The sequence below is a fragment of the Schistocerca cancellata genome, unplaced genomic scaffold (genome assembly GCF_023864275.1).
Source record: "Schistocerca cancellata isolate TAMUIC-IGC-003103 unplaced genomic scaffold, iqSchCanc2.1 HiC_scaffold_808, whole genome shotgun sequence".
Classification (NCBI taxonomy): Eukaryota; Metazoa; Arthropoda; class Insecta; order Orthoptera; family Acrididae; genus Schistocerca; species Schistocerca cancellata.
The window spans coordinates 2787872-2859960 of record NW_026046819.1 but is presented as its reverse complement, the minus strand read 5'-3'; positions in this window follow the sequence as shown (position 1 = coordinate 2859960).

The window sequence follows — 72089 nt, the reverse complement described above, 5'->3', positions numbered from 1 at the left end:
AATGTAGCTCTTCTTACTGGCCGATTGCATCAACGTAGATTCTTATTCTGTGTTCTAGTGTGCTGCTTGTACTGTGTCTGCATACCGCATCACGCGACAAGGGCTTACAGACGATAAATGTAACCGTTTCAGAGAGAAAAGCGACCACTGTGACGATCTGGCGTTATGTCGATTCGATAGTAAATGACGGAAACGGGAGATTTTCTTAGGTTTTTACTACATATTAACACTTTCCACATATTCTCGTGTTACCTGGCTGCCAGTCCTCGGTTCATGCAAAATCTTAAGGTCCTCGGTCTGGTCCAAGGCACCAAACCGCCCAATAATTCATTAATCGATAACTAAAACTTGAAATGGAGCTCTTCTTACTGGCCGATTGCATCAACTTTAGATTCTTATTCTGTGTTCTAGTGTGCTGCTTGTACTGTGTCTGCATACCGCATCACGCGACAAGGGTTTGCAGACGATAAATGTAACCGTTTCAGAGAGAAAAGCGACCACTGTGACGATCTGGCGTTATGTCGATTCGATAGTAAATGACGGAAACGGGAGATTTTCTTAGGTTTTTACTACATATTAACACTTTACACAATTTCTCGTGTTACCTGGCTGCCACTCCTCGGTTCATGCAAAATCTTAAGGTCCTCGGTATGGTCCAAGGCACCAAACCGCCCAATAATTCATTAATCGGTAACTAAAACTTGAAATGTAGCTCTTCTTACTGGGCGATTGCATAAACTTAAATGCTTCCTCAGTGTTCAACTATGCCGCTTGTAGTGACTCCGCATACCGCATCACGCGACAAGGGCTTGCAGACGATAAATGTAACCGTTTCAGAGAGAAAAGCGACCACTGTGACGATCTGGCGTTATGTCGATTCGATAGTAAATGACGGAAACGGGAGATTTCTTATGTTTTTACTACATATTAACACTATACACAATTTCTCGTGTTACCTGGCTGCCAGTCCTCGGTTCATGCAAAATCTTAAGGTCCTCGGTCTGGTCCAAGGCACCAAACCGCCCAATAATTCATTATTCGATAACTAAAACTTGAAATGTAGCTCTTCTTACTGGGCGATTGCATAAACTTAGGTGCTTCTTCAGTGTTCTACTTTGCCGCTTGTAGTGACTCTGCATACCGCATCACGCGACAAGGGCTTGCAGACGATAAATGTAACCGTTTCAGAGAGAAAAGCGACCACTGTGACGATCTGGCGTTATGTCGATTCGATAGTAAATGACGGAAACGGGAGATTTTCTTAGGTTTTTACTACATATTAACACTTTACACAATTTCTCGTGTTACCTGTCTGCCAGTCCTCGGTTCATGCAAAATCTTAAGGTCCTCGGTCTGGTCCAAGGCACCAAACCGCCCAATAATTCATTAATCGATAACTAAAACTTGAAATGTAGCTCTTCTTACTGGCCGATTGCATCAACGTAGATTCTTATTCTGTGTTCTAGTGTGCTGCTTGTACTGTGTCTGCATACCGCATCACGCGACAAGGGCTTGCAGACGATAAATGTAACCGTTTCAGAGAGAAAAGCGACCACTGTGACGATCTGGCGTTATGTCGATTCGATAGTAAATGACGGAAACGGGAGATTTTCTTAGGTTTTTACTACATATTAACACTTTACACAATTTCTCGTGTTACCTGGCTGCCAGTCCTCGGTTCATGCAAAATCTTAAGGTCCTCGGTCTGGTCCAAGGCACCAAACCGCCCAATAATTCATTAATCGATAACTAAAACTTGAAATGTAGCTCTTCTTACTGGCCGATTGCATCAACTTTAGATTCTTATTCTGTGTTCTAGTGTGCTGCTTGTACTGTGTCTGCATACCGCATCACGCGAAAAGGGTTTGCAGACGATAAATGTAACCGTTTCAGAGAGAAAAGCGACCACTGTGACGATCTGGCGTTATGTCGATTCGATAGTAAATGACGGAAACGGGAGATTTTCTTAGGTTTTTACTACATATTAACACTTTACACAATTTCTCGTGTTACCTGGCTGCCAGTCCTCGGTTCATGCAAAATCTTAAGGTCCTCGGTATGGTCCAAGGCACCAAACCGCCCAATAATTCATTAATCGGTAACTAAAACTTGAAATGTAGCTCTTCTTACTGGGCGATTGCATAAACTTAAATGCTTCCTTAGTGTTCAACTATGCCGCTTGTAGTGACTCCGCATACCGCATCACGCGACAAGGGCTTGCAGACGATAAATGTAACCGTTTCAGAGAGAAAAGCGACCACTGTGACGATCTGGCGTTATGTCGATTCGATAGTAAATGACGGAAACGGGAGATTTTCTTAGGTTTTTACTACATATTAACACTATACACAATTTCTCGTGTTACCTGGCTGCCAGTCCTCGGTTCATGCAAAATCTTAAGGTCCTCGGTCTGGTCCAAGGCACCAAACCGCCCAATAATTCATTAATCGATAACTAAAACTTGAAATGTAGCTCTTCTTACTGGGCGATTGCATAAACTTAGGTGCTTCTTCAGTGTTCTACTTTGCCGCTTGTAGTGACTCTGCATACCGCATCACGCGACAAGGGCTTGCAGACGATAAATGTAACCGTTTCAGAGAGAAAAGCGACCACTGTGACGATCTGGCGTTATGTCGATTCGATAGTAAATGACGGAAACGGGAGATTTTCTTAGGTTTCTCCTACATATTAACACTTTACACAATTTCTCGTGTTACCTGGCTGCCAGTCCTCGGTTCACGCAAAATCTTAAGGTCCTCGGTCTGGTCCAAGGCACCAAACCGCCCAATAATTCATTAATCGATAACTAAAACTTGAAATGTAGCTCTTCTTACTGGCCGATTGCATCAACGTAGATTCTTATTCTGTGTTCTAGTGTGCTGCTTGTACTGTGTCTGCATACCGCATCACGAGACAAGGGCTTGCAGACGATAAATGTAACCGTTTCAGAGAGAAAAGCGACCACTGTGACGATCTGGCGTTATGTCGATTCGATAGTAAATGACGGAAACGGGAGATTTTCTTAGGTTTTTACTACATATTAACACTATACACAATTTCTCGTGTTACCTGGCTGCCAGTCCTCGGTTCATGCAAAATCTTAAGGTCCTCGGTCTGGTCCAAGGCACCAAACCGCCCAATAATTCATTAATCGATAACTAAAACTTGAAATGTAGCTCTTCTTACTGGGCGATTGCATAAACTTAGGTGCTTCTTCAGTGTTCTACTTTGCCGCTTGTAGTGACTCTGCATACCGCATCACGCGACAAGGGCTTGCAGACGATAAATGTAACCGTTTCAGAGAGAAAAGCGACCACTGTGACGATCTGGCGTTATGTCGATTCGATAGTAAATGACGGAAACGGGAGATTTTCTTAGGTTTCTCCTACATATTAACACTTTACACAATTTCTCGTGTTACCTGGCTGCCAGTCCTCGGTTCACGCAAAATCTTAAGGTCCTCGGTCTGGTCCAAGGCACCAAACCGCCCAATAATTCATTAATCGATAACTAAAACTTGAAATGTAGCTCTTCTTACTGGCCGATTGCATCAACGTAGATTCTTATTCTGTGTTCTAGTGTGCTGCTTGTACTGTGTCTGCATACCGCATCACGAGACAAGGGCTTGCAGACGATAAATGTAACCGTTTCAGAGAGAAAAGCGACCACTGTGACGATCTGGCGTTATGTCGATTCGATAGTAAATGACGGAAACGGGAGATTTTCTTAGGTTTTTACTACATATTAACACTTTACACAATTTCTCGTGTTACCTGGCTGCCAGTCCTCGGTTCATGCAAAATCTTAAGGTCCTCGGTCTGGTCCAAGGCACCAAACCGCCCAATAATTCATTAATCGATAACTAAAACTTGAAATGTAGCTCTTCTTCCTGGCCGATTGCATCAACGCAGATTCTTATTCTGTGTTCTAGTGTGCTGCTTGTACTGTGTCTGCATACCGCATCACGCGACAAGGGCTTGCAGACGATAAATGTAACCGTTTCAGAGAGAAAAGCGACCACTGTGACGATCTGGCGTTATGTCGATTCGATAGTAAATGACGGAAACGGGAGATTTTCTCAGGTTTTTACTACATATTAACACTTTACACAATTTCTCGTGTTACCTGGCTGCCAGTCCTCGGTTCATGCAAAATCTTAAGTTCCTCGGTCTGGTCCAAGGCACCAAACCGCCCAATAATTCATTAATCGATAACTAAAACTTGAAATGTAGCTCTTCTTCCGGGCCGATTGCATCAACGTAGATTCTTATTCTGTGTTCTAATGTGCTGCTTGTACTGTGTCTGCATACCGCATCACGCGACAAGGGCTTGCAGACGATAAATGTAACCGTTTCAGAGAGAAAAGCGACCACTGTGACGATCTGGCGTTATGTCGATTCGATAGTAAATGACGGAAACGGGAGATTTTCTCAGGTTTTTACTACATATTAACACTTTACACAATTTCTCGTGTTACCTGGCTGCCAGTCCTCGGTTCATGCAAAATCTTAAGGTCCTCGGTCATGTCAAAGGCATTAAACCGGCCAATAATTCAATTTTCGATAACTAAAATTTGAAGTGTAGATCTTATTTTTGGCCGATTGCATCAACGTAGATTCTTATTCTGTGTTCTAGTGTGCTGCTTGTACTGTGTCTGCATACCGCATCACGCGACAAGGGCTTGCAGACGATAAATGTAACCGTTTCAGAGAGAAAAGCGACCACTGTGACGATCTGGCGTTATGTCGATTCGATAGTAAATGACGGAAACGGGAGATTTTCTTAGGTTTTTACTACATATTAACACTTTACACAATTTCTCGTGTTACCTGGCTGCCAGTCCTCGGTTCATGCAAAATCTTAAGGTCCTCGGTCTGGTCCAAGGCACCAAACCGCCAAATAATTCATTAATCGATAACTAAAACTTGAATTGTAGCTCTTCTTACTGGGCGATTGCATAAACTTACATGCTTCTTCAGTGTTCTACTATGCCGCTTGTAGTGACTCTGCATACCGCATCACGCGACAAGGGCTTGCAGACGATAAATGTAACCGTTTCAGAGAGAAAAGCGACCACTGTGACGATCTGGCGTTATGTCGATTCGATAGTAAATGACGGAAACGGGAGATTTTCTTAGGTTTTTACTACATATTAACACTTTACACAATTTCTCGTGTTACCTGGCTGCCAGTCCTCGGTTCATGCAAAATCTTAAGGTCCTCGGTCTGGTCCAAGGCACCAAACCGCCCAATAATTCATTAATCGATAACTAAAACTTGGAATGTAGCTCTTCTTCCTGGCCGATTGCATCAACGTAGATTCTTATTCTGTGTTCTAGTGTGCTGCTTGTACTGTGTCTGCATACCGCATCACGCGACAAGGGCTTGCAGACGATAAAAGTAACCGTTTCAGAGAGAAAAGCGACCACTGTGACGATCTGGCGTTATGTCGATTCGATAGTAAATGACGGAAACGGGAGATTTTCTTAGGTTTTTACTACATATTAACACTTTACACAATTTCTCGTGTTACCTGGCTGCCAGTCCTTGGTTCATGCAAAATCTTTAGGTCCTCGGTCTGGTCCAAGGCACCAAACCGCCCAATAATTCATTAATCGATAACTAAAACTTGAAATGTAGCTCATCTTACTGGCCGATGGCATCAACGTAGATTCTTATTCTGTGTTCTAGTGTGCTGCTTGTACTGTGTCTGCATACCGCATCACGCGACAAGGGCTTGCAGACGATAAATGTAACCGTTTTAGAGAGAAAAGCAACCATTTTGACTATCTGGAGTTATGTCGATTCGATAGTAAATAACGGAAACAGGAGATTATCTTATATTTTTACTACATATTAACACTTTCAACATTTTCTCGTGTTACGTGGCTGCCAGTCCTTGGTTCATGCAAAATCTTAAGGTCCTCGGTCTGGTCCAAGGCACCAAACCGCCCAATACTTCATTAATCGATAACTAAAACTTGAATTGTAGCTCTTCTTACTGGGCGATTGCATAAACTTAGAAGCTTCTTCAGTGTTCTACTATGCCGCTTGTAGTGACTCTGCATACCGCATCACGCGACAAGGGCTTGCAGACGATAAATGTAACCGTTTCAGAGAGAAAAGCGACCACTGTGACGATCTGGCGTTATGTCGATTCGATAGTAAATGACGGAAACGGGAGATTTTCTTAGGTTTTTACTACATATTAACACTTTACACAATTTCTCGTGTTACCTGGCTGCCAGTCCTCGGTTCATGCAAAATCTTAAGGTCCTCGGTCTGGTCCAAGGCACCAAACCGCCCAATAATTCATTAATCGATAACTAAAACTTGAAATGTAGCTCTTCTTACTGGCCGATTGCATCACCGTAGATTCTTATTCTGTGTTCTAGTGTGCTGCTTGTACTGTGTCTGTATACCGCATCACGCGACAAGGGCTTGCAGACGATAAATGTAACCGTTTCAGAGAGAAAATAACCATTTTGACTATCTGGAGTTATGTCGATTCGATAGTAAATAACGGAAACAGGAGATTATCTTATATTTTTACTACATATTAACACTTTCAACATTTTCTCGTGTTACGTGGCTGCCAGTCCTTGGTTCATGCAAAATCTTAAGGTCCTCGGTCTGGTCCAAGGCACCAAACCGCCCAATAATTCATTAATCCATAACTAAAACTTGAAATGTAGCTCTTCTTACTGGCCGATTGCATCAACGTAGATTCTTATTCTGTGTTCTAGTGTGCTGCTTGTACTGTGTCTGTATACCGCATCACGCGACAAGGGCTTGCAGACGATAAATGTAACCGTTTTAGAGAGAAAAGCAACCATTTTGACTATCTGGAGTTATGTCGATTCGATAGTAAATAACGGAAACAGGAGATTATCTTATATTTTTACTACATATTAACACTTTCAACATTTTCTCGTGTTACGTGGCTGCCAGTCCTTGGTTCATGCAAAATCTTAAGGTCCTCGGTCTGGTCCAAGGCACCAAACCGCCCAATAATTCATTAATCGATAACTAAAACTTGAAATGTAGCTCTTCTTACTGGCCGATTGCACCAACGTAGATTCTTATTCTGTGTTCTAGTGTGCTGCTTGTACTGTGTCTGCATACCGCATCACGCGACAAGGGCTTGCAGACGATAAATGTAACCGTTTCAGAGAGAAAAGCGACCACTGTGACGATCTGGCGTTATGTCGATTCGATAGTAAAGGACGGAAACGGGAGATTTTCTTAGGTTTTTACTACATATTAACACTTTACACAATTTCTCGTGTTACCTGGCTGCCAGTCCTCGGTTCATGCAAAATCTTAAGGTCCTCGGTCTGGTCCAAGGCACCAAACCGCCAAATAATTCATTAATCGATAACTAAAACTTGAATTGTAGCTCTTCTTACTGGGCGATTGCATAAACTTAGATGCTTCTTCAGTGTTCTACTATGCCGCTTGTAGTGACTCTGCATACCGCATCACGCGACATGGGCTTGCAGACGATAAATGTAACCGTTTCAGAGAGAAAAGCGACCACTGTGACGATCTGGCGTTATGTCGATTCGATAGTAAAGGACGGAAACGGGAGATTTTCTTAGGTTTTTACTACATATTAACACTTTACACAATTTCTCGTGTTACCTGGCTGCCAGTCCTCGGTTCATGCAAAATCTTAAGGTCCTCGGTCATGTCAAATCATTAAACCGACCAATAATTCAATTTTCGATAACTAATATTTGAATTGTAGCTCTTCTTTTTGGCCGATTGCATCAACGTAGATTCTTATTCTGTGTTCTAGTGTGCTGATTGTACTGTGTCTGCATACCGCATCACGCGACAAGGGCTTGCAGACGATAAATGTAACCGTTTCAGAGAGAAAAGCGACCACTGTGACGATCTGGCGTTATGGCGATTCGATAGTAAATGACGGAAACGGGAGATTTTCTTAGGTTTTTACTACATATTAACACTTTACACAATTTCTCGTGTTACCTGGCTGCCAGTCCTCGGTTCATGCAAAATCTTAAGGTCCTCGGTCTGCTCCAAGGCACCAAACCGCCCAATTATTCATTAATCGATAACTAAAACTTGAAATGTAGCTCTTCTTCCTGGCCGATTGCATCAACGTAGATTCTTATTCTGTGTTCTAGTGTGCTGCTTGTACTGTGTCTGCATACCGCATCACGCGACAAGGGCTTGCAGACGATAAATGTAACCGTTTCAGAGAGAAAAACGACCACTGTGACGATCTGGCGTTATGTCGATTCGATAGTAAATGACGGAAACGGGAGATTTTCTTAGGTTTTTTCTACATATTAACACTTTACACAATTTCTCGTGTTACCTGGCTGCCAGTCCTAGGTTCATGCAAAATCTTAAGGTCCTCGGTCTGGTCCAAGGCACCAAACCGCCCAATAATTCATTAATCGATAACTAAAACTAGAAATGTAGCTCTTCTTACTGGCCGATTGCATCAACGTAGATTCTTATTCTGTGTTCTAGTGTGCTGCTTGTACTGTGTCTGCATACCGCATCACGCGACAAGGGCTTGCAGACGATAAATGTAACCGTTTCAGAGAGAAAAGCGACCACTGTGACGATCTGGCGTTATGTCGATTCGATAGTAAATGACGGAAATGGGAGATTTTCTTAGGTTTTTACTACATATTAACACTTTACACAATTTCTCGTGTTACCTGGCTGCCAGTCCTCGGTTCATGCAAAATCTTAAGGTCCTCGGTCTGGTCCAAGGCACCAAACCGCCCAATAATTCATTAATCGAAAACTAAAACTTGAAATGTAGCTCTTCTTACTGGCCGATTGCATCAACGTAGATTCTTATTCTGTGTTCTAGTGTGCTGCTTGTACTGTGTCTGCATACCGCATCACGCGACAAGGGCTTGCAGACGATAAATGTAACCGTTTCAGAGAGAAAAGCGACCACTGTGACGATCTGGCGTTATGTCGATTCGATAGTAAATGACGGAAACGGGAGATTTTCTTAGGTTTTTACTACATATTAACACTTTACACAATTTCTCGTGTTACCTGGCTGCCAGTCCTCGGTTCATGCAAAATCTTAAGGTCCTCGGTCTGGTCCAAGGCACCAAACCGCCCAATAATTCATTAATCGATAACTAAAACTTGAAATGTAGCTCTTCTTACTGGCCGATTGCATAAACTTAGATGCTTCTTCAGTGTTCTACTATGCCGCTTGTAGTGACTCTGCATACCGCATTACGTACAAGGGCTTGCAGACGATAAATGTAACCGTTTCAGAGAGAAAAGCGACCACTGTGACGATCTGGCGTTATGTCGATTCGATAGTAAATGACGGAAACGGGAGATTTTCTTAGGTTTTTACTACATATTAACACTTTACACAATTTCTCGTGTTACCTGGCTTCCAGTCCTCGGTTCATGCAAAATCTTAAGTCCCTCGGTCATGTCAAAGGCATTAAACCGGAAAAAAATTCAATTTTCAATAACTAAAATTTGAAGTGTAGCTTTTATTTTTGGCAGATTGAATCAACGTAGATTATTATTCTGTGTTCTAGTGTGCTGCTTGTACTGTGTCTGCATACCGCATCACGCGACAAGGGCTTGCAGACGATAAATGTAACCGTTTCAGAGAGAAAAGGGACCACTGTGACGATCTGGCGTTATGTCGATTCGATAGTAAATGAAGGAAACGGGAGATTTTCTTAGGTTTTTACTACATATTAACACTTTACACAATTTCTCGTGTTACCTGGCTGCCAGTCCTCGGTTCATGCAAAATCTTAAGGTCCTCGGTCTGGTCCAAGGCACCAAACCGCCCAATAATTCATTAATCGATAACTAAAACTTGAAATGTAGCTCTTCTTACTGGGCGATTGCATAAACTTAGATGCTTCTTCAGTGTTCTACTATGCCGCTTGTAGTGACTCTGCATACCGCATCACGTACAAGGGCTTGCAGACGATAAATGTAACCGTTTCAGAGGGAAAAGCGACCACTGTGACGATCTGGCGTTATGTCGATTCGATAGTAAATGACGGAAACGGGAGATTTTCTTAGGTTTTTACTACATATTAACACTTTACACAATTTCTCGTGTTACCTGGCTGCCAGTCCTCGGTTCATGCAAAATCTTAAGGTCCTCGGTCTGGTCCAAGGCACCAAACCGCCCAATAATTCATTAATCGATAACTAAAACTTGAAATGTAGCTCTTCTTCCTGGCCGATTGCATCAACGTAGATTCTTATTCTGTGTTCTAGTGTGCTGCTTGTACTGTGTCTGCATACCGCATCACGCGACAAGGGCTTGCAGACGATAAATGTAACCGTTTCAGAGAGAAAAGCGACCACTGTGACGATCTGGCGTTATGTCGATTCGATAGTAAATGACGGAAACGGGAGATTTCCTTAGGTTTTTACTACATATTAACACTTTACACAATTTCTCGTGTTACCTGGCTGCCAGTCCTCGGTTCATGCAAAATCTTAAGGTCCTCGGTCTGGTCCAAGGCACCAAACCGCCCAATAATTCATTAATCGATAACTAAAACTTGAAATGTAGCTCTTCTTCCTGGCCGATTGCATCAACGTAGATTCTTATTCTGTGTTCTAGTGTGCTGCTTGTACTGTGTCTGCATACCGCATCACGCGACAAGGGCTTGCAGACGATAAATGTAACCGTTTCAGAGAGAAAAGCAACCATTTTGACTATCTGGAGTTATTTCGATTCAATAGTAAATAACGGAAACAGGAGATTATCTTATATTTTTACTACATATTAACACTTTCCACATATTCTCGTGTTACGTGGCTGCCAGTCCTCGGTTCATGCAAAATCTTAAGGTCCTCGGTCATGTCAAAGGCATTAAACCGGCCAATAATTCAATTTTCGATAACTAAAATTTGAAGTGTAGCTCTTATTTTTGGCCGATTGCATCAACGTAGATTCTTATTCTGTGTTCTAGTGTGCTGCTTGTACTGTGTCTGCATACCGCATCACGCGACAAGGGCTTGCAGACGATAAATGTAACCGTTTCAGAGAGAAAAGCGACCACTGTGACGATCTGGCGTTATGTCGATTCGATAGTAAATGACGGAAACGGGAGATTTTCTTAGGTTTTTACTACATATTAACACTTTACACAATTTCTCGTGTTACCTGGCTGCCAGTCCTCGGTTCATGCAAAATCTTAAGGTCCTCGGTCTGGTCCAAGGCACCAAACCGCCCAATAATTCATTAATCGATAACTAAAACTTGAAATGTAGCTCTTCTTCCTGGCCGATTGCATCAACGTAGATTCTTATTCTGTGTTCTAGTGTGCTGCTTGTACTGTGTCTGCATACCGCATCACGCGACAAGGGCTTGCAGACGATAAATGTAACCGTTTCAGAGAGAAAAGCAACCATTTTGACTATCTGGAGTTATGTCGATTCGATAGTAAATAACGGAAACAGGAGATTATCTTATATTTTTACTACATATTAACACTTTCCACATTTTCTCGTGTTACGTGGCTGCCAGTCCTCGGTTCATGCAAAATCTTAAGGTCCTCGGTCTGGTCCAAGGCACCAAACCGCCCAATTATTCATTAATCGATAACTAAAACTTGAAATGTAGCTCTTCTTACTGGCCGATTGCATCAACGTAGATTCTTATTCTGTGTTCTAGTGTGCTGCTTGTACTGTGTCTGCATACCGCATCACGCGACAAGGGCTTGCAGACGATAAATGTAACCGTTTCAGAGAGAAAAACGACCACTGTGACGATATGGCGTTATGTCGATTCGATAGTAAATGACGGAAACGGGAGATTTTCTTAGGTTTTTACTACATATTAACACTTTACACAATTTCTCGTGTTACCTGGCTGCCAGTCCTCGGTTCATGCAAAATCTTAAGGTCCTCGGTCTGGTCCAAGGCACCAAACCGCCCAATAATTCATTAATCGATAACTAAAACTTGAAATGTAGCTCTTCTTCCTGGCCGATTGCATCAACGTAGATTCTTATTCTGTGTTCTAGTGTGCTGCTTGTACTGTGTCTGCATACCGCATCACGCGACAAGGGCTTGCAGACGATAAATGTAACCGTTTCAGAGAGAAAAGCGACCACTGTGACGATCTGGCGTTATGTCGATTCGATAGTAAATGACGGAAACGGGAGATTTTCTTAGGTTTTTACTACATATTAACACTTTACACAATTTCTCGTGTTACCTGGCTGCCAGTCCTCGGTTCATGCAAAATCTTAAGGTCCTCGGTCTGGTCCAAGGCACCAAACCGCCCAATAATTCATTAATCGATAACTAAAACTTGAAATGTAGCTCTTCTTCCTGGCCGATTGCATCAACGTAGATTCTTATTCTGTGTTCTAGTGTGCTGCTTGTACTGTGTCTGCATACCGCATCACGCGACAAGGGCTTGCAGACGATAAATGTAACCGTTTCAGAGAGAAAAGCAACCATTTTGACTATCTGGAGTTATTTCGATTCGATAGTAAATAACGGAAACAGGAGATTATCTTATATTCTTACTACATATATAATACTTTCCACATATTCTCGTGTTACGTGGCTGCCAGTCCTCGGTTCATGCAAAATCTTAAGGTCCTCGGTCATGTCAAAGGCATTAAACCGGCCAATAATTCAAATTTCGATAGCTAAAATTTGAAGTGTAGCTCTTATTTTTGGCCGATTGCATCAACGTAGATTCTTATTCTGTGTTCTAGTGTGCTGCTTGTACTGTGTCTGCATACCGCATCACGCGACAAGGGCTTGCAGACGATAAATGTAACCGTTTCAGAGAGAAAAGCGACCACTGTGACGATCTGGCGTTATGTCGATTCGATAGTAAATGACGGAAACGGGAGATTTTCTTAGGTTTTTACTACATATTAACACTTTACACAATTTCTCGTGTTACCTGGCTGCCAGTCCTCGGTTCATGCAAAATCTTAAGGTCCTCGGTCTGGTCCAAGTCACCAAACCGCCCAATAATTCATTAATCGATAACTAAATCTTGAAATGTAGCTCTTCTTACTGGCCGATTGCATTAACGTAGATTCTTATTCTGTGTTCTAGTGTGCTGCTTGTACTGTGTCTGCATACCGCATCACGCGACAAGGGCTTGCAGACGATAAATGTAAGCGTTTCAGAGAGAAAAGCGACCACTGTGACGATCTGGCGTTGTGTCGATTCGATAGTAAATGACGGAAACGGGAGATTTTCTTAGGTTTTTACTACATATTAACACTTTACACAATTTCTCGTGTTACCTGGCTGCCTGTCCTCGGTTCATGCAAAATCTTAAGGTCCTCGGTCTGGTCCAAGGCACCAAACCGCCCAATAATTCATTAATCGATAACTAAAACTTGAAGTGTAGCTCTTCTTACTGGGCGATTGCATAAACTTAGATACTTCTTCAGTGTTCTACTATGCCGCTTGTAGTGACTCTGCATACCGCATCACGCGACAAGGGCTTGCAGACGATAAATGTAACCGTTTCAGAGAGAAAAGCGACCACTGTGACGATCTGGCGTTATGTCGATTCGATAGTAAATGACGGAAACGGGAGATTATCTTAGGTTTTTACTACATATTAACACTTTACACAATTTCTCGTGTTACCTGGCTGCCAGTCCTCGGTTCATGCAAAATCTTAAGGTCCTCGGTCTGGTCCAAGGCACCAAACCGCCCAATAATTCATTAATCGATAACTAAAACTTGAAATGTAGCTCTTCTTCCTGGCCGATTGCATCAACGTAGATTCTTATTCTGTGTTCTAGTGTGCTGCTTGTACTGTGTCTGCATACCGCATCACGCGACAAGGGCTTGCAGACGATAAATGTAACCGTTTCAGAGAGAAAAGCGACCACTGTGACGATCTGGCGTTATGTCGATTCGATAGTAAATGACGGAAACGGGAGATTTCCTTAGGTTTTTACTACATATTAACACTTTACACAATTTCTCGTGTTACCTGGCTGCCAGTCCTCGGTTCATGCAAAATCTTAAGGTCCTCGGTCTGGTCCAAGGCACCAAACCGCCCAATAATTCATTAATCGATAACTAAAACTTGAAATGTAGCTCTTCTTCCTGGCCGATTGCATCAACGTAGATTCTTATTCTGTGTTCTAGTGTGCTGCTTGTACTGTGTCTGCATACCGCATCACGCGACAAGGGCTTGCAGACGATAAATGTAACCGTTTCAGAGAGAAAAGCAACCATTTTGACTATCTGGAGTTATTTCGATTCAATAGTAAATAACGGAAACAGGAGATTATCTTATATTTTTACTACATATTAACACTTTCCACATATTCTCGTGTTACGTGGCTGCCAGTCCTCGGTTCATGCAAAATCTTAAGGTCCTCGGTCATGTCAAAGGCATTAAACCGGCCAATAATTCAATTTTCGATAACTAAAATTTGAAGTGTAGCTCTTATTTTTGGCCGATTGCATCAACGTAGATTCTTATTCTGTGTTCTAGTGTGCTGCTTGTACTGTGTCTGCATACCGCATCACGCGACAAGGGCTTGCAGACGATAAATGTAACCGTTTCAGAGAGAAAAGCGACCACTGTGACGATCTGGCGTTATGTCGATTCGATAGTAAATGACGGAAACGGGAGATTTTCTTAGGTTTTTACTACATATTAACACTTTACACAATTTCTCGTGTTACCTGGCTGCCAGTCCTCGGTTCATGCAAAATCTTAAGGTCCTCGGTCTGGTCCAAGGCACCAAACCGCCCAATAATTCATTAATCGATAACTAAAACTTGAAATGTAGCTCTTCTTCCTGGCCGATTGCATCAACGTAGATTCTTATTCTGTGTTCTAGTGTGCTGCTTGTACTGTGTCTGCATACCGCATCACGCGACAAGGGCTTGCAGACGATAAATGTAACCGTTTCAGAGAGAAAAGCAACCATTTTGACTATCTGGAGTTATGTCGATTCGATAGTAAATAACGGAAACAGGAGATTATCTTATATTTTTACTACATATTAACACTTTCCACATTTTCTCGTGTTACGTGGCTGCCAGTCCTCGGTTCATGCAAAATCTTAAGGTCCTCGGTCTGGTCCAAGGCACCAAACCGCCCAATTATTCATTAATCGATAACTAAAACTTGAAATGTAGCTCTTCTTACTGGCCGATTGCATCAACGTAGATTCTTATTCTGTGTTCTAGTGTGCTGCTTGTACTGTGTCTGCATACCGCATCACGCGACAAGGGCTTGCAGACGATAAATGTAACCGTTTCAGAGAGAAAAACGACCACTGTGACGATATGGCGTTATGTCGATTCGATAGTAAATGACGGAAACGGGAGATTTTCTTAGGTTTTTACTACATATTAACACTTTACACAATTTCTCGTGTTACCTGGCTGCCAGTCCTCGGTTCATGCAAAATCTTAAGGTCCTCGGTCTGGTCCAAGGCACCAAACCGCCCAATAATTCATTAATCGATAACTAAAACTTGAAATGTAGCTCTTCTTCCTGGCCGATTGCATCAACGTAGATTCTTATTCTGTGTTCTAGTGTGCTGCTTGTACTGTGTCTGCATACCGCATCACGCGACAAGGGCTTGCAGACGATAAATGTAACCGTTTCAGAGAGAAAAGCGACCACTGTGACGATCTGGCGTTATGTCGATTCGATAGTAAATGACGGAAACGGGAGATTTTCTTAGGTTTTTACTACATATTAACACTTTACACAATTTCTCGTGTTACCTGGCTGCCAGTCCTCGGTTCATGCAAAATCTTAAGGTCCTCGGTCTGGTCCAAGGCACCAAACCGCCCAATAATTCATTAATCGATAACTAAAACTTGAAATGTAGCTCTTCTTCCTGGCCGATTGCATCAACGTAGATTCTTATTCTGTGTTCTAGTGTGCTGCTTGTACTGTGTCTGCATACCGCATCACGCGACAAGGGCTTGCAGACGATAAATGTAACCGTTTCAGAGAGAAAAGCAACCATTTTGACTATCTGGAGTTATTTCGATTCGATAGTAAATAACGGAAACAGGAGATTATCTTATATTTTTACTACATATATAATACTTTCCACATATTCTCGTGTTACGTGGCTGCCAGTCCTCGGTTCATGCAAAATCTTAAGGTCCTCGGTCATGTCAAAGGCATTAAACCGGCCAATAATTCAAATTTCGATAGCTAAAATTTGAAGTGTAGCTCTTATTTTTGGCCGATTGCATCAACGTAGATTCTTATTCTGTGTTGTAGTGTGCTGCTTGTACTGTGTCTGCATACCGCATCACGCGACAAGGGCTTGCAGACGATAAATGTAACCGTTTCAGAGAGAAAAGCGACCACTGTGACGATCTGGCGTTATGTCGATTCGATAGTAAATGACGGAAACGGGAGATTTTCTTAGGTTTTTACTACATATTAACACTTTACACAATTTCTCGTGTTACCTGGCTGCCAGTCCTCGGTTCATGCAAAATCTTAAGGTCCTCGGTCTGGTCCAAGTCACCAAACCGCCCAATAATTCATTAATCGATAACTAAATCTTGAAATGTAGCTCTTCTTACTGGCCGATTGCATTAACGTAGATTCTTATTCTGTGTTCTAGTGTGCTGCTTGTACTGTGTCTGCATACCGCATCACGCGACAAGGGCTTGCAGACGATAAATGTAAGCGTTTCAGAGAGAAAAGCGACCACTGTGACGATCTGGCGTTGTGTCGATTCGATAGTAAATGACGGAAACGGGAGATTTTCTTAGGTTTTTACTACATATTAACACTTTACACAATTTCTCGTGTTACCTGGCTGCCTGTCCTCGGTTCATGCAAAATCTTAAGGTCCTCGGTCTGGTCCAAGGCACCAAACCGCCCAATAATTCATTAATCGATAACTAAAACTTGAAGTGTAGCTCTTCTTACTGGGCGATTGCATAAACTTAGATACTTCTTCAGTGTTCTACTATGCCGCTTGTAGTGACTCTGCATACCGCATCACGCGACAAGGGCTTGCAGACGATAAATGTAACCGTTTCAGAGAGAAAAGCGACCACTGTGACGATCTGGCGTTATGTCGATTCGATAGTAAATGACGGAAACGGGAGATTATCTTAGGTTTTTACTACATATTAACACTTTACACAATTTCTCGTGTTACCTGGCTGCCAGTCCTCGGTTCATGCAAAATCTTAAGGTCCTCGGTCTGGTCCAAGGCACCAAACCGCCCAATAATTCATTAATCGATAACTAAAACTTGAAATGTAGCTCTTCTTACTGGCCGATTGCATCAACGTAGATTCTTATTCTGTGTTCTAGTGTGCTGCTTGTACTGTGTCTGCATACCGCATCACGCGACAAGGGCTTGCAGACGATAAATGTAACCGTTTCAGAGAGAAAAACGACCACTGTGACGATCTGGCGTTATGTCGATTCGATAGTAAATGACGGAAACGGGAGATTATCTTAGGTTTTTACTACATATTAACACTTTACACAATTTCTCGTGTTACCTGGCTGCCAGTCCTCGGTTCATGCAAAATCTTAAGGTCCTCGGTCTGGTCCAAGGCACCAAACCGCCCAATAATTCATTAATCGATAACTAAAACTTGAAATGTAGCTCTTCTTACTGGCCGATTGCATCAACGTAGATTCTTATTCTGTGTTCTAGTGTGCTGCTTGTACTGTGTCTGCATACCGCATCACGCGACAAGGGCTTGCAGACGATAAATGTAACCGTTTCAGAGAGAAAAGCTACCAATGTGACGATCTGGCGTTATGTTGATTCGATAGTAAATGACGGAAACGGGAGATTTTCTTAGGTTTTTACTACATATTAACACTTTACACAATTTCTCGTGTTACCTGGCTGCCAGTCCTCGGTTCATGCAAAATCTTAAGGTCCTCGGTCTGGTCCAAGGCACCAAACCGCCCAATAATTCATTAATCGATAACTAAAACTTGAAATGTAGCTCTTCTTACTGGCCGATTGCATTAACGTAGATTCTTATTCTGTGTTCTAGTGTGCTGCTTGTACTGTGTCTGCATACCGCATCACGCGACAAGGGCTTGCAGACGATAAATGTAACCGTTTCAGAGAGAAAAGCGACCACTGTGACGATCTGGCGTTATGTCGATTCGATAGTAAATGACGGAAACGAGAGATTTTCTTAGGTTTTTACTACATATTAACACTTTACACAATTTCTCGTGTTACCTGGCTGCCGGTCCTCGGTTCATTCAAAATCTTAAGGTCCTCGGTCTGGTCCAAGGCACCAAACCGCCCAATAATTCATTAATCGATAACTAAAACTTGAAATGTAGCTCTTCTTACTGGCCGATTGCATCAACGTAGATTCTTATTCTGTGTTCTACTATGCCGCTTGTAGTGACTCTGCATACCGCATCACGCGACAAGGGCTTGCAGACGATAAATGTAACCGTTTCAGAGAGAAAAGCGACCACTGTGACGATCTGGCGTTATGTCGATTCGATAGTAAATGACGGAAACGGGAGATTTTCTTAGGTTTTTACTACATATTAACACTTTACACAATTTCTCGTGTTACCTGGCTGCCAGTCCTCGGTTCATGCAAAATCTTAAGGTCCTCGGTCTGGTCCAAGGCACCAAACCGCCCAATAATTCATTAATCGATAACTAAAACTTGAAATGTAGCTCTTCTTACTGGCCGATTGCATCAACGTAGATTCTTATTCTGTGTTCTAGTGTGCTGCTTGTACTGTGTCTGCATACCGCATCACGCGACAAGGGCTTGCAGACGATAAATGTAACCGTTTCAGAGAGAAAAGCGACCACTGTGACGATCTGGCGTTATGTCGATTCGATAGTAAATGACGGAAACGGGAGATTTTCTTAGGTTTTTACTACATATTAACACTTTACACAATTTCTCGTGTTACCTGGCTGCCAGTCCTCGGTTCATGCAAAATCTTAAGGTCCTCGGTCTGGTCCAAGGCACCAAACCGCCCAATAATTCATTAATCGATAACTAAAACTTGAAATGTAGCTCTTCTTACTGGCCGATTGCATCAACGTAGATTCTTATTCCGTGTTCTAGTGTGCTGCTTGTACTGTGTCTGCATACCGCATCACGCGACAAGGGCTTGCAGTCGATAAATGTAACCGTTTCAGAGAGAAAAGCAACCATTTTGACTATCTGGAGTTATTTCGATTCGATAGTAAATAACGGAAACAGGAGATTATCTTATATTTTTACTACATATTAACACTTTCCACATATTCTCGTGTTACGTGGCTGCCAGTCCTCGGTTCATGCAAAATCTTAAGGTCCTCGGTCATGTCAAAGGCATTAAACCGACCAATAATTCAATTTTCGATAACTAAAATTTGAAGTGTAGCTCTTCTTCCTGGCCGATTGCATCAACGTAGATTCTTAATCTGTGTTCTAGTGTGCTGCTTGTACTGTGTCTGCATACCGCATCACGCGACAAGGGCTTGCAGACGATAAATGTAACCGTTTCAGAGAGAAAAGCGACCACTGTGACGATCTGGCGTTATGTCGATTCGATAGTAAGTGACGGAAACGGGAGATTTTCTTAGGTTTTTACTACATATTAACACTTTACACAATTTCTCGTGTTACCTGGCTGCCAGTCCTCGGTTCATGCAAAATCTTAAGGTCCTCGGTCTGGTCCAAGGCACCAAACCGCCCAATAATTCATTAATCGATAACTAAAACTTGAAATGTAGCTCTTCTTACTGGCCGATTGCATCAACGTAGATTCTTATTCTGTGTTCTAGTGTGCTGCTTGTACTGTGTCTGCATACCGCATCACGCGACAAGGGCTTGCAGACGATAAATGTAACCGTTTCAGAGAGAAAAGCGACCAATGTGACGATCTGGCGTTATGTCGATTCGATAGTAAATGACGGAAACGGGAGATTTTCTTAGGTTTTTACTACATATTAACACTTTACACAATTTCTCGTGTTACCTGGCTGCCAGTCCTCGGTTCATGCAAAATCTTAAGGTCCTCGGTCTGGTCCAAGGCACCAAACCGCCCAATAATTCATTAATCGATAACTAAAACTTGAAATGTAGCTCTTCTTACTGGCCGATTGCATCAACGTAGATTCTTATTCTGTGTTCTAGTGTGCTGCTTGTACTGTGTCTGCATACCGCATCACGCGACAAGGGCTTGCAGACGATAAATGTAACCGTTTCAGAGAGAAAAGCTACCAATGTGACGATCTGGCGTTATGTTGATTCGATAGTAAATGACGGAAACGGGAGATTTTCTTAGGTTTTTACTACATATTAACACTTTACACAATTTCTCGTGTTACCTGGCTGCCAGTCCTCGGTTCATGCAAAATCTTAAGGTCCTCGGTCTGGTCCAAGGCACCAAACCGCCCAATAATTCATTAATCGATAACTAAAACTTGAAATGTAGCTCTTCTTACTGGCCGATTGCATTAACGTAGATTCTTATTCTGTGTTCTAGTGTGCTGCTTGTACTGTGTCTGCATACCGCATCACGCGACAAGGGCTTGCAGACGATAAATGTAACCGTTTCAGAGAGAAAAGCGACCACTGTGACGATCTGGCGTTATGTCGATTCGATAGTAAATGACGGAAACGAGAGATTTTCTTAGGTTTTTACTACATATTAACACTTTACACAATTTCTCGTGTTACCTGGCTGCCGGTCCTCGGTTCATGCAAAATCTTAAGGTCCTCGGTCTGGTCCAAGGCACCAAACCGCCCAATAATTCATTAATCGATAACTAAAACTTGAAATGTAGCTCTTCTTACTGGCCGATTGCATCAACGTAGATTCTTATTCTGTGTTCTACTATGCCGCTTGTAGTGACTCTGCATACCGCATCACGCGACAAGGGCTTGCAGACGATAAATGTAACCGTTTCAGAGAGAAAAGCGACCACTGTGACGATCTGGCGTTATGTCGATTCGATAGTAAATGACGGAAACGGGAGATTTTCTTAGGTTTTTACTACATATTAACACTTTACACAATTTCTCGTGTTACCTGGCTGCCAGTCCTCGGTTCATGCAAAATCTTAAGGTCCTCGGTCTGGTCCAAGGCACCAAACCGCCCAATAATTCATTAATCGATAACTAAAACTTGAAATGTAGCTCTTCTTACTGGCCGATTGCATCAACGTAGATTCTTATTCTGTGTTCTAGTGTGCTGCTTGTACTGTGTCTGCATACCGCATCACGCGACAAGCGCTTGCAGACGATAAATGTAACCGTTTCAGAGAGAAAAGCGACCACTGTGACGATCTGGCGTTATGTCGATTCGATAGTAAATGACGGAAACGGGAGATTTTCTTAGGTTTTTACTACATATTAACACTTTACACAATTTCTCGTGTTACCTGGCTGCCAGTCCTCGGTTCATGCAAAATCTTAAGGTCCTCGGTCTGGTCCAAGGCACCAAACCGCCCAATAATTCATTAATCGATAACTAAAACTTGAAATGTAGCTCTTCTTACTGGCCGATTGCATCAACGTAGATTCTTATTCCGTGTTCTAGTGTGCTGCTTGTACTGTGTCTGCATACCGCATCATGCGACAAGGGCTTGCAGACGATAAATGTAACCGTTTCAGAGAGAAAAGCAACCATTTTGACTATCTGGAGTTATTTCGATTCGATAGTAAATAACGGAAACAGGAGATTATCTTATATTTTTACTACATATTAACACTTTCCACATATTCTCGTGTTACGTGGCTGCCAGTCCTCGGTTCATGCAAAATCTTAAGGTCCTCGGTCATGTCAAAGGCATTAAACCGACCAATAATTCAATTTTCGATAACTAAAATTTGAAGTGTAGCTCTTCTTCCTGGCCGATTGCATCAACGTAGATTCTTAATCTGTGTTCTAGTGTGCTGCTTGTACTGTGTCTGCATACCGCATCACGCGACAAGGGCTTGCAGACGATAAATGTAACCGTTTCAGAGAGAAAAGCGACCACTGTGACGATCTGGCGTTATGTCGATTCGATAGTAAGTGACGGAAACGGGAGATTTTCTTAGGTTTTTACTACATATTAACACTTTACACAATTTCTCGTGTTACCTGGCTGCCAGTCCTCGGTTCATGCAAAATCTTAAGGTCCTCGGTCTGGTCCAAGGCACCAAACCGCCCAATAATTCATTAATCGATAACTAAAACTTGAAATGTAGCTTTTCTTACTGGCCGATTGCATCAACGTAGATTCTTATTCTGTGTTCTAGTGTGCTGCTTGTACTGTGTCTGCATACCGCATCACGCGACAAGGGCTTGCAGACGATAAATGTAACCGTTTCAGAGAGAAAAGCGACCAATGTGACGATCTGGCGTTATGTCGATTCGATAGTAAATGACGGAAACGGGAGATTTTCTTTGGTTTTTACTACATATTAACACTTTACACAATTTCTCGTGTTACCTGCCTGCCAGTCCTCGGCTCATGCAAAATCTTAAGGTCCTCGGTCTGGTCCAAGGCACCAAACCGCCCAATAATTCATTAATCGATAACTAAAACTTGAAATGTAGCTCTTCTTACTGGCCGATCGCATCAACGTAGATTCTTATTCTGTGTTCTAGTGTGCTGCTTGTACTGTGTCTGCATACCGCATCACGCGACAAGGGCTTGCAGACGATAAATGTAACCGTTTCAGAGAGAAAAGCGACCACTGTGACGATCTGGCGTTATGTCGATTCGATAGTAAATGATGGAAACGAGAGATTTTCTTAGGTTTTTACTACATATTAACACTTTACACAATTTCTCGTGTTACCTGGCTGCCGGTCCTCGGTTCATGCAAAATCTTAAGGTCCTCGGTCTGGTCCAAGGCACCAAACCGCCCAATATTTCATTAATCGATAACTAAAACTTGAAATGTAGCTCTTCTTATTGGCCGATTGCATCAACGTAGATTCTTATTCTGTGTTCTACTATGCCGCTTGTAGTGACTCTGCATACCGCATCACGCGACAAGGGCTTGCAGACGTTAAATGTAACCGTTTCAGAGAGAAAAGCGACCACTGTGACGATCTGGCGTTATGTCGATTCGATAGTAAATGACGGAAACGGGAGAATTTCTTAAGTTTTTACTACATATTAACACTTTACACAATTTCTCGTGTTACCTGGCTGCCAGTCCTCGGTTCATGCAAATTCTTAAGGTCCTCGGTCTGGTCCAAGGCACCAAACCGCCCAATAATTCATTAATCGATAACTAAAACTTGAAATGTAGCTATTCTTACTGGCCGATCGCATCAACGTAGGTTCTTATTCTGTGTTCTAGTGTGCTGCTTGTACTGTGTCTGCATACCGCATCACGCGACAAGGGCTTGCAGACGATAAATGTAACCGTTTCAGAGAGAAAAGCGACCACTGTGACGATCTGGCGTTATGTCGATTCGATAGTAAATGATGGAAACGAGAGATTTTCTTAGGTTTTTACTACATATTAACACTTTACACAATTTCTCGTGTTACCTGGCTGCCAGTCCTCGGCTCATGCAAAATCTTAAGGTCCTCGGTCTGGTCCAAGGCACCAAACCGCCCAATAATTCATTAATCGATAACTAAAACTTGAAATGTAGCTCTTCTTACTGGCCGATTGCATCAACGTAGATTCTTATTCTGTGTTCTACTATGCCGCTTGTAGTGACTCTGCATACCGCATCACGCGACAAGGGCTTGCAGACGTTAAATGTAACCGTTTCAGAGAGAAAAGCGACCACTGTGACGATCTGGCGTTATGTCGATTCGATAGTAAATGACGGAAACGGGAGATTTTCTTAAGTTTTTACTACATATTAACACTTTACACAATTTCTCGTGTTACCTGGCTGCCAGTCCTCGGTTCATGCAAAATCTTAAGGTCCTCGGTCTGGTCCAAGGCACCAAACCGCTCAAATATTTCATTAATCGATAACTAAAACTTGAAATGTAGCTCTTCTTCCTGGCCGATTGCATCAACGTAGATTCTTATTCTGTGTTCTACTATGCCGCTTGTACTGTGTCTGCATACCGCATCACGCGACAAGGGCTTGCAGACGATAAATGTAACCGTTTCAGAGAGAAAAGCGACCACTGTGACGATCTGGCGTTATGTCGATTCGATAGTAAATGACGGAAACGGGAGATTTTCTTAGGTTTTTACTACATATTAACACTTTACACAATTTCTCGTGTTACCTGGCTGCCAGTCCTCGGTTCATGCAAAATCTTAAGGTCCTCGGTCTGGTCCAAGGCACCAAACCGCCCAATAATTCATTAATCGATAACTAAAACTTGAAATGTAGCTCTTCTTACTGGCCGATTGCATCAACGTAGATTCTTATTCTGTGTTCTACTATGCCGCTTGTAGTGACTCTGCATACCGCATCACGCGACAAGGGCTTGCAGACGATAAATGTAACCGTTTCAGAGAGAAAAGCGACCACTGTGACGATCTGGCGTTATGTCGATTCGATAGTAAATGACGGAAACGGGAGATTTTCTTAGGTTTTTACTACATATTAACACTTTACACAATTTCTCGTGTTACCTGGCTGCCAGTCCTCGGTTCATGCAAAATCTTAAGGTCCTCGGTCTGGTCCAAGGCACCAAACCGCCCAATAATTCATTAATCGATAACTAAAACTTGAAATGTAGCTCTTCTTCCTGGCCGATTGCATCAACGTAGATTCTTATTCTGTATTCTAGTGTGCTGCTTGTACTGTGTCTGCATACCGCATCACGCGACAAGGGCTTGCAGACGATAAATGTAACCGTTTCAGAGAGAAAAGCAACCATTTTGACTATCTGGAGTTATTTCGATTCGATAGTAAATAACGGAAACAGGAGATTATCTTATATTTTTACTACATATTAACACTTTCCACATATTCTCGTGTTACGTGGCTGCCAGTCCTCGGTTCATGCAAAATCTTAAGGTCCTCGGTCATGTCAAAGGCATTAAACCGGCCAATAATTCAATTTTCGATAACTAAAATTTGAAGTGTAGCTCTTATTTTTGGCCGATTGACTCATTGTAGATTCTTATTCTGTGTTCTAGTGTGCTGCTTGTACTGTGTCTGCATACCGCATCACGCGACAAGGGCTTGCAGACGATAAATGTAACCGTTTCAGAGAGAAAAGCGACCACTGTGACGATCTGGCGTTATGTCGATTCGATAGTAAATGACGGAAACGGGAGATTTTCTTAGGTTTTTACTACATATTAACACTTTACACAATTTCTCGTGTTACCTGGCTGCCAGTCCTCGGTTCATGCAAAATCTTAAGGTCCTCGGTCTGGTCCAAGGCACCAAACCGCCCAATAATTCATTAATCGATAACTAAAACTTGAAATGTAGCTCTTCTTCCTGGCCGATTGCATCAACGTAGATTCTTATTCTGTGTTCTAGTGTGCTGCTTGTACTGTGTCTGCATACCGCATCACGCGACAAGGGCTTGCAGACGATAAATGTAACCGTTTCAGAGAGAAAAGCAACCATTTTGACTATCTGGAGTTATTTCGATTCGATAGTAAATAACGGAAACAGGAGATTATCTTATATTTTTACTACATATTAATATTTTCCACATATTCTCGTGTTACGTGGCTGCCAGTCCTCGGTTCAAGCAAAATCTTAAGGTCCTCGGTCATGTCAAAGGCATTAAACCGGCCAATAATTCAATTTTCGATAACTAAAACTTGAAATGTAGCTGTTCTTCCTGGCCGATTGCATCAACGTAGATTCTTATTCTGTGATCTAGTGTGCTGCTTGTACTGGTTCTGCATACCGCATCACGCGACAAGGGCTTGCAGACGATAAATGTAACCGTTTCAGAGAGAAAAGCGACCACTGTGACGATCTGGCGTTATGTCGATTCGATAGTAAATGACGGAAACGGGAGATTTTCTTAGGTTTTTACTACATATTAACACTTTACACAATTTCTCGTGTTACCTGGCTGCCAGTCCTCGGTTCATGCAAAATCTTAAGGTCCTCGGTCTGGTCCAAGGCACCAAACCGCCCAATATTTCATTAATCGATAACTAAAACTTGAAATGTAGCTCTTCTTATTGGCCGATTGCATCAACGTAGATTCTTATTCTGTGTTCTACTATGCCGCTTGTAGTGACTCTGCATACCGCATCACGCGACAAGGGCTTGCAGACGTTAAATGTAACCGTTTCAGAGAGAAAAGCGACCACTGTGACGATCTGGCGTTATGTCGATTCGATAGTAAATGACGGAAACGGGAGAATTTCTTAAGTTTTTACTACATATTAACACTTTACACAATTTCTCGTGTTACCTGGCTGCCAGTCCTCGGTTCATGCAAATTCTTAAGGTCCTCGGTCTGGTCCAAGGCACCAAACCGCCCAATAATTCATTAATCGATAACTAAAACTTGAAATGTAGCTCTTCTTACTGGCCGATCGCATCAACGTAGGTTCTTATTCTGTGTTCTAGTGTGCTGCTTGTACTGTGTCTGCATACCGCATCACGCGACAAGGGCTTGCAGACGATAAATGTAACCGTTTCAGAGAGAAAAGCGACCACTGTGACGATCTGGCGTTATGTCGATTCGATAGTAAATGATGGAAACGAGAGATTTTCTTAGGTTTTTACTACATATTAACACTTTACACAATTTCTCGTGTTACCTGGCTGCCAGTCCTCGGCTCATGCAAAATCTTAAGGTCCTCGGTCTGGTCCAAGGCACCAAACCGCCCAATAATTCATTAATCGATAACTAAAACTTGAAATGTAGCTCTTCTTCCTGGCCGATTGCATCAACGTAGATTCTTATTCTGTGTTCTAGTGTGCTGCTTGTACTGTGTCTGCATACCGCATCACGCGACAAGGGCTTGCAGACGATAAATGTAACCGTTTCAGAGAGAAAAGCGACCAATGTGACGATCTGGCGTTATGTCGATTCGATAGTAAATGACGGAAACGGGAGATTTTCTTAGGTTTTTACTACATATTAACACTTTACACAATTTCTCGTGTTACCTGGCTGCCAGTCCTCGGCTCATGCTAAATCTTAAGGTCCTCGGTCTGGTCCAAGGCACCAAACCGTCCAATAATTCATTAATCGATAACTAAAACTTGAAATGTAGCTCTTCTTACTGGCCGATTGCATCAACGTAGATTCTTATTCTGTGTTCTACTATGCCGCTTGTACTGTGTCTGCATACCGCATCACGCGACAAGGGCTTGCAGACGATAAATGTAACCGTTTCAGAGAGAAAAGCGACCACTGTGACGATCTGGCGTTATGTCGATTCGATAGTAAATGACGGAAACGGGAGATTTTCTTAGGTTTTTACTACATATTAACACTTTACACAATTTCTCGTGTTACCTGGCTGCCAGTCCTCGGTTCATGCAAAATCTTAAGGTCCTCGGTCTGGTCCAAGGCACCAAACCGCCCAATAATTCATTAATCGATAACTAAAACTTGAAATGTAGCTCTTCTTACTGGGCGATTGCATAAACTTAGATGCTTCTTCAGTGTTCTACTATGCCGCTTGTAGTGACTCTGCATACCGCATCACGTACAAGGGCTTGCAGACGATAAATGTAACCGTTTCAGAGAGAAAAGCGACCACTGTGACGATCTGGCGTTATGTCGATTCGATAGTAAATGACGGAAACGGGAGATTTTCTTAGGTTTTTACTACATATTAACACTTTACACAATTTCTCGTGTTACCTGGCTGCCAGTCCTCGGTTCATGCAAAATCTTAAGGTCCTCGGTCTGGTCCAAGGCACCAAACCGCCCAATATTTCATTAATCGATAACTAAAACTTGAAATGTAGCTCTTCTTATTGGCCGATTGCATCAACGTAGATTCTTATTCTGTGTTCTACTATGCCGCTTGTAGTGACTCTGCATACCGCATCACGCGACAAGGGCTTGCAGACGTTAAATGTAACCGTTTCAGAGAGAAAAGCGACCACTGTGACGATCTGGCGTTATGTCGATTCGATAGTAAATGACGGAAACGGGAGAATTTCTTAAGTTTTTACTACATATTAACACTTTACACAATTTCTCGTGTTACCTGGCTGCCAGTCCTCGGTTCATGCAAATTCTTAAGGTCCTCGGTCTGGTCCAAGGCACCAAACCGCCCAATAATTCATTAATCGATAACTAAAACTTGAAATGTAGCTCTTCTTACTGGCCGATCGCATCAACGTAGGTTCTTATTCTGTGTTCTAGTGTGCAGCTTGTACTGTGTCTGCATACCGCATCACGCGACAAGGGCTTGCAGACGATAAATGTAACCGTTTCAGAGAGAAAAGCGACCACTGTGACGATCTGGCGTTATGTCGATTCGATAGTAAATGATGGAAACGAGAGATTTTCTTAGGTTTTTACTACATATTAACACTTTACACAATTTCTCGTGTTACCTGGCTGCCAGTCCTCGGCTCATGCAAAATCTTAAGGTCCTCGGTCTGGTCCAAGGCACCAAACCGCCCAATAATTCATTAATCGATAACTAAAACTTGAAATGTAGCTCTTCTTCCTGGCCGATTGCATCAACGTAGATTCTTATTCTGTGTTCTAGTGTGCTGCTTGTACTGTGTCTGCATACCGCATCACGCGACAAGGGCTTGCAGACGATAAATGTAACCGTTTCAGAGAGAAAAGCGACCAATGTGACGATCTGGCGTTATGTCGATTCGATAGTAAATGACGGAAACGGGAGATTTTCTTAGGTTTTTACTACATATTAACACTTTACACAATTTCTCGTGTTACCTGGCTGCCAGTCCTCGGCTCATGCTAAATCTTAAGGTCCTCGGTCTGGTCCAAGGCACCAAACCGTCCAATAATTCATTAATCGATAACTAAAACTTGAAATGTAGCTCTTCTTACTGGCCGATTGCATCAACGTAGATTCTTATTCTGTGTTCTACTATGCCGCTTGTACTGTGTCTGCATACCGCATCACGCGACAAGGGCTTGCAGACGATAAATGTAACCGTTTCAGAGAGAAAAGCGACCACTGTGACGATCTGGCGTTATGTCGATTCGATAGTAAATGACGGAAACGGGAGATTTTCTTAGGTTTTTACTACATATTAACACTTTACACAATTTCTCGTGTTACCTGGCTGCCAGTCCTCGGTTCATGCAAAATCTTAAGGGCCTCGGTCTGGTCCAAGGCACCAAACCGCCCAATAATTCATTAATCGATAACTAAAACTTGAAATGTAGCTCTTCTTACTGGGCGATTGCATCAACGTAGATTCTTATTCTGTGTTCTAGTGTGCTGCTTGTACTGTGTCTGCATACCGCATCACGCGACAAGGGCTTGCAGACGATAAATGTAACCGTTTCAGAGAGAAAAGCGACCAATGTGACGATCTGGCGTTATGTCGATTCGATAGTAAATGACGGAAACGGGAGATTTTCTTAGGTTTTTACTACATATTAACACTTTACACAATTTCTCGTGTTACCTGGCTGCCAGTCCTCGGTTCATGCAAAATCTTAAGGTCCTCGGTCTGGTCCAAGGCACCAAACCGCTCAAATATTTCATTAATCGATAACTAAAACTTGAAATGTAGCTCTTCTTCCTGGCCGATTGCATCAACGTAGATTCTTATTCTGTGTTCTACTATGCCGCTTGTACTGTGTCTGCATACCGCATCACGCGACAAGGGCTTGCAGACGATAAATGTAACCGTTTCAGAGAGAAAAGCGACCACTGAGACGATCTGGCGTTATGTCGATTCGATAGTAAATGACGGAAACGGGAGATTTTCTTAGGTTTTTACTACATATTAACACTTTACACAATTTCTCGTGTTACCTGGCTGCCAGTCCTCGGCTCATGCAAAATCTTAAGGTCCTCGGTCTGGTCCAAGGCACCAAACCGCCCAATAATTCATTAATCGATAACTAAAACTTGAAATGTAGCTCTTCTTACTGGCCGATTGCATCAACGTAGATTCTTATTCTGTGTTCTACTATGCCGCTTGTAGTGACTCTGCATACCGCATCACGCGACAAGGGCTTGCAGACGATAAATGTAACCGTTTCAGAGAGAAAAGCGACCACTGTGACGATCTGGCGTTATGTCGATTCGATAGTAAATGACGGAAACGGGAGATTTTCTTAGGTTTTTACTACATATTAACACTTTACACAATTTCTCGTGTTACCTGGCTGCCAGTCCTCGGTTCATGCAAAATCTTAAGGTCCTCGGTCTGGTCCAAGGCACCAAACCGCCCAATAATTCATTAATCGATAACTAAAACTTGAAATGTAGCTCTTCTTACTGGGCGATTGCATAAACTTAGATGCTTCTTCAGTGTTCTACTATGCCGCTTGTAGTGACTCTGCATACCGCATCACGTACAAGGGCTTGCAGACGATAAATGTAACCGTTTCAGAGAGAAAAGCGACCACTGTGACGATCTGGCGTTATGTCGATTCGATAGTAAATGACGGAAACGGGAGATTTTCTTAGGTTTTTACTACATATTAACACTTTACACAATTTCTCGTGTTACCTGGCTGCCGGTCCTCGGTTCATGCAAAATCTTAAGGTCCTCGGTCTGGTCCAAGGCACCAAACCGCCCAATAATTCATTAATCGATAACTAAAACTTGAAATGTAGCTCTTCTTCCTGGCCGATTGCATCAACGTAGATTCTTATTCTGTGTTCTTCTATGCCGCTTGTACTGTGTCTGCATACCGCATCACGCGACAAGGGCTTGCAGACGATAAATGTAACCGTTTCAGAGAGAAAAGCGACCACTGTGACGATCTGGCGTTATGTCGATTCGATAGTAAATGACGGAAACGGGAGATTTTCTTAGGTTTTTACTACATATTAACACTTTACACAATTTCTCGTGTTACCTGGCTGCCAGTCCTCGGTTCATGCAAAATCTTAAGGTCCTCGGTCTGGTCCAAGGCACCAAACCGCCCAATAATTCATTAATCGATAACTAAAACTTGAAATGTAGCTCTTCTTACTGGCCGATTGCATCAACGTAGATTCTTATTCTGTGTTCTACTATGCCGCTTGTAGTGACTCTGCATACCGCATCACGCGACAAGGGCTTGCAGACGATAAATGTAACCGTTTCAGAGAGAAAAGCGACCACTGTGACGATCTGGCGTTATGTCGATTCGATAGTAAATGACGGAAACGGGAGATTTTCTTAGGTTTTTACTACATATTAACACTTTACACAATTTCTCGTGTTACCTGGCTGCCGGTCCTCGGTTCATGCAAAATCTTAAGGTCCTCGGTCTGGTCCAAGGCACCAAACCGCCCAATAATTCATTAATCGATAACTAAAACTTGAAATGTAGCTCTTCTTACTGGCCGATTGCATCAACGTAGATTCTTATTCTGTGTTCTACTATGCCGCTTGTAGTGACTCTGCATACCGCATCACGCGACAAGGGCTTGCAGACGTTAAATGTAACCGTTTCAGAGAGAAAAGCGACCACTGTGACGATCTGGCGTTATGTCGATGCGATAGTAAATGAAGGAAACGGGAGATTTTCTTAAGTTTTTACTACATATTAACACTTTACACAATTTCTCGTGTTACCTGGCTGCCAGTCCTCGGTTCATGCAAAATCTTAAGGTCCTCGGTCTGGTCCAAGGCAACAAACCGCTCAAATATTTCATTAATCGATAACTAAAACTTGAAATGTAGCTCTTCTTCCTGGCCGATTGCATCAACGTAGATTCTTATTCTGTGTTCTACTATGCCGCTTGTACTGTGTCTGCATACCGCATCACGCGACAAGGGCTTGCAGACGATAAATGTAACCGTTTCAGAGAGAAAAGCGACCACTGTGACGATCTGGCGTTATGTCGATTCGATAGTAAATGACGGAAACGGGAGATTTTCTTAGGTTTTTACTACATATTAACACTTTACACAATTTCTCGTGTTACCTGGCTGCCAGTCCTCGGTTCATGCAAAATCTTAAGGTCCTCGGTCTGGTCCAAGGCACCAAACCGCCCAATAATTCATTAATCGATAACTAATACTTGAAATGTAGCTCTTCTTACTGGCCGATTGCATCAACGTAGATTCTTATTCTGTGTTCTACTATGCCGCTTGTAGTGACTCTGCATACCGCATCACGCGACAAGGGCTTGCAGACGATAAATGTAACCGTTTCAGAGAGAAAAGCGACCACTGTGACGATCTGGCGTTATGTCGATTCGATAGTAAATGACGGAAACGGGAGATTTTCTTAGGTTTTTACTACATATTAAGACTTTACACAATTTCTCGTGTTACCTGGCTGCCAGTCCTCGGTTCATGCAAAATCTTAAGGTCCTCGGTCTGGTCCAAGGCACCAAACCGCCCAATAATTCATTAATCGATAACTAAAACTTGAAATGTAGCTCTTCTTCCTGGCCGATTGCATCAACGTAGATTCTTATTCTGTGTTCTAGTGTGCTGCTTGTACTGTGTCTGCATACCGCATCACGCGACAAGGGCTTGCAGACGATAAATGTAACCGTTTCAGAGAGAAAAGCAACAGTTTGACTATCTGGAGTTATTTCGATTCGATAGTAAATAACGGAAACAGGAGATTATCTTATATTTTTACTACATATTAACACTTTCCACATATTCTCGTGTTACGTGGCTGCCAGTCCTCGGTTCATGCAAAATCTTAAGGTCCTCGGTCATGTCAAAGGCATTAAACCGGCCAATAATTCAATTTTCGATAACTAAAATTTGAAGTGTAGCTCTTATTTTTGGCCGATTGCATCATTGTAGATTCTTATTCTGTGTTCTAGTGTGCTGCTTGTACTGTGTCTGCATACCGCATCACGTACAAGGGCTTGCAGACGATAAATGTAACCGTTTCAGAGAGAAAAGCGACAACTGTGACGATCTGGCGTTATGTCGATTCGATAGTAAATGACGGAAACGGGAGATTTTCTTAGGTTTTTACTACATATTAACACTTTACACAATTTCTCGTGTTACCTGGCTGCCAGTCCTCGGTTCATGCAAAATCTTAAGGTCCTCGGTCTGGTCCAAGGCACCAAACCGCCCAATAATTAATTAATCGATAACTAAAACTTGAAATGTAGCTCTTCTTCCTGGCCGATTGCATCAACGTAGATTCTTATTCTGTGTTCTAGTGTGCTGCTTGTACTGTGTCTGCATACCGTATCACGCGACAAGGGCTTGCAGACGATAAATGTAACCGTTTCAGAGAGAAAAGCAACCATTTTGACTATCTGGAGTTATTTCGATTCGATAGTAAATAACGGAAACAGGAGATTATCTTATATTTTTACTACATATTAATATTTTCCACATATTCTCGTGTTACGTGGCTGCCAGTCCTCGGTTCAAGCAAAATCTTAAGGTCCTCGGTCATGTCAAAGGCATTAAACCGGCCAATAATTCAGTTTTCGATAACTAAAATTTGAAGTGTAGCTCTTATTTTTGGCCGATTGCATCAACGTAGATTCTTATTCTGTGATCTAGTGTGCTGCTTGTACTGGTTCTGCATACCGCATCACGCGACAAGGGCTTGCAGACGATAAATGTAACCGTTTCAGAGAGAAAAGCGACCACTGTGACGATCTGGCGTTATGTCGATTCGATAGTAAATGACGGAAACGGGAGATTTTCTTAGGTTTTTACTACATATTAACACTTTACACAATTTCTCGTGTTACCTGGCTGCCAGTCCTCGGTTCATGCAAAATCTTAAGGTCCTCGGTCTGCTCTAAGGCACCAAACCGCCCAATAATTCATTAATCGATAACTAAAACTTGAAATGTAGCTCTTCTTACTGGCCGATTGCATCAACGTAGATTCTTATTCTGTGTTCTAGTGTGCTGCTTGTACTGTGTCTGCATACCGCATCACGCGACAAGGGCTTGCAGACGATAAATGTAACCGTTTCAGAGAGAAAAGCGACCAATGTGACGATCTGGCGTTATGTCGATTCGATAGTAAATGACGGAAACGGGAGATTTTCTTAGGTTTTTACTACATATTAACACTTTACACAATTTCTCGTGTTACCTGGCTGCCAGTCCTCGGCTCATGCAATATCTTAAGGTCCTCGGTCTGGTCCAAGGCACCAAACCGCCCAATAATTCATTGATCGATAACTAAAACTTGAAATGTAGCTCTTCTTACTGGCCGATTGCATCAACGTAGATTCTTATTCTGTGTTCTACTATGCCGCTTGTAGTGACTCTGCATACCGAATCACGCGACAAGGGCTTGCAGACGATAAATGTAACCGTTTCAGAGAGAAAAGCGACCACTGTGACGATTTGGCGTTATGTCGATTCGATAGTAAATGACGGAAACGGGAGATTTTCTTAGGTTTTTACTACATATTAACACTTTACACAATTTCTCGTGTTACCTGGCTGCCAGTCCTCGGTTCATGCAAAATCTTAAGGTCCTCGGTCTGGTCCAAGGCACCATACCGCCCAATAATTCATTAATCGATAACTAAAACTTGAAATGTAGCTCTTCTTACTGGCCGATTGCATCAACGTAGATTCTTATTCTGTGTTCTAGTGTGCTGCTTGTACTGTGTCTGCATACCGCATCACGCGACAAGGGCATGCAGACGATAAATGTAACCGTTTCAGAGAGAAAAGCAACCATTTTGACTATCTGGAGTTATTTCGATTCGATGGTAAATAACGGAAACAGGAGATTATCCTATATTTTTACTACATATTAATACTTTCCACATATTCTCGTGTTACGTGGCTGCCAGTCCTCGGTTCATGCAAAATCTTAAGGTCCTCGGTCTTGTCAAAGGCATTAAACCGGCCAATAATTCAATTTTCGATAACTAAAATTTGAAGTGTAGCTCTTATTTTTGGCCGATTGCATCAACGTAGTTTCTTATTCTGTGTTCTAGTGTGCTGCTTGTACTGTGTCTGCATACCGCATCACGCGACAAGGGCTTGCAGACGATAAATGTAACCGTTTCAGAGAGAAAAGCGACCACTGTGACGATCTGGCGTTATGTCGATTCGATAGTAAATGACGGAAACGGGAGATTTTCTTAGGTTTTTACTACATATTAACACTTTACACAATTTCTCGTGTTACCTGGCTGCCAGTCCTCGGTTCATGCAAAATCTTAAGGTCCTCGGTCTGGTCCAAGGCACCATACCGCCCAATAATTCATTAATCGATAACTAAAACTTGAAATGTAGCTCTTCTTACTGGCCGATTGCATCAACGTAGATTCTTATTCTGTGTTCTAGTGTGCTGCTTGTACTGTGTCTGCATACCGCATCACGCGACAAGGGCTTGCAGACGATAAATGTAACCGTTTCAAAGAGAAAAGCGACCACTCTGACTATCTGGCGTTATGTCGATTCGATAGTAAATGACGGAAACGGGAGATTTTCTTAGGTATTTACTACATATTAACACTTTACACAATTTCTCGTGTTACCTGGCTGCCAGTCCTCGATTCATGCAAAATCTTAAGGTCCTCGGTCTGGTCCAAGACACCAAACCGCCCAATAATTCATTAATCGATAACTAAAACTTGAAATGTAGCTCTTCTTACTGGGCGATTACATAAACTTAGATGCTTCTTCAGTGTTCTACTATGCCGCTTGTAGTGACTCTGCATACCGCATCACGTACAAGGGCTTGCAGACGATAAATGTAACCGTTTCAGAGAGAAAAGCGACCACTGTGACGATCTGGCGTTATGTCGATTCGATAGTAAATGACGGAAACGGGAGATTTTCTTAGGGTTTTACTACATATTAACACTTTACACAATTTCTCGTGTTACCTGGCTGCCAGTCCTCGGTTCATGCAAAATCTTAAGGTCCTCGGTCTGGTCCAAGGCACCAAACCGCCCAATAATTCATTAAGCGATAACTAAAACTTCAAATGTAGCTCTTCTTCCTGGCCGATTGCATCAACGTAGATTCTTATTCTGTGTTCTAGTGTGCTGCTTGTACTGTGTCTGCATACCGCATCACGCGACAAGGGCTTGCAGACGATAAATGTAACCGTTTCAGAGAGAAAAGCGACCACTGTGACGATCTGGCGTTATGTCGATTTGATAGTAAATGACGGAAACGGGAGATTTTCTTAGGTTTTTACTACATATTAACACTTTACACAATTTCTCGTGTTACCTGGCTGCCAGTCCTCGGTTCATGCAAAATCTTAAGGTCCTCGGTCTGGTCCAAGGCACCAAACCGCCCAATAATTCATTAATCGATAACTAAAGCTTGAAATGTTGCTCTTCTTCCTGGCCGATTGCATCAACGTAGATTCTTATTCTGTGCTCTAGTGTGCTGCTTGTACTGTGTCTGCATACCGCATCACGCGACAAGGGCTTGCAGACGATAAATGTAACCGTTTCAGAGAGAAAAGCAACCATTTTGACTAACTGGAGTTATTTCGATTCGATAGTAAATAACGGAAACAGGAGATTATCTTATATTTTTACTACATATTAACACTTTCCACATATTCTGGTGTTACGTGGCTGCCTGTCCTCGGCTCATGCAAAATCTTAAGGTCCTCGGTCATGTCAAAGGCATTAAACCAGCCAATAATTCAATTTTCGATAACTAAAATTTGAAGTGTAGCTCTTATTTTTGGCCGATTGCATCAACGTAGATTCTTATTCTGTGTTCTAGTGTGCTGCTTGTACTGTGTCTGCATACCGCATCACGCGACAAGGGCTTGCAGACGATAAATGTAACCGTTTCAGAGAGAAAAGCGACCACTGTCACGATCTGGCGTTATGTCGATTCGATAGTAAATGACGGAAACGGGAGATTTTCTTAGGTTTTTACTACATATTAACACTTTACACAATTTCTCGTGTTACCTGGCTGCCAGTCCTCGGTTCATGCAAAATCTTAAGGTCCTCGGTCTGGTCCAAGGCACCAAACCGCCCAATAATTCATTAATCGATAACTAAAACTTGAAATGTAGCTCTTCTTACTGGCCGATTGCATCAACGTAGATTCTTATTCTGTGTTCTAGTGTGCTGCTTGTACTGTGTCTGCATACCGCATCACGCGACAAGGGCTTGCAGACGATAAATGTAACCGTTTCAGAGAGAAAAACGACCACTGTGACGATCTGGCGTTATGTCGATTCGATAGTAAATGACGGAAACGGGAGATTTTCTTAGGTTTTTACTACATATTAACACTTTACACAATTTCTCGTGTTACCTGGCTGCCAGTCCTCGGTTCATGCAAAATCTTAAGGTCCTCGGTCTGGTCCAAGGCACCATACCGCCCAATAATTCATTAATCGATAACTAAAACTTGAAATGTAGCTCTTCTTACTGGCCGATTGCATCAACGTAGATTCTTATTCTGTGTTCTAGTGTGCTGCTTGTACTGTGTCTGCATACCGCATCACGCGACAAGGGCTTGCAGACGATAAATGTAACCGTTTCAGAGAGAAAAGCGACCAATGTGACGATCTGGCGTTATGTCGATTCGATAGTAAATGACGGAAACGGGAGATTTTCTTAGGTTTTTACTACATATTAACACTTTACACAATTTCTCGTGTTACCTGGCTGCCATTCCTCGGCTCATGCAAAATCTTAAGGTCCTCGGTCTGGTCCAAGGCACCAAACCGCCCAATAATTCATTAATCGATAACTAAAAATTGAAATGTAGCTCTTCTTACTGGCCGATTGCATCAACGTAGATTCTTATTCTGTGTTCTAGTGTGCTGCTTGTACTGTGTCTGCATACCGCATCACGCGACAAGGGCTTGCAGACGATAAATGTAACCGTTTCAGAGAGAAAAGCGACCACTGTGACGATCTGGCGTTATGTCGATTCGATAGCAAATGATGGAAACGAGAGATTTTCTTAGGTTTTTACTACATATTAACACTTTACACAATTTCTCGTGTTACCTGGCTGCCGGTACTCGGTTCATGCAAAATCTTAAGGTCCTCGGTCTGGTCCAAGGCACCAAACCGCCCAATAATTCATTAATCGATAACTAAAACTTGAAATGTAGCTCTTCTTACTGGCCGATTGCATCAACGTAGTTTCTTATTCTGTGTTCTACTATGCCGCTTGTAGTGACTCTGCATACCGCATCACGCGACAAGGGCTTGCAGACGATAAATGTAACCGTTTCAGAGAGAAAAGCGACCACTGTGACGATCTGGCGTTATGTCGATTCGATAGTAAATGACGGAAACGGGAGATTTTCTTAAGTTTTTACTACATATTAACACTTTACACAATTTCTCGTGTTACCTGGCTGCCAGTCCTCGGTTCATGCAAAATCTTAAGGTCCTCGGTCTGGTCCAAGGCACCAAACCGCTCAAATATTACATTAATCGATAACTAAAACTTGAAATGTAGCTCTTCTTCCTGGCCGATTGCATCAACGTAGATTCTTATCCTGTGTTCTACTATGCCGCTTGTACTGTGTCTGCATACCGCATCACGCGACAAGGGCTTGCAGACGATAAATGTAACCGTTTCAGAGAGAAAAGCGACCACTGTGACGATCTGGCGTTATGTCGATTCGATAGTAAATGACGGAAACGGGAGATTTTCTTAGGTTTTTACTACATATTAACACTTTACACAATTTCTCGTGTTACCTGGCTGCCAGTCCTCGGTTCATGCAAAATCTTAAGGTCCTCGGTCTGGTCCAAGGCACCAAACCGCTTAATAATTCATTAATCGATAACTAAAACTTGAAATGTATCTTTTCTTACTGGCCGATTGCATCAACGTAGATTCTTATTCTGTGTTCTACTATGCCGCTTGTAGTGACTCTGCATACCGCATCACGCGACAAGGGCTTGCAGACGATAAATGTAACCGTTTCAGAGAGAAAAGCGACCACTGTGACGATCTGGCGTTATGTCGATTCGATAGTAAATGACGGAAACGGGAGATTTTCTTAGGTTTTTACTACATAATAACACTTTACACAATTTCTCGTGTTACCTGGCTGCCAGTCCTCGGTTCATGCAAAATCTTAAGGTCCTCGGTCTGGTCCAAGGCACCAAACCGCCCAATAATTCATTAATCGATAACTAAAACTTGAAATGTAGCTCTTCTTCCTGGCCGATTGCATCAACGTAGATTCTTATTCTGTGTTCTAGTGTACTGCTTGTACTGTGTCTGCATACCGCATCACGCGACAAGGGCTTGCAGACGATAAATGTAACCGTTTCAGAGAGAAAAGCGACCACTGTGACGATCTGGCGTTATGTCGATTCGATAGTAAATGACGGAAACGGGAGATTTTCTTAGGTTTTTACTACATATTAACACTTTACACAATTTCTCGTGTTACCTGGCTGCCAGTCCTCGGTTCATGCAAAATCTTAAGGTCCTCGGTCTGGTCCAAGGCACCAAACCGCCCAATAATTCATTAATCGATAACTAAAACTTGAAATGTAGCTCTTCTTCCTGGCCGATTGCATCAACGTAGATTCTTATTCTGTGTTCTAGTGTGCTGCTTGTACTGTGTCTGCATACCGCATCACGCGACAAGGGCTTGCAGACGATAAATGTAACCGTTTCAGAGAGAAAAGCAACCATTTTGACTATCTGGAGTTATTTCGATTCGATAGTAAATAACGGAAACAGGAGATTATCTTATATTTTTACTACATATTAATATTTTCCACATATTCTCGTGTTACGTGGCTGCCAGTCCTCGGTTCAAGCAAAATCTTAAGGTCCTCGGTCATGTCAAAGGCATTAAACCGGCCAATAATTCAATTTTCGATAACTAAAACTTGAAATGTAGCTCTTCTTCCTGGCCGATTGCATCAACGTAGATTCTTATTCTGTGATCTAGTGTGCTGCTTGTACTGGTTCTGCATACCGCATCACGCGACAAGGGCTTGCAGACGATAAATGTAACCGTTTCAGAGAGAAAAGCGACCACTGTGACGATCTGGCTTTATGTCGATTCGATAGTAAATGACGGAAACGGGAGATTTTCTTAGGTTTTTACTACATATTAACACTTTACACGATTTCTCGTGTTACCTGGCTGCCAGTCCTCGGTTCATGCAAAATCTTAAGGTCCTCGGTCTGCTCTAAGGCACCAAACCGCTCAATAATTCATTAATCGATAACTAAAACTTGAAATGTATCTCTTCTTACTGGCCGATTGCATCAACGTAGATTCTTATTCTGTGTTCTAGTGTGCTGCTTGTACTGTGTCTGCATACCGCATCAGGCGACAAGGGCTTGCAGACGATAAATGTAACCGTTTCAGAGAGAAAAGCGACCAATGTGACGATCTGGCGTTATGTCGATTCGATAGTAAATGACGGAAACGGGAGATTTTCTTAGGTTTTTACTACATATTAACACTTTACACAATTTCTCGTGTTACCTGGCTGCCAGTCCTGGGCTCATGCAAAATCTTAAGGTCCTCGGTCTGGTCCAAGGCACCAAACCGCCCAATAATTCATTAATCGATAACTAAAACTTGAAATGTAGCTCTTCTTACTGGCCGATTGCATCAACGTAGATTCTTATTCTGTGTTCTACTATGCCGCTTGTAGTGACTCTGCATACCGCATCACGCGACAAGGGCTTGCAGACGATAAATGTAACCGTTTCAGAGAGAAAAGCGACCACTGTGACGATCTGGCGTTATGTCGATTCGATAGTAAATGACGGAAACGGGAGATTTTCTTAGGTTTTTACTACATATTAGCACTTTACACAACTTCTCGTGTTACCTGGCTGCCAGTCCTCGGTTCATGCAAAATCTTAAGGTCCTCGGTCTGGTCCAAGGCACCAAACCGCCCAATAATTCATTAATCGATAACTAAAACTTGAAATGTAGCTCTTCTTACTGGGCGATTGCATAAACTTAGATGCTTCTTCAGTGTTCTACTATGCCGCTTGTAGTGACTCTGCATACCGCATCACGTACAAGGGCTTGCAGACGATAAATGTAACCGTTTCAGAGAGAAAAGCGACCACTGTGACGATCTGGCGTTATGTCGATTCGATAGTAAATGACGGAAACGGGAGATTTTCTTAGGTTTTTACTACATATTAACACTTTACACAATTTCTCGTGTTACCTGGCTGCCAGTCCTCGGTTCATGCAAAATCTTAAGGTCCTCGGTCTGGTCCAAGGCACCAAACCGCCCAATAATTCATTAATCGATAACTAAAACTTGAAATGTAGCACTTCTTCCTGGCCGATTGCATCAACGTAGATTCTTATTCTGTGTTCTAGGGGGCTGCTTGTACTGTGTCTGCATACCGCATCACGCGACAAGGGCTTGCAGACGATAAATGTAACCGTTTCAGAGAGAAAAGCGACCACTGTGACGATCTGGCGTTATGTCGATTCGATAGTAAATGACGGAAACGGGAGATTTTCTTAGGTTTTTACTACATATTAACACTTTACACAATTTCTCGTGTTACCTGGCTGCCAGACCTCGGTTCATGCAAAATCTTAAGGTCCTCGGTCTGGTCCAAGGCACCAAACCGCCCAATAATTCATTAATCGATAACTAAAACTTGAAATGTAGCTCTTCTTACTGGCCGATTGCATCAACGTAGTTTCTTATTCTGTGTTCTACTATGCCGCTTGTAGTGACTCTGCATACCGCATCACGCGACAAGGGCTTGCAGACGATAAATGTAACCGTTTCAGAGAGAAAAGCGACCACTGTGACGATCTGGCGTTATGTCGATTCGATAGTAAATGACGGAAACGGGAGATTTTCTTAAGTTTTTACTACATATTAACACTTTACACAATTTCTCGTGTTACCTGGCTGCCAGTCCTCGGTTCATGCAAAATCTTAAGGTCCTCGGTCTGGTCCAAGGCACCAAACCGCTCAATTATTTCATTAATCGATAACTAAAACTTGAAATGTAGCTCTTCTTCCTGGCCGATTGCATCAACGTAGATTCTTATCCTGTGTTCTACTATGCCGCTTGTACTGTGTCTGCATACCGCATCACGCGACAAGGGCTTGCAGACGATAAATGTAACCGTTTCAGAGAGAAAAGCGACCACTGTGACGATCTGGCGTTATGTCGATTCGATAGTAAATGACGGAAACGGGAGATTTTCTTAGGTTTTTACTACATATTAACACTTTACACAATTTCTCGTGTTACCTGGCTGCCAGTCCTCGGTTCATGCAAAATCTTAAGGTCCTCGGTCTGGTCCAAGGCACCAAACCGCCCAATAATTCATTAATCGATAACTAAAACTTGAAATGTAGCTCTTCTTACTGGCCGATTGCATCAACGTAGATTCTTATTCTGTGTTCTACTATGCCGCTTGTAGTGACTCTGCATACCGCATCACGCGACAAGGGCTTGCAGACGATAAATGTAACCGTTTCAGAGAGAAAAGCGACCACTGTGACGATCTGGCGTTATGTCGATTCGATAGTAAATGACGGAAACGGGAGATTTTCTTAGGTTTTTACTACATAATAACACTTTACACAATTTCCCGTGTTACCTGGCTGCCAGTCCTCGGTTCATGCAAAATCTTAAGGTCCTCGGTCTGGTCCAAGGCACCAAACCGCCCAATAATTCATTAATCGATAACTAAAACTTGAAATGTAGCTCTTCTTCCTGGCCGATTGCATCAACGTAGATTCTTATTCTGTGTTCTAGTGTACTGCTTGTACTGTGTCTGCATACCGCATCACGCGACAAGGGCTTGCAGACGATAAATGTAACCGTTTCAGAGAGAAAAACGACCACTGTGACGATCTGGCGTTATGTCGATTCGATAGTAAATGACGGAAACGGGAGATTTTCTTAGGTTTTTACTACATATTAACACTTTACACAATTTCTCGTGTTACCTGGCTGCCAGTCCTCGGTTCATGCAAAATCTTAAGGTCCTCGGTCTGGTCCAAGGCACCAAACCGCCCAATAATTCATTAATCGATAACTAAAACTTGAAATGTAGCTCTTCTTCCTGGCCGATTGCATCAACGTAGATTCTTATTCTGTGTTCTAGTGTGCTGCTTGTACTGTGTCTGCATACCGCATCACGCGACAAGGGCTTGCAGACGATAAATGTAACCGTTTCAGAGAGAAAAGCAACCATTTTGACTATCTGGAGTTATTTCGATTCGATAGTAAATAACGGAAACAGGAGATTATCTTATATTTTTACTACATATTAATACTTTCCACATATTCTCGTGTTACGTGGCTGCCAGTCCTCGGTTCAAGCAAAATCTTAAGGTCCTCGGTCATGTCAAAGGCATTAAACCGGCCAATAATTCAATTTTCGATAACTAAAATTTGAAGTGTAGCTCTTATTTTTGGCCGATTGCATCAACGTAGATTCTTATTCTGTGATCTAGTGTGCTGCTTGTACTGGTTCTGCATACCGCATCACGCGACAAGGGCTTGCAGACGATAAATGTAACCGTTTCAGAGAGAAAAGCGACCACTGTGACGATCTGGCGTTATGTCGATTCGATAGTAAATGACGGAAACGGGAGATTTTCTTAGGTTTTTACTACATATTAACACTTTACACGATTTCTCGTGTTACCTGGCTGCCAGTCCTCGGTTCATGCAAAATCTTAAGGTCCTCGGTCTGCTCTAAGGCACCAAACCGCTCAATAATTCATTAATCGATAACTAAAACTTGAAATGTATCTCTTCTTACTGGCCGATTGCATCAACGTAGATTCTTATTCTGTGTTCTAGTGTGCTGCTTGTACTGTGTCTGCATACCGCATCACGCGACAAGGGCTTGCAGACGATAAATGTAACCGTTTCAGAGAGAAAAGCGACCACTGTGACGATCTGGCGTTATGTCGATTCGATAGTAAATGACGGAAACGGGAGATTTTCTTAGGTTTTTACTACATATTAACACTTTACACAACTTCTCGTGTTACCTGGCTGCCAGTCCTCGGTTCATGCAAAATCTTAAGGTCCTCGGTCTGGTCCAAGGCACCAAACCGCCAAATAATTCATTAATCGATAACTAAAACTTGAAATGTAGCTCTTCTTACTGGGCGATTGCATAAACTTAGATGCTTCTTCAGTGTTCTACTATGCCGCTTGTAGTGACTCTGCATACCGCATCACGTACAAGGGCTTGCAGACGATAAATGTAACCGTTTCAGAGAGAAAAGCGACCACTGTGACGATCTGGCGTTATGTCGATTCGATAGTAAATGACGGAAACGGGAGATTTTCTTAGGTTTTTACTACATATTAACACTTTACACAATTTCTCGTGTTACCTGGCTGCCAGTCCTCGGTTCATGCAAAATCTTAAGGTCCTCGGTCTGGTCCAAGGCACCAAACCGCCCAATAATTCATTAATCGATAACTAAAACTTGAAATGTAGCACTTCTTCCTGGCCGATTGCATCAACGTAGATTCTTATTCTGTGTTCTAGGGGGCTGCTTGTACTGTGTCTGCATACCGCATCACGCGACAAGGGCTTGCAGACGATAAATGTAACCGTTTCAGAGAGAAAAGCGACCACTGTGACGATCTGGCGTTATGTCGATTCGATAGTAAATGACGGAAACGGGAGATTTTCTTAGGTTTTTACTACATATTAACACTTTACACAATTTCTCGTGTTACCTGGCTGCCAGTCCTCGGTTCATGCAAAATCTTAAGGTCCTCGGTCTGGTCCAAGGCACCAAACCGCTCAATTATTTCATTAATCGATAACTAAAACTTGAAATGTAGCTCTTCTTCCTGGACGATTGCATCAACGTAGATTCTTATCCTGTGTTCTACTATGCCGCTTGTACTGTGTCTGCATACCGCATCACGCGACAAGGGCTTGCAGACGAAAAATGTAACCGTTTCAGAGAGAAAAGCGACCACTGTGACGATCTGGCGTTATGTCGATTCGATAGTAAATGACGGAAGCGGGAGATTTTCTTAGGTTTTTACTACATATTAACACTTTACACAATTTCTCGTGTTACCTGGCTGCCAGTCCTCGGTTCATGCAAAATCTTAAGGTCCTCGGTCTGGTCCAAGGCACCAAACCGCCCAATAATTCATTAATCGATAACTAAAACTTGAAATGTAGCTCTTCTTACTGGCCGATTGCATCAACGTAGATTCTTATTCTGTGTTCTACTATGCCGCTTGTAGTGACTCTGCATACCGCATCACGCGACAAGGGCTTGCAGACGATAAATGTAACCGTTTCAGAGAGAAAAGCGACCACTGTGACGATCTGGCGTTATGTCGATTCGATAGTAAATGACGGAAACGGGAGATTTTCTTAGGTTTTTACTACATAATAACACTTTACACAATTTCTCGTGTTACCTGGCTGCCAGTCCTCGGTTCATGCAAAATCTTAAGGTCCTCGGTCTGGTCCAAGGCACCAAACCGCCCAATAATTCATTAATCGATAACTAAAACTTGAAATGTAGCTCTTCTTCCTGGCCGATTGCATCAACGTAGATTCTTATTCTGTGTTCTAGTGTACTGCTTGTACTGTGTCTGCATACCGCATCACGCGACAAGGGCTTGCAGACGATAAATGTAACCGTTTCAGAGAGAAAAGCGACCACTGTGACGATCTGGCGTTATGTCGATTCGATAGTAAATGACGGAAACGGGAGATTTTCTTAGGTTTTTACTACATATTAACACTTTACACAATTTCTCGTGTTACCTGGCTGCCAGTCCTCGGTTCATGCAAAATCTTAAGGTCCTCGGTCTGGTCCAAGGCACCAAACCGCCCAATAATTCATTAATCGATAACTAAAACTTGAAATGTAGCTCTTCTTCCTGGCCGATTGCATCAACGTAGATTCTTATTCTGTGTTCTAGTGTGCTGCTTGTACTGTGTCTGCATACCGCATCACGCGACAAGGGCTTGCAGACGGTAAATGTAACCGTTTCAGAGAGAAAAGCAACCATTTTGACTATCTGGAGTTATTTCGATTCGATAGTAAATAACGGAAACAGGAGATTATCTTATATTTTTACTACATATTAATACTTTCCACATATTCTCGTGTTACGTGGCTGCCAGTCCTCGGTTCAAGCAAAATCTTAAGGTCCTCGGTCATGTCAAAGGCATTAAACCGGCCAATAATTCAATTTTCGATAACTAAAATTTGAAGTGTAGCTCTTATTTTTGGCCGATTGCATCAACGTAGATTCTTATTCTGTGATCTAGTGTGCTGCTTGTACTGGTTCTGCATACCGCATCACGCGACAAGGGCTTGCAGACGATAAATGTAACCGTTTCAGAGAGAAAAGCGACCACTGTGACGATCTGGCGTTATGTCGATTCGATAGTAAATGACGGAAACGGGAGATTTTCTTAGGTTTTTACTACATATTAACACTTTACACAACTCCTCGTGTTACCTGGCTGCCAGTCCTCGGTTCATGCAAAATCTTAAGGTCCTCGGTCTGGTCCAAGGCACCAAACCGCCCAATAATTCATTAATCGATAACTAAAACTTGAAATGTAGCTCTTCTTACTGGGCGATTGCATAAACTTAGATGCTTCTTCAGTGTTCTACTATGCCGCTTGTAGTGACTCTGCATACCGCATCACGTACAAGGGCTTGCAGACGATAAATGTAACCGTTTCAGAGAGAAAAGCGACCACTGTGACGATCTGGCGTTATGTCGATTCGATAGTAAATGACGGAAACGGGAGATTTTCTTAGGTTTTTACTACATATTAACACTTTACACAATTTCTCGTGTTACCTGGCTGCCAGTCCTCGGTTCATGCAAAATCTTAAGGTCCTCGGTCTGGTCCAAGGCACCAAACCGCCCAATAATTCATTAATCGATAACTAAAACTTGAAATGTAGCACTTCTTCCTGGACGATTGCATCAACGTAGATTCTTATTCTGTGTTCTAGGGGGCTGCTTGTACTGTGTCTGCATACCGCATCACGCGACAAGGGCTTGCAGACGATAAATGTAACCGTTTCAGAGAGAAAAGCGACCACTGTGACGATCTGGCGTTATGTCGATTCGATAGTAAATGACGGAAACGGGAGATTTTCTTAGGTTTTTACTACATATTAACACTTTACACAATTTCTCGTGTTACCTGGCTGCCAGTCCTCGGTTCATGCAAAATCTTAAGGTCCTCGGTCTGGTCCAAGGCACCAAACCGCCCAATAATTCATTAATCGATAACTAAAACTTGAAATGTAGCTCTTCTTACTGGCCGATTATATCTACGTAGATTCTTATTCTGTGTTCTAGTGTGCTGCTTGTACTGTGTCTGCATACCGCATCACGCGACAAGGGCTTGCAGACGATAAATGTAACCGTTTCAGAGAGAAAAGCAACCATTTTGACTAACTGGAGTTATTTCGATTCGATAGTAAATAACGGAAACACGAGATTATCTTATATTTTTACTACATATTAACACTTTCCACATATTCTGGTGTTACGTGGCTGCCATTCCTCGGTTCATGCAAAATCTTAAGGTCCTCGGTCATGTCAAAGGCATTAAACCAGCTAATAATTCAATGTTCGATAACTAAAATTTGAAGTGTAGCTCTTATTTTTGGCCGATTGCATCAACGTAGATTCTTATTCTGTGTTCTAGTGTGCTGCTTGTACTGTGTCTGCATACCGCATCACGCGACAAGGGCTTGCAGACGATAAATGTAACCGTTTCAGAGAGAAAAGCGACCACTGTGACGATCTGGCGTTATGTCGATTCGATAGTAAATGACGGAAACGGGAGATTTTCTTAGGTTTTTACTACATATTAACACTTTACACAATTTCTCGTGTTGCCTGGCTGCCAGTCCTCGGTTCATGCAAAATCTTAAGGTCCTCGGTCTGGTCCAAGGCACCAAACCGCCCAATAATTCATTAATCGATAACTAAAACTTGAAATGTAGCTCTTCTTACTGGCCGATTGCATCAACGTAGATTCTTATTCTGTGTTCTAGTGTGCTGCTTGTACTGTGTCTGCATACCGCATCACGCGACAAGGGCTTGCAGACGATAAATGTAACCGTTTCAGAGAGAAAAACGACCACTGTGACGATCTGGCGTTATGTCGATTCGATAGTAAATGACGGAAACGGGAGATTTTCTTAGGTTTTTACTACATATTAACACTTTACACAATTTCTCGTGTTACCAGGCTGCCAGTCCTCGGTTCATGCAAAATCTTAAGGTCCTCGGTCTGGTCCAAGGCACCAAACCGCCCAATAATTCATTAATCGATAACTAAAACTTGAAATGTAGCTCTTCTTACTGGGCGATTGCATAAACTTAGATGCTTCTTCAGTGTCCTACTATGCCGCTTGTAGTGACCCTGCATACCGCATCACGCGACAAGGGCTTGCAGACGATAAATGTAACCGTTTCAGAGAGAAAAGCGACCACTGTGACGATCTGGCATTATGTCGATTCGATAGTAAATGACGGAAACGGGAGATTTTCTTAGGTTTTTACTACATATTAACACTTTACACAGTTTCTCGTGTTACCTGGCTGCCAGTCCTCGGTTCATGCAAAATCTTAAGGTCCTCGGTCTGGTCCAAGGCACCAAACCGCCCAATAATTCATTAATCGATAACTAAAACTTGAAATGTAGCTCTTCTTACTGGCCGATTGCATCAACGTAGATTCTTAATCTGTGTTCTAGTGTGCTGCTTGTACTGTGTCTGCATACCGCATCACGCGACAAGGGCTTGCAGACGATAAATGTAACCGTTTTAGAGAGAAAAGCGACCACTGTGACGATCTGGCGTTATGTCGATTCGATAGTAAATGACGGAAACGGGAGATTTTCTTAGGTTTTTACTACATATTAACACTTTACACAATTTCTCGTGTTACCTGGCTGCCAGTCCTCGGTTCATGCAAAATCTTAAGGTCCTCGGTCTGGTCCAAGGCACCAAACCGCCCAATAATTCATTAATCGATAACTAAAACTTGAAATGTAGCTCTTCTTACTGGGCGATTGCATAAACTTAGATGCTTCTTCAGTGTTCTACTATGCCGCTTGTAGTGACTCTGCATACCGCATCACGCGACAAGGGCTTGCAGACGATAAATGTAACCGTTTCAGAGAGAAAAGCGGCCACTGTGACGATCTGGCGTTATGTCGATTCGATAGTAAATGACGGAAACGGGAGATTTTCTTAGGTTTTTACTACATATTAACACTATACACAATTTCTCGTGTTACCTGGCTGCCAGTCCTCGGTTCATGCAAAATCTTAAGGTCCTCGGTCTGGTCCAAGGCACCAAACCGCCCAATAATTCACTAATCGATAACTAAAACTTGAAATGTAGCTCATCGTCCTGGCCGATTGCATCAACGTAGATTCTTATTCTGTGTTCTAGTGTGCTGCTTGTACTGTGTCTGCATACCGCATCACGCGACAAGGGCTTGCAGACGATAAATGTAACCGTTTCAGAGAGAAAAGCGACCAATGTGACGATCTGGCGTTATGTCGATTCGATAGTAAATGACGGAAACGGGAGATTTTCTTAGGTTTTTACTACATATTAACACTTTACACAATTTCTCGTGTTACCTGGCTGCCAGTCCGCGGTTCATGCAAAATCTTAAGGTCCTCGGTCTGGTCCAAGGCACCAAACCGCCCAATAATTCATTAATCGATAACTAAAACTTGAACTTCAGCTCTTTTTACTGGGCGATTGCATAAACTTAGATGCTTCTTCAGTATTCTACTATGCCGCTTGTAGTGACTCTGCATACCGCATCACGCGACAAGGACCTGCAGACGATAAATGTAACCGTTTCAGAGAGAAAAGCGACCACTGTGACGATCTGGCGTTATGTCGATTCGATAGTAAATGACGGAAACGGGAGATTTTCTTAGGTTTTTACTACATTTTAACACTTTACACAATTTCTCGTGTTACCTGGCTGCCAGTCCTCGGTTCATGCAAAATCTTAAGGTCCTCGGTCTGGTCCAAGGCACCAAACCGCCCAATAATTCATTAATCAATAACTAAAACTTGAAATGTGGCTCTTCTTACTGGCCGTTGCATCAACGTAGACTCTTATTCTGTGTTCTAGTGTGCTGCTTGTACTGTGTCTGCATACCGCATCACGCGACAAGGGCTTGCAGACAATACATGTAACCGTTTCAGAGAGAAAAGCGACCACTGTGACGATCTGGCGTTATGTCGATTCGATAGTAAATGACGGAAACGGGAGATTTTCTTAGGTTTTTACTACATATCAACACTTTACACAATTTCTCGTGTTACCTGGCTGCCAGTCCTCGGTTCATGCAAAATCTTAAGGTCCTCGGTCTGGTCCAAGGCACCAAACCGCCCAATAATTCATTAATCGATAAGTAAAACTTGAAATGTAGCTCTTCTTACTGGCCGATTGCATCAACGTAGATTCTTATTCTGTGTTCTAGTGTGCTGCTTGTACTGTGTCTGCATACCGCATCACGCGACAAGGGCTTGCAGACGATAAATGTAACCGTTTCAGAGAGAAAAGCGACCAATGAGACGATCTGGCGTTATGTCGATTCGATAGTAAATGACGGAAACGGGAGATTTTCTTAGGTTTTTACTACATATTAACACTTTACACAATTTCTCGTGTTACCTGGCTGCCAGTCCTCGGTTCATGCAAAATCTTAAGGTCCTCGGTCTGGTCCAAGGCACCAAACCGCCCAATAATTCATTAATCGATAACTAAAACTTGAAATGTAGCTCTTCTTCCGGGCCGATTGCATAAACTTAGATGCTTCTTCAGTGTTCTACTATGCCGCTTGTAGTGACTCTGCATACCGCATCACGCGACAAGGGCTTGCAGACGATAAATGTAACCGTTTCAGAGAGAAAAGCGACCAATGTGACGATCTGGCGTTATGTCGATTCGATAGCAAATGACGGAAACGGGAGATTTTCTTGGGTTTTTACTACATATTAACACTTTACACAATTTCTCGTGTTACCTGGCAGCCAGTCCTCGGTTCATGCAAAATCTTAAGGTCCTCGGTCTGGTCCAAGGCACCAAACCGCCCAATAATTCATTAATCGATAACTAAAACTTGAATGTAGTTCTTCTTACTGGGCGATTGCATAAACTTAGATGCTTCTTCAGTGTTCTACTATGCCGCTTGTAGTGACTCTGCATACCGCGTCACGCGACAAGGGCTTGCAGACGATAAATGTAACCGATTCAGAGAGAAAAGCGACCACTGTGACGATCTGGCGTTATGTCGATTCGATAGTAAATGACGGAAACGGGAGATTTTCTTAGGTTTTTACTACATATTAACACTTTACACAATATCTCGTGTTACCTGGCTGCCAGTCCTCGGTTCATGCAAAATCTTAAGGTCCTCGGTCTGGTCCAAGGAACCAAACCGCCCAATAATTCATTAATCGATAACTAAAACTTGAAATGTAGCTCTTCTTCCTGGCCGATTGCATCAACGTAGATTCTTATTCTGTGTTCTAGTGTGCTGCTTGTACTGTGTCTGCATACCGCATCACACGACAAGGGCTTGCAGACGATAAATGTAACCGTTTCAGAGAGAAAAGCAACCATTTTGACTATCTGGAGTTATGTCGATTCGATAGTAAATAACGGAAACAGGAGATTATCTTTTATTTTTACTACATATTAACACTTTCCACATTTTCTCGTGTTACCTGGCTGCCAGTCCTCGGTTCATGCAAAATCTTAAGGTCCTCGGTCTGGTCCAAGGCACCAAACCGCCCAATAATTCGTTAATCGATAACTAATACTTGAAATGTAGCTCTTCTTACTGGCCGATTGCATCAACGTAGATTCTTATTCTGTGTTCTAGTGTGCTGCTTGTACTGTGTCTGCATACCGCATCACGTGACAAGGGCTTGCAGACGATAAATGTAACCGTTTCAGAGAGAAAAGCGACCACTGTGACGATCTGGCGTTATGTCGATTCGATAGTAAATGACGGAAACGGGAGATTTTCTTAGGTTTTTACTACATATTAACACTTTACACAATTTCTCGTGTTACCTGGCTGCCAGTCCTCGGTTCATGCAAAATCTTAAGGTCCTCGGTCTGGTCCAAGGCACCAAACCGCCCAATAATTCACTAATCGATAACTAAAACTTGAAATGTAGCTCTTCTTCCTGGCCGATTGCATAAACTTAGATGCTTCTTCAGTGTTCTACTATGCCGCTTGTAGTGACTCTGCATACCGCATCACGCGACAAGGGCTTGCAGACGATAAATGTAACCGTCTCAGAGAGAAAAGCGACCAATGTGACGATCTGGCGTTATGTCGATTCGATAGCAAATGACGGAAACGGGAGATTTTCTTGGGTTTTTACTACATATTAACACTTTACACAATTTCTCGTGTTACCTGGCTGCCAGTCCTCGGTTCATGCAAAATCTTAAGGTCCTCGGTCTGGTCCAAGGCACCAAACCGCCCAATAATTCATTAATCGATAACTAAAACTTGAAATGTAGCTCTTCTTCCTGGCCGATTGCATAAACTTAGATGCTTCTTCAGTGTTCTACTATGCCGCTTGTAGTGACTCTGCATACCGCATCACGCGACAAGGGCTTGCAGACGATAAATGTAACCGTTTCAGAGAGAAAAGCGACCAATGTGACGATCTGGCGTTATGTCGATTCGGTAGCAAATGACGGAAACGGGAGATTTTCTTGGGTTTTTACTACATATTAACACTTTACACAGTTTCTCGTGTTACCTGGCAGCCAGTCCTCGGTTCATGCAAAATCTTAAGGTCCTCGGTCTGGTCCAAGGCACCAAACCGCCCAATAATTCATTAATCGATAACTAAAACTTGAAATGTAGTTCTTCTTACTGGGCGATTGCATAAACTTAGATGCTTCTTCAGTGTTCTACTATGCCGCTTGTAGTGACTCTGCATACCGCGTCACGCGACAAGGGCTTGCAGACGATAAATGTAACCGATTCAGAGAGAAAAGCGACCACTGTGACGATCTGGCGTTATGTCGATTCGATAGTAAATGACGGAAACGGGAGATTTTCTTAGGTTTTTACTACATATTAACACTTTACACAATTTCTCGTGTTACCTGGCTGCCAGTCCTCGGTTCATGCAAAATCTTAAGGTCCTCGGTCTGGTCCAAGGAACCAAACCGCCCAATAATTCATTAATCGATAACTAAAACTTGAAATGTAGCTCTTCTTCCTGGCCGATTGCATCAACGTAGATTCTTATTCTGTGTTCTAGTGTGCTGCTTGTACTGTGTCTGCATACCGCATCACACGACAAGGGCTTGCAGACGATAAATGTAACCGTTTCAGAGAGAAAAGCAACCATTTTGACTATCTGGAGTTATTTCGATTCGATAGTAAATAACGGAAACAGGAGATTATCTTATATTTTTACTACATATTAACACTTTCCACATTTTCTCGTGTTACGTGGCTGTCAGTCCTCGGGTCATGCAAAATCTTAAGGTCCTCGGTCATGTCAAAGGCATTAAACCGGCCAATAATTCAATTTTCGATAACTAAAATTTGAAGTGTAGCTCATCTTTTTGGCCGATTGCATCAACGTAGATTCTTATTCTGTGTTCTAGTGTGGTGCTTGTACTGTGTCTGCATACCGCATCACGCGACAAGGGCTTGCAGACGATAAATGTAACCGTTTCAGAGAGAAAAGCAACCATTTTGACTATCTGGAGTTATGTCGATTCGATAGTAAATAACGGAAACAGGAGATTATCTTTTATTTTTACTACATATTAACACTTTCCACATTTTCTCGTGTTACCTGGCTGCCAGTCCTCGGTTCATGCAAAATCTTAAGGTCCTCGGTCTGGTCCAAGGCACCAAACCGCCCAATAATTCGTTAATCGATAACTAATACTTGAAATGTAGCTCTTCTTACTGGCCGATTGCATCAACGTAGATTCTTATTCTGTGTTCTAGTGTGCTGCTTGTACTGTGTCTGCATACCGCATCACGTGACAAGGGCTTGCAGACGATAAATGTAACCGTTTCAGAGAGAAAAGCGACCACTGTGACGATCTGGCGTTAAGTCGATTCGATAGTAAATGACGGAAACGGGAGATTTTCTTAGGTTTTTACTACATATTAACACTTTACACAATTTCTCGTGTTACCTGGCTGCCAGTCCTCGGTTCATGCAAAATCTTAAGGTCCTCGGTCTGGTCCAAGGCACCAAACCGCCCAATAATTCACTAATCGATAACTAAAACTTGAAATGTAGCTCTTCTTCCTGGCCGATTGCATCAACGTAGATTCTTATTCTGTGTTCTAGTGTGCTGCTTGTACTGTGTCTGCATACCGCATCACGCGACAAGGGCTTGCAGACGATAAATGTAACCGTTTCAGAGAGAAAAACGACCACTGTGACGATCTGGCGTTATGTCGATTCGATAGTAAATGACGGAAACGGGAGATTTTCTTGGGTTTTTACTACATATTAACACTTTACACAATTTCTCGTGTTACCTGGCTGCCAGTCCTCGGTTCATGCAAAATCTTAAGGTCCTCGGTCTGGTCCAAGGCACCAAACCGCCCAATAATTCATTAATCGATATTTAAAACTTGAAATGTAGCTCTTCTTACTGGGCGATTGCATAAACTTGGATGCTTCTTCAGTGTTCTACTATGCCGCTTGTAGTGACTCTGCATACCGCATCACGCGACAAGGGCTTGCAGACGATAAATGTAACCGTTTCAGAGAGAAAAGAGACCACTGTGACGATCTGGCGTTATGTCGATTCGATAGTAAATGACGGAAACGGGAGATTTTCTTAGGTTTTTACTACATATTAACACTTTACACAATTTCTCGTGTTACCTGGCTGCCAGTCCTCGGTTCATGCAAAATCTTAAGGTCCTCGGTCTGGTCCAAGGCACCAAACCGCCCAATAATTCATTAATCGATAACTAAAACATGAAATGTAGCTCTTCTTCCTGGCCGATTGCATCAACGTAGATTCTTATTCTGTGTTCTAGTGTGCTGCTTGTAATGTGTCTGCATACCGCATCACGCGACAAGGGCTTGCAGACGATAAATGTAACCGTTTCAGAGAGAAAAGCAACCATTTTGACTATCTGGAGTTATGTCGATTCGATAGTAAATAACGGAAACAGGAGATTATCTTATAATTTTACTACATATTAACACTTTCCACATTTTCTCGTGTTACGTGGCTGCCAGTCCTCGGTTCATGCAAAATCTTAAGGTCCTCGGTCTGGTCCAAGGCACCAAACCGCCCAATAATTCATTAATCGATAACTAAAACTTGAAATGTAGCTCTTCTTACTGGGCGATTGCATAAACTTAGATGCTTCTTCAGTGTTCTACTATGCCGCTTGTAGTGACTCTGCATACCGCATCACGCGACAAGGGCTTGCAGACGATAAATGTAACCGTTTCAGAGAGAAAAGCGACCACTGTGACGATCTGGCGTTATGTCGATTCGATAGTAAATGACGGAAACGGGAGATTTTCTTAGGTTTTTACTACATATTAACACTTTACACAATTTCTCGTGTTACCTGGCTGCCAGTCCTCGGTTCATGCAAAATCTTAAGGTCCTCGGTCTGGTCCAAGGCGCCAAACCGCCCAATAATTCATTAATCGATAACTAAAACTTGAAATGTAGCTCTTCTTCCTGGCCGATTGCATCAACGTAGATTCTTATTCTGTGTTCTAGTGTGCTGCTTGTACTGTGTCTGCATACCGCATCACGCGACAAGTTCTTGCAGACGATAAATGTAACCGATTCAGAGAGAAAAGCGACCACTGTGACGATCTGGCGTTATGTCGATTCGATAGTAAATGACGGAAACGGGAGATTTTCTTAGGTTTTTACTACATATTAACACTTTACACAATTTCTCGTGTTACCTGGCTGCCAGTCCTCGGTTCATGCAAAATCTTAAGGTCCTCGGTCCGGTCCAAGGAACCAAACCGCCCAATAATTCATTAATCGATAACTAAAACTTGAAATGTAGCTCTTCTTCCTGGCCGATTGCATCAACGTAGATTCTTATTCTGTGTTCTAGTGTGCTGCTTGTACTGTGTCTGCATACCGCATCACACGACAAGGGCTTGCAGACGATAAATGTAACCGTTTCAGAGAGAAAAGCAACCATTTTGACTATCTGGAGTTATTTCGATTCGATAGTAAATAACGGAAACAGGAGATTATCTTATATTTTTACTACATATTAACACTTTCCACATTTTCTCGTGTTACGTGGCTGTCAGTCCTCGGGTCATGCAAAATCTTAAGGTCCTCGGTCATGTCAAAGGCATTAAACCGGCCAATAATTCAATTTTCGATAACTAAAATTTGAAGTGTAGCTCATCTTTTTGGCCGATTGCATCAACGTAGATTCTTATTCTGTGTTCTAGTGTGGTGCTTGTACTGTGTCTGCATACCGCATCACGCGACAAGGGCTTGCAGACGATAAATGTAACCGTTTCAGAGAGAAAAGCAACCATTTTGACTATCTGGAGTTATGTCGATTCGATAGTAAATAACGGAAACAGGAGATTATCTTTTATTTTTACTACATATTAACACTTTCCACATTTTCTCGTGTTACCTGGCTGCCAGTCCTCGGTTCATGCAAAATCTTAAGGTCCTCAGTCTGGTCCAAGGAACCAAACCGCCCAATAATTCATTAATCGATAACTAAAACTTGAAATGTAGCTCTTCTTCCTGGCCGATTGCATCAACGTAGATTCTTATTCTGTGTTCTAGTGTGCTGCTTGTACTGTGTCTGCATACCGCATCACGCGACAAGGGCTTGCAGACGATAAATGTAACCGATTCAGAGAGAAAAGCGACCACTGTGACGATCTGGCGTTATGTCGATTCGATAGTAAATGACGGAAACGGGAGATTTTCTGAGGTTTTTACTACATATTAACACTTTACACAATTTCTCGTGTTACCTGGCTGCCAGTCCTCGGTTCATGCAAAATCTTAAGGTCCTCGGTCTGGTCCAAGGAACCAAACCGCCCAATAATTCATTAATCGATAACTAAAACTTGAAATGTAGCTCTTCTTCCTGGCCGATTGCATCAACGTAGATTCTTATTCTGTGTTCTAGTGTGCTGCTTGTACTGTGTCTGCATACCGCATCACGCGACAAGGGCTTGCAGACGATAAATGTAACCGTTTCAGAGAGAAAAGCGACCACTGTGACGATCTGGCGTTATGTCGATTCGATAGTAAATGACGGAAACGGGAGATTTTCTTAGGTTTTTACTACATATTAACACTTTACACAATTTCTCGTGTTACCTGGCTGCCAGTCCTCGGTTCATGCAAAATCTTAAGGTCCTCGGTCTGGTCCAAGGCACCAAACCGCCCAATAATTCACTAATCGATAACTAAAACTTGAAATGTAGCTCTTCTTCCTGGCCGATTGCATCAACGTAGATTCTTATTCTGTGTTCTAGTGTGCTGCTTGTACTGTGTCTGCATACCGCATCACGCGACAAGGGCTTGCAGACGATAAATGTAACCGTTTCAGAGAGAAAAGCGACCACTGTGACGATCTGGCGTTATGTCGATTCGATAGTAAATGACGGAAACGGGAGATTTTCTTGGGTTTTTACTACATATTAACACTTTACACAATTTCTCGTGTTACCTGGCTGCCAGTCCTCGTTTCATGCAAAATCTTAAGGTCCTCGGTCTGGTGCAAGGCACCAAACCGCCCAATAATTCATTAATCGATATTTAAAACTTGAAATGTAGCTCTTCTTACAGGGCGATTGCATAAACTTGGATGCTTCTTCAGTGTTCTACTATGCCGCTTGTAGTGACTCTGCATACCGCATCACGCGACAAGGGCTTGCAGACGATAAATGTAACCGTTTCAGAGAGAAAAGCGACTACTGTGACGATCTGGCGTTATGTCGATTCGATAGTAAATGACGGAAACGGGAGATTTTCTTTGGTTTTTACTACATATTAACACTTTACACAATTTCTCGTGCTACCTGGCTGCCAGTCCTCGGTTCATGCAAAATCTTAAGGTCCTCGGTCTGGTCCAAGGCACCAAACCGCCCAATAATTCATTAATCGATAACTAAAACATGAAATGTAGCTCTTCTTCCTGGCCGATTGCATAAACTTAGATGCTTCTTCAGTGTTCTACTATGCCTCTTGTAGTGACTCTGCATACCGCATCACGCGACAAGGGCTTGCAGACGATAAATGTAACCGTTTCAGAGAGAAAAACGACCACTGTGACGATCTGGCGTTATGTCGATTCGATAGTAAATGACGGAAACGGGAGATTTTCTTGGGTTTTTACTACATATTAACACTTTACACAATTTCTCGTGTTACCTGGCTGCCAGTCCTCGTTTCATGCAAAATCTTAAGGTCCTCGGTCTGGTGCAAGGCACCAAACCGCCCAATAATTCATTAATCGATATTTAAAACTTGAAATGTAGCTCTTCTTACAGGGCGATTGCATAAACTTGGATGCTTCTTCAGTGTTCTACTATGCCGCTTGTAGTGACTCTGCATACCGCATCACGCGACAAGGGCTTGCAGACGATAAATGTAACCGTTTCAGAGAGAAAAGCGACCACTGTGACGATCTGGCGTTATGTCGATTCGATAGTAAATGACGGAAACAGGAGATTATCTTATATTTTTACTACATATTAACACTTTCCACATTTTCTCGTGTTACGTGGCTGCCAGTCCTCGGTTCATGCAAAATCTTAAGGCCCTCGGTCATGTCAAAGGCATTAAACCGGCCAATAATTCAATTTTCGATAACTAAAATTTGAAGTGTAGCTCATCTTTTTGGCCGATTGCATCAACGTAGATTCTTATTCTGTGTTCTAGTGTGGTGCTTGTACTGTGTCTGCATACCGCATCACGCGACAAGGGCTTGCAGACGATAAATGTAACCGTTTCAGAGAGAAAAGCAACCATTTTGACTATCTGGAGTTATGTCGATTCGATAGTAAATAACGGAAACAGGAGATTATCTTTTATTTTTACTACATATTAACACTTTCCACATTTTCTCGTGTTACCTGGCTGCCAGTCCTCGGTTCATGCAAAATCTTAAGGTCCTCTGTCTGGTCCAAGGCGCCAAACCGCCCAATAATTCATTAATCGATAACTAAAACTTGAAATGTAGCTCTTCTTCCTGGCCGATTGCATCAACGTAGATTCTTATTCTGTGTTCTAGTGTGCTGCTTGTACTGTGTCTGCATACCGCATCACGCGACAAGGGCTTGCAGACGATAAATGTAACCGTTTCAGAGAGAAAAGCGACCACTGTGACGATCTGGCGTTATGTCGATTCGATAGTAAATGACGGAAACGGGAGATTTTCTTAGGTTTTTACTACATATTAACACTTTACACAATTTCTCGTGTTACCTGGCTGCCAGTCCTCGGTTCATGCAAAATCTTAAGGTCCTCGGTCTGGTCCAAGGCACCAAACCGCCCAATAATTCATTAATCGATAACTAAAACTTGAAATGTAGCTCTTCTTCCTGGCCGATTGCATAAACTTAGATGCTTCTTCAGTGTTCTACTATGCCTCTTGTAGTGACTCTGCATACCGCATCACGCGACAAGGGCTTGCAGACGATAAATGTAACCGTTTCAGAGAGAAAAACGACCACTGTGACGATCTGGCGTTATGTCGATTCGATAGTAAATGACGGAAACGGGAGATTTTCTTGGGTTTTTACTACATATTAACACTTTACACAATTTCTCGTGTTACCTGGCTGCCAGTCCTCGTTTCATGCAAAATCTTAAGGTCCTCGGTCTGGTGCAAGGCACCAAACCGCCCAATAATTCATTAATCGATATTTAAAACTTGAAATGTAGCTCTTCTTACAGGGCGATTGCATAAACTTGGATGCTTCTTCAGTGTTCTACTATGCCGCTTGTAGTGACTCTGCATACCGCATCACGCGACAAGGGCTTGCAGACGATACATGTAACCGTTTCAGAGAGAAAAGCGACTACTGTGACGATCTGGCGTTATGTCGATTCGATAGTAAATGACGGAAACGGGAGATTTTCTTTGGTTTTTACTACATATTAACACTTTACACAATTTCTCGTGTTACCTGGCTGCCAGTCCTCGGTTCATGCAAAATCTTAAGGTCCTCGGTCTGGTCCAAGGCACCAAACCGCCCAATAATTCATTAATCGATAACTAAAACATGAAATGTAGCTCTTCTTCCTGGCCGATTGCATCAACGTAGATTCTTATTCTGTGTTCTAGTGTGCTGCTTGTACTGTGTCTGCATACCGCATCACGCGACAAGGGCTTGCAGACGATAAATGTAACCTTTTCAGAGAGAAAAGCAACCATTTTGACTATCTGGAGTTATGTCGATTCGATAGTAAATAACGGAAACAGGAGATTATCTTATAATTTTACTACATATTAACACTTTCCACATTTTCTCGTGTTACGTGGCTGCCAGTCCTCGGTTCAAGCAAAATCTTAAGGTCCTCGGTCTGGTCCAAGGCACCAAACCGCCCAATAATTCATTAATCGATAACTAAAACTTGAATTGTAGCTCTTCTTACTGGGCGATTGCATAAACTTAGATGCTTCTTCAGTGTTCTACTATGCCGCTTGTAGTGACTCTGCATACCGCATCACGCGACAAGGGCTTGCAGACGATAAATGTAACCGTTTCAGAGAGAAAAGCGACCACTGTGACGATCTGGCGTTATGTCGATTCGATAGTAAATGACGGAAACGGGAGATTTTCTTAGGTTTTTACTACATATTAACACTTTACACAATTTCTCGTGTTACCTGGCTGCCAGTCCTCGGTTCATGCAAAATCTTAAGGTCCTCGGTCTGGTCCAAGGCACCAAACCGCCCAATAATTCATTAATCGATAACTAAAACTTGAAATGTAGCTCTTCTTCCTGACCGATTGCATCAACGTAGATTCTTATTCTGTGTTCTAGTGTGCTGCTTGTACTGTGTCTGCATACCGCATCACGCGACAAGGGCTTGCAGACGATAAATGTAACCGATTCAGAGAGAAAAGCGACCACTGTGACGATCTGGCGTTATGTCGATTCGATAGTAAATGACGGAAACGGGAGATTTTATTAGGTTTTTACTACATATTAACACTTTACACAATTTCTCGTGTTACCTGGCTGCCAGTCCTCGGTTCATGCAAAATCTTAAGGTCCTCGGTCTGGTCCAAGGCACCAAACCGCCCAATAATTCATTAATCGATAACTAAAACTTGAAATGTAGCTCTTCTTCCTGGCCGATTGCATAAACTTAGATGCTTCTTCAGTGTTCTACTATGCCTCTTGTAGTGACTCTGCATACCGCATCACGCGACAAGGGCTTGCAGACGATAAATGTAACCGTTTCAGAGAGAAAAGCGACCACTGTGACGATCTGGCGTTATGTCGATTCGATAGTAAATGACGGAAACGGGAGATTTTCTTAGGTTTTTACTACATATTAACACTTTACACAATTTCTCGTGTTACCTGGCTGCCAGTCCTCGGTTCATGCAAAATCTTAAGGTCCTCGGTCTGGTCCAAGGAACCAAACCGCCCAATAATTCATTAATCGATAACTAAAACTTGAAATGTAGCTCTTCTTCCTGGCCGATTGCATCAACGTAGATTCTTATTCTGTGTTCTAGTGTGCTGCTTGTACTGTGTCTGCATACCGCATCACACGACAAGGGCTTGCAGACGATAAATGTAACCGTTTCAGAGAGAAAAGCAACCATTTTGACTATCTGGAGTTATTTCGATTCGATAGTAAATAACGGAAACAGGAGATTATCTTATATTTTTACTACATATTAACACTTTCCACATTTTCTCGTGTTACGTGGCTGCCAGTCCTCGGTTCATGCAATATCTTAAGGTCCTCGGTCATGTCAAAGGCATTAAACCGGCCAATAATTCAATTTTCGATAACTAAAATTTGAAGTGTAGCTCATCTTTTTGGCCGATTGCATCAACGTAGATTCTTATTCTGTGTTCTAGTGTGGTGCTTGTACTGTGTCTGCATACCGCATCACGCGACAAGGGCTTGCAGACGATAAATGTAACCGTTTCAGAGAGAAAAGCAACCATTTTGACTATCTGGAGTTATGTCGATTCGATAGTAAATAACGGAAACAGGAGATTATCTTTTATTTTTACTACATATTAACACTTTCCACATTTTCTCGTGTTACCTGGCTGCCAGTCCTCGGTTCATGCAAAATCTTAAGGTCCTCGGTCTGGTCCAAGGCACCAAACCGCCCAATAATTCATTAATCGATAACTAAAACTTGAAATGTAGCTCTTCTTACTGGCCGATTGCATCAACGTAGATTCTTATTCTGTGTTCTAGTGTGCTGCTTGTACTGTGTCTGCATACCGCATCACGCGACAAGGGCTTGCAGACGATAAATGTAACCGTTTCAGAGAGAAAAGCGACTACTGTGACGATCTGGCGTTATGTCGATTCGATAGTAAATGACGGAAACGGGAGATTTTCTTAGGTTTTTACTACATATTAACACTTTACACAATTTCTCGTGTTACCTGGCTGCCAGTCCTCGGTTCATGCAAAATCTTAAGGTCCTCGGTCTGGTCCAAGGCACCAAACCGCCCAATAATTCATTAATCGATAACTAAAACTTGAAATGTAGCTCTTCTTCCTGGCCGATTGCATCAACGTAGATTCTTATTCTGTGTTCTAGTGTGCTGCTTGTACTGTGTCTGCATACCGCATCACGCGACAAGGGCTTGCAGACGATAAATGTAACCGTTTCAGAGAGAAAAACGACCACTGTGACGATCTGGCGTTATGTCGATTCGATAGTAAATGACGGAAACGGGAGATTTTCTTGGGTTTTTACTACATATTAACACTTTACACAATTTCTCGTGTTACCTGGCTGCCAGTCCTCGTTTCATGCAAAATCTTAAGGTCCTCGGTCTGGTGCAAGGCACCAAACCGCCCAATAATTCATTAATCGATATTTAAAACTTGAAATGTAGCTCTTCTTACAGGGCGATTGCATAAACTTGGATGCTTCTTCAGTGTTCTACTATGCCGCTTGTAGTGACTCTGCATACCGCATCACGCGACAAGGGCTTGCAGACGATAAATGTAACCGTTTCAGAGAGAAAAGCGACCACTGTGACGATCTGGCGTTATGTCGATTCGATAGTAAATGACGGAAACGGGAGATTTTCTTAGGTTTTTACTACATATTAACACTTTACACAATTTCTCGTGTTACCTGGCTGCCAGTCCTCGGTTCATGCAAAATCTTAAGGTCCTCGGTCTGGTCCAAGGCACCAAACCGCCCAATAATTCATTAATCGATAACTAAAACATGAAATGTAGCTCTTCTTCCTGGCCGATTGCATCAACGTAGATTCTTATTCTGTGTTCTAGTGTGCTGCTTGTACTGTGTCTGCATACCGCATCACGCGACAAGGGCTTGCAGACGATAAATGTAACCGTTTCAGAGAGAAAAGCAACCATTTTGACTATCTGGAGTTATGTCGATTCGATAGTAAATAACGGAAACAGGAGATTATCTTATAATTTTACTACATATTAACACTTTCCACATTTTCTCGTGTTACGTGGCTGCCAGTCCTCGGTTCATGCAAAATCTTAAGGTCCTCGGTCTGGTCCAAGGCACCAAACCGCCCAATAATTCATTAATCGATAACTAAAACTTGAAATGTAGTTCTTCTTACTGGGCGATTGCATCAACTTAGATGCTTCTTCAGTTTTCTACTATGCCGCTTGTAGTGACTCTGCATACCGCATCACGCGACAAGGGCTTGCAGACGATAAATGTAACCGTTTCAGAGATAAAAGCGACCACTGTGACGATCTGGCGTTATGTCGATTCGATAGTAAATGACGGAAACGGGAGATTTTCTTGGGTTTTTACTACATATTAACACTTTACACAATTTCTCGTGTTACCTGGCTGCCAGTCCTCGGTTCATGCAAAATCTTAAGGTCCTCGGTCTGGTCCAAGGCACCAAACCGCCCAATAATTCATTAATCGATAAGTAAAACTTGAAATGTAGCTCTTCTTACTGGCCGATTGCATCTACGTAGATTCTTATTCTGTGTTCTAGTGTGCTGCTTGTACTGTGTCTGCATACCGCATCACGCGACAAGGGCTTGCAGACGATAAATGTAACCGTTTCAGAGAGAAAAGCGACCACTGTGACGATCTGGCGTTATGTCGATTCGATAGTAAATGACGGATTCGGGAGATTTTCTTATGTTTTTACTACATATTAACACTTTACACAATTTCTCGTGTTACCTGGCTGCCAGTCCTCGGTTCATGCAAATTCTTAAGGTCCTCGGTCTGGTCCAAGGCACCAAACCGCCCAATAATTCATTAATCGATAACTAAAACTTGAAATGTAGCAATTCTTACTGGGCGATTGCATAAACTTACATGCTTCTTCAGTGATCTACTATGCCGCTTGTAGTGACTCTGCATACCGCATCACGCGACAAGGGCTTGCAGACGATAAATGTAACCGTTTCATAGAGAAAAGCGACCACTGTGACGATCTGGCGTTATGTCGATTCGATAGTAAATGACGGAAACGGGAGATTTTCTTAGGTTTTTACTACATATTAACACTACACAATTTCTCGTGTTACCTGGCTGCCAGTCCTCGGTTCATGCAAAATCTTAAGGTCCTCGGTCCCGTCCAAGGCACCAAACCGCCCAATAATACATTAATTGATAACTGAAACTTGAAATGTAGCTCTTCTTCCTGGCCGATTGCATCAACGTAGATTCTTATTCTGTGTCCTAGTGTGCTGCTTGTACTGTGTCTGCATACCGCATCACGCGACAAGGGCTTGCAAACGATAAATGTAACCGTTTCAGAGAGAAAAGCGACCAATGTGACGATCTGGCGTTATGTCGATTCGATAGTAAATGACGGAAACGGGAGATTTTCTTAGGTTTTTACTACATATTAACACTTTACACAATTTCTCGTGTTACCTGGCTGCCAGTCCTCGGTTCATGCAAAATCTTAAGGTACTCGGTCTGGTCCAAGGCACCAAACCGCCCAATAATTAATTAATCGATAACTAAAACTTGAAATGTAGTTCTTCTTACTGGGCGATTGCATAAACTTAGATGCTTCTTCAGTGTTCTACTATGCCGCTTGTAGTGACTCTGCATACCGCATCACGCGACAAGGGCTTGCAGACGATAAATGTAACCGTTTCAGAGAGAAAAGCGACCACTGTAACGATCTGGCGTTATGTCGATTCGATAGTAAATGACGGAAACGGGAGATTTTCTTAGGTTTTTACTACATATTAACACTTTACACAATTTCTCGTGTTACCTGGCTCCCGGTCCTCGGTTCATGCAAAATCTTAAGGTCCTCGGTCTGGTCCAAGGCATCAAACCGCCCAATAATTCATTAATCGACAACTAAAACTTGAAATGTAGCTCTTATTACTGGCCGATTGCATCAACGTAGATTCTTATTCTGTGTTCTACTATGCCGCTTTTAGTGACTCTGTATACCGCATCACGCGACAAGGGCTTGCAGACGATAAATGTAACCGTTTCAGAGAGAAAAGCGACCACTGTGACGATCTGGCGTTATGTCGATTCGATAGTAAATGACGGAAACGGGAGATTTTCTTAGGTTTTTACTACATATTAACACTTTACACAATTTCTCGTGTTACCTGGCTGCCAGTCCTCGGTTCATGCAAATTCTTAAGGTCCTCGGTCTGGTCCAAGGCACCAAACCGCCCAGTAATTCATTAATCGATAACTAAAACTTGAAATGTAGCTCTTCTTCCTGGCCGATTGCATCAACGTAGATTCTTATTCTGTGTTCTACTATGCCGCTTGTACCGTGTCTGCATACCGCATCACGCGACAAGGGCTTGCAGACGATAAATGTAACCGTTTCAGAGAGAAAAGCGACCACTGTGACGATCTGGCATTGTGTCGATTCGATAGTAAATGACGGAAACGGGAGATTTTCTTAGGTTTTTACTACATATTAACACTTTACACAATTTCTCGTGTTACCTGGCTGCCAGTCCTCGGTTCATGCAAAATCTTAAGGTCCTCGGTCTGGTCCAAGGCACCAAACCGCCCAATAATTCATTAATCGATAACTAAAACTTGAAATGTAGCTCTTCTTACTGGGCGATTGCATAAACTTAGATGCTTCTTCAAAGTTCTACAATGCCGCTTGTAGTGACTCTGCATACCGCATCACGCGACAAGGGCTTGCAGACGATAAATGTAACCGTTTCATAGAGAAAAGCGACCACTGTGACGATCTGGCGTTATGTCGATTCGATAGTAAATGACGGAAACGGGAGATTTTCTTAGGTTTTTACTACATATTAACACTACACAATTTCTCGTGTTACCTGGCTGCCAGTCCTCGGTTCATGCAAAATCTTAAGGTCCTCGGTCCCGTCCAAGGCACCAAACCGCCCAATAATACATTAATTGATAACTGAAACTTGAAATGTAGCTCTTCTTCCTGGCCGATTGCATCAACGTAGATTCTTATTCTGTGTCCTAGTGTGCTGCTTGTACTGTGTCTGCATACCGCATCACGCGACAAGGGCTTGCAAACGATAAATGTAACCGTTTCAGAGAGAAAAGCGACCAATGTGACGATCTGGCGTTATGTCGATTCGATAGTAAATGACGGAAACGGGAGATTTTCTTAGGTTTTTACTACATATTAACACTTTACACAATTTCTCGTGTTACCTGGCTGCCAGTCCTCGGTTCATGCAAAATCTTAAGGTACTCGGTCTGGTCCAAGGCACCAAACCGCCCAATAATTAATTAATCGATAACTAAAACTTGAAATGTAGTTCTTCTTACTGGGCGATTGCATAAACTTAGATGCTTCTTCAGTGTTCTACTATGCCGCTTGTAGTGACTCTGCATACCGCATCACGCGACAAGGGCTTGCAGACGATAAATGTAACCGTTTCAGAGAGAAAAGCGACCACTGTAACGATCTGGCGTTATGTCGATTCGATAGTAAATGACGGAAACGGGAGATTTTCTTAGGTTTTTACTACATATTAACACTTTACACAATTTCTCGTGTTACCTGGCTCCCGGTCCTCGGTTCATGCAAAATCTTAAGGTCCTCGGTCTGGTCCAAGGCATCAAACCGCCCAATAATTCATTAATCGACAACTAAAACTTGAAATGTAGCTCTTATTACTGGCCGATTGCATCAACGTAGATTCTTATTCTGTGTTCTACTATGCCGCTTTTAGTGACTCTGTATACCGCATCACGCGACAAGGGCTTGCAGACGATAAATGTAACCGTTTCAGAGAGAAAAGCGACCACTGTGACGATCTGGCGTTATGTCGATTCGATAGTAAATGACGGAAACGGGAGATTTTCTTAGGTTTTTACTACATATTAACACTTTACACAATTTCTCGTGTTACCTGGCTGCCAGTCCTCGGTTCATGCAAATTCTTAAGGTCCTCGGTCTGGTCCAAGGCACCAAACCGCCCAGTAATTCATTAATCGATAACTAAAACTTGAAATGTAGCTCTTCTTCCTGGCCGATTGCATCAACGTAGATTCTTATTCTGTGTTCTACTATGCCGCTTGTACCGTGTCTGCATACCGCATCACGCGACAAGGGCTTGCAGACGATAAATGTAACCGTTTCAGAGAGAAAAGCGACCACTGTGACGATCTGGCATTGTGTCGATTCGATAGTAAATGACGGAAACGGGAGATTTTCTTAGGTTTTTACTACATATTAACACTTTACACAATTTCTCGTGTTACCTGGCTGCCAGTCCTCGGTTCATGCAAAATCTTAAGGTCCTCGGTCTGGTCCAAGGCACCAAACCGCCCAATAATTCATTAATCGATAACTAAAACTTGAAATGTAGCTCTTCTTACTGGGCGATTGCATAAACTTAGATGCTTCTTCAAAGTTCTACAATGCCGCTTGTAGTGACTCTGCATACCGCATCACGCGACAAGGGCTTGCAGACGATAAATGTAACCGTTTCAGAGAGAAAAGCGACCACTGTGACGATCTGGCGTTATGTCGATTCGATAGTAAATGACGGAAACGGGAAATTTTCTTAGGTTTTTACTACATACTAACACTTTACACAATTTCTCGTGTTACCTGGCTGCCTATCCTCGGTTCTTGCAAAATCTTAAGGTCCTCGGTCTGGTCCAAGGCACCAAACCGCCCAATAATTCATTAATCGATAAATAAAACTTGAATTGCAGCTCTTCTTACTGGGCGATTGCATAAACTTAGATGATTCTTCAGTGTTCTACTATGCCGCTTGTAGAGACTCTGCATACCGCATCACGCGACAAGGGCTTGCAGACGATAAATGTAACCGTTTCAGAGAGAAAAGCGACCACTGTGACGATCTGGCGTTATGTCGATTCGATAGTAAATGACGGAAACGGGAGATTTTCTTAGGTTTTTACTACATATTAACACTTTACACAATTTCTCGTGTTACCTGGCTGCCAGTCCTCGGTTCATGCAAAATCTTAAGGTCCTCGGTCTGGTCCAAGGCACCAAACCGCCCAATAATTCATTAATCGATAACTAAAACTTGAAATGTAGCTCTTCTTACTGGCCGATTGCATCAACGTAGATTCTTATTCTGTGTTCTAGTGTGCTGCTTGTACTGCGTCTGCATACCGCATCACGCGACGAGGGCTTGCAGACGATAAATGTAACCGTTTCAGAGAGAAAAGCGACCACTGTGACGATCTGGCGTTATGTCGATTCGATAGTAAATGACGGAAACGGGAGATTTTCTTAGGTTTTTACTACATATTAACACTTCACACAATTTCTCGTGTTACCTGGCTGCCAGTCCTCGGTTCATGCAAAATCTTAAGGTCCTCGGTCTGGTCCAAGGCACCAAACCGCCCAATAATTCATTAATCGATAACTAAAACTTGAAATGTAGCTCTTCTTCCTGGCCGATTGCATCAACGTAGGTTCTTATTCTGAGTTCTAGTGTGCTGCTTGTACTGTGTCTGCATACCGCATCACGCGACAAGGGCTTGCAGACGATAAATGTAACCGTTTCAGAGAGAAAAACGACCACTGTGACGATCTGGCGTTATGTCGATTCGATAGTAAATGACGGAAACGGGAGATTTTCTTGGGTTTTTACTACATATTAACACTTTACACAATTTCTCGTGTTACCTGGCTGCCAGTCCTCGGTTCATGCAAAATCTTAAGGTCCTCGGTCTGGTGCAAGGCACCAAACAGCCCAATAATTCATTAATCGATAACTAATACTTGAAATGTAGCGCTTCTTACTGGGCGATTGCATAAACTTAGATGCTTCTTCAGTGTTCTACTATGCCGCTTGTAGTGACTCTGCATACCGCATCACGCGACAAGGGCTTGCAGACGATAAATGTAACCGTTTCAGAGAGAAAAGCGACCACTGTAACGATCTGGCGTTATGTCGATTCGATAGTAAATGACGGAAACGGGAGATTTTCTTAGGTTTTTACTACATATTAACACTTTACACAATTTCTCGTGTTACCTGGCTGCCAGTCCTCGGTTCATGCAAAATCTTAAGGTCCTCGGTCTGGTCCAAGGCACCAAACCGCCCAATAATTCATTAATCGATAACTAAAACTTGAAATGTAGCTCTTCTTCCTGGCCGATTGCATCAACGTAGATTCTTATTCTGTGATCTAGTGTGCTGCTTGTACTGTGTCTGCATACCGCATCACGCGACAAGGGCTTGCAGACGATAAATGTAACCGTTTCAGAGAGAAAAGCGACCAATGTGACGATCTAGCGTTATGTCGATTCAATAGTAAATGACGGAAACGGGAGATTTTCTTAGGTTTTTACTACATATTAACACTTTACACAATTTCTCGTGTTACCTGGCTGCCAGTCCTCGGTTCATGCAAAATCTTAAGGTCCTCGGTCTGGTCCAAGGCACCAAACCGCCCAATAATTCATTAATCGATAACTAAAACTTGAAATGTAGCTCTTCTTACTGGCCGATTGCATCAACGTAGATTCTTATTCTGTGTTCTAGTGTGCTGCTTGTACTGTGTCTGCATACCGCATCACGCGACAAGGGCTTGCAGACGATAAATGTAACCGTTTCAGAGAGAAAAGCGACCACTGTGACGATCTGGCGTTATGTCGATTCGATAGTAAATGACGGAAACGGGAGATTTTCTTAGGTTTTTACTACATATTAACACTTTACACAATTTCTCGTGTTACCTGGCTGCCAGTCCTCGGTTCATGCAAAATCTTAAGGTCCTCGGTCTGGTCCAAGGCACCAAACCGCCCAATAATTCATTAATCGATAACTAAAACTTGAAATGTAGCTCTTCTTACTGGGCGATTGCATAAACTTAGATGCTTCTTCAGTGTTCTACTATGCCGCTTGTAGTGACTCTGCATACCGCATCACGCGACAAGGGCTTGCAGACGATAAATGTAACCGTTTCAGAGAGAAAAGCGACCACTGTGACGATCTGGCGTTATGTCGATTCGTCAGTAAATGACGGTAACGGGAGATTTTCTTAGGTTTTTACTACATATTAACACTTTACACAATTTCTCGTGTTACCTGGCTGCCAGTCCTCGGTTCATGCAAAATCTTAAGGTCCTCGGTCTGGTCCAAGGCACCAAACCGCCCAATAATTCATTAATCGATAACTAAAACTTGAAATGTAGCTCTTCTTCCTGGCCGATTGCATCAACGTAGATTCTTATTCTGTGTTCTAGTGTGCTGCTTGTACTGTGTCTGCATACCGCATCACGCGACAAGGGCTTGCAGACGATAAATGTAACCGTTTCAGAGAGAAAAGCGACCAATGTGACGATCTGGCGTTATGTCGATTCGATAGTAATTGACGGAAACGGGAGATTTTCTTAGGTTTTTACTACATAATAACACTTTACACAATTTCTCGTGTTACCTGGCTGCCAGTCCTCGGTTCATGCAAAATCTTAAGGTCCTCGGTCTGGTCCAAGGCACCAAACCGCCCAATAATTCATTAATCGATAACTAAAACTTGAAATGTTGCTCTTCTTACTGGGCGATTGCATAAACTTAGATGCTTCTTCAGTGTTCTACTATGCCGCTTGTAGTGACTCTGCATACCGCATCACGCGAAAAGGGCTTGCAGACGATAAATGTAACCGTTTCAGAGAGAAAAGCGACCAATGTGACGATCCGGCGTTATGTCGATTCGATAGTAAATGACGGAAACGGGAGATATTCTTAGGTTTTTACTACATATTAACACTTTACACAATTTCTCGTGCTACCTGGCTGCCAGTCCTCGGTTCATGCAAAATCTTAAGGTCCTCGGTCTGGTCCAAGGCACCAAACCGGGCAATAATTCATTAATCGATAACTAAAACTTGAAATGTAGCTCTCCTTCCTGGCCGATTGCATCAACGTAGATTCTTATTCTGTGTTCTAGTGTGCTGCTTGTACTGTGTCTGCATACCGCATCACGCGACAAGGGCTTGCAGACGATAAATGTAACCGTTTCAGAGAGAAAAGCGACCACTGTGACGATCTGGCGTTATGTCGATTCGATAGTAAATGACGGAAACGGGAGATTTTCTTAGGTTTTTACTACATATTAAAACTTTACACAATTTCTCGTGTTACCTGGCTGCCAGTCCTCGGTTCATGCAAAATCTTAAGGTCCTCGGTCTGGTCCAAGGCACCAAACCGCCCAATAATTCATTAATCGATAACTAAAACTTGAAATGTAGCTCTTCTTACTGGGCGATTGCATAAACTTAGATGCTTCTTCAGTGTTCTACTATGCCGCTTGTAGTGACTCTGAATACCGCATCACGCGACAAGGGCTTGCAGACGATAAATGTATCCGTTTCAGAGAGAAAAGCGACCACTGTGACGATCTGGCGTTATGTCGATTCGATAGTAAATGACGGAAACGGGAGATTTTCTTAGGTTTTTACTACATATTAACACTTTACACAATTTCTCGTGTTACCTGGCTGCCAGTCCTCGGTTCATGCAAAATCTTAAGGT